The following is a 72,089-nucleotide window of genomic DNA, read 5'->3' on the forward strand; positions in this document are numbered from 1 at the left end:
TCGCTGCTGTCGATGTGCATTTTGGCAAACCAAGACACACCCTGAGAGCCCGAGCTTGAATAGCCTGTAGAGCACGAAGATTTGTCTGGCAGGTGTTGGTCAGTACGGGCAAACTGTATCTCAAGAAGCTCAGAAAAAGAGCCCTGTACAATTCCAACATTGCATGTACTGACATTCCCCAAGTCTTTCCTCCCAGAAACTTGAAAAGTTGGGAGATTGCTGTCAGACGCTTTTTCAAGTAGGTAACGTGCGGGCTCCATGAGAGATCTCTATCAATGATTATGCCAAGAAATTTGTGAGTCTTCTCATAAGAAATTATCTGGCCATTTATTGATATGGCGTAGGGTGTCATTGGTTTGCGAGTGAACGCCATCAGTGCACATTTGTCTGACGAGATTTCAAGACCTTGGTTGCGGAGGTATAGAGCTGTTAGAGTAGCAGCTTTTTGAAGTCTTGCACGTATCTGAGGACGTGTCACACCTGACGTCCATATACATATGTCGTCGGCGTACATTGATATCTTGATCGCTGCTGGCAGATGATCAACGAGACCAATGAGTGTGAGGTTGAATAGGGTAGGGCTTAGTACACCACCTTGAGGTACACCTCGGTACGTGTAGTGCAGTGCGGTTTTACCATCACCGGTACAGACAAAGAACGATCTCATAAAAAGGTAATGAGAGATCCATTGGAAAACTCGACCACCTAGGCCAACCATCTCAAGAGCATCGAGGATAGCCTTGTGAGATACGTTATCGTATGCCCCCTTGACATCCAAGAAGAGAGCTGCAGATAATCTTTTGCGTGACTTTTGAAGCTGGTCGTACGTAGCGAGATCAACAACACTGTCTATGGAAGAGCGATCTCGACGAAAACCAGCCATGCAATTCGGTAGCATGTTGTAGTGCTCCAGGTACCACTCCAAGCGGGCAAGGATCATCTTTTCCATTATCTTTCCCACACAGCTTGCCAGCGCTATAGGGCGGTATGAGGTGGTTTCAAGTGGGGACTTGCCTTGCTTCAGGAGAGGGACCAAGCGGCTTATCTTCCATTCTTCGGGAACCATGCCATCCTGCCAAGATAAGTTGTAGAGATGTAACAGTTCTCTTCGTGCGCCATCACTCAGGTTGTTCAAGGCGCGGTAGGACATTCCATCTGGTCCCGCGGATGAAGAACGCCTGCATAGAGCAAGAGCCGCTTCTAGTTCCTCCATTATGAATGGAAAATCCATGCGGCCGTCACGTGAAACAGGGATGCGACTGGGGGCTGGAAAGCCTGGACCGGTTGCTTGGCCAGCGATCCTTGCACAAAAGTCTTCTGCAACATCAGCCTCTAGCCGCTCCTGGAAGAGCGCCAGCGCCTTGAATGGGAAGTGTTGTTCAGGGAAGGAACGTAGACCACGTATGGTCACGACCGAAAAGTGTGTTAGTGTATTGACCTTAAATTTCAAAGCATCTGTGCCAACGCTGTCTCTTTTCCTGGTCTAATATGCATAGCACTGTTTTCTCTCTATCAGCAAGTATGTCTGCTCCTTTAATTGCGCCTGCTTATGCTAAACCGACATATTCAGTATAGCAGGTGTCCCAGTTCACGTCAGCCAAACTGTTACATGCAAGAAAAGAAAGGTTTAAAAGACACTCTGCAAGATGCGATTTTAATACCTACAGTATTTGGTCTGGTTGCCAGTCCTCTGCCAACCGAACGTTGACCTCCCATGGAGGCCAACATTGCAGGTTTTTTAGTCGTATATTGCTGTTTTTTAAACATTATTTTTCTTTGAATGGCTTGGTTAACGTTCGCTGGGACACACGGCAGTTATGTTACTGACTGGTGAGTTTCGGTCGCTTTGACCAATAAGGCAAACAAGGGGTCGTAGAGGGAATGCTCACAGAGACCGAGAGATTACGCGAATAACGGTGGCTTGGCTGAAGACACTCTCGCGGGTGCAGAAAACAAGTTTTAGTTTAAACATTGAACAAGAGTATGAGGCCCTCCTTTTTAAAATACAATCCTTAAGCGTCTCAGCGAGATATATTTGCTTCATTAAGCGTGTCCTAATTAAAAAAAAATGCCGGCCAGCCGTCGTTCTGCAGACTAAAATGAAGCTGAACAGGAACGCCGAGCAGGCCTAGTGCAGCCATTTGTTTGCTTGTCTAGTTTACAGAGTCGGAGCAATAGAAGCAATATTTATCGCAGTATTAGGCACATCAAGGCTCACCGTTCTCCGTGAAAATGTCAGGCTTTGCACATAGCCGGCTCATCCCCAAAATAAGTCCCACGGTCACGGTGCAGTGCTAAAGCGAGATGTATGACAGCACAGACTTTGTAACGTGCTTGGTTCAGCCTATGCTCATTTATGGTTGTGCAAGGTCATAGCTGTGCCATATGGCTGTAGCAATTATGCAGAAAGCAAATTTATTTCATGCTACCTTGCGCCTCTATGGTCAATGCTGATGTTTCTTTGAAATTCTTGAAACAAATTTTTATTCTGAGAAATGTCCTGTCGCTTTGCAGCCCTAACAAATCTCTTGCTTGTTAAAGCGACTTTACGTGCAGAGTTAAGGCAAACAGTAATACGCCTCTTCCGTTCTCAAAGGAGGCTATGCTTTAGCGGTAGTTTTTCAAAATGTGACTTCTCTAAGCTATATCTTAACAATGCAGTTCTCTTGTCCAAAGCGAGCTGTCCCTCCAAATGAAAACTAACTAGGCCCTGTAAAATAGCCCTATAAGAAAAACACTAGGATCGTGTTACTCGCCTACCTTCTTTAACCCAGCATTTGCCTTTGTGGCAAGAGTGGCGACAGTGGTTCAAGAATGCTCATGGTTTTCGATCAGCGTGCCTGAAAAGCCGAAGCCTTTTGTGCAACCGGGGACAATTACTTTCAGGATGTTGAGCGTGGAGTGCACAGATGGAACACCGGCTGAACAAACAAAATACCTTACTGGTCTTTTCGAATAGTCGCAGGCACAAAAAAGAATACTCGGTACAATATTTAATTGACTTTACTTTGTTATTCAGTGTGCTAAGAAATGCTCAGCAATGTGGAACATACCTAGTCAACGGGGAAGAGAGCGCGACAGAGTAGCATTTTCTTTTTGTCCATTCATTTCAGGTACATATGCAGCTAAGGTACTGAACATCGCATTTCTGGAGTTTAACCAATCTTTTTATTTATTATTTTGTTTTCGTACTTTCGCTTCGCAGATAGTTTTCGTACTCGTCAACAATACTTCTGGAATGCTGCAACTCGGGTATATTCTTTTGTTGTTGCTGCATCTCTTGTAAACGAAGCCCCTAGCACAGGCCGTTGTTGTATTTGTTTGTTGTGTTTATAGACAGGGAAGGGAGTCACTCATATTGTCCTTTAATATGTAAGAGTGCTGAGAAAGAAGCTGTGGCTTACATTAGCTTGAGTGTTTTAAGATGCATCCGTTCAACGAATATGACGGGATGGGTGGAAACTGAGTAGCATTGCCATGGCACCACTCGAATATTCAGCAGCGCAAGAACATTCGTCATGCCGACTTGCAGAGCTCTACTGCCAATGTTGAACGGATGCATCGGCAAGTGCTGCAACTATCGGCAAAAATGTTCTTGTATAAGAACGTCACCAACGCGAACACTGCCATGGACACGGCCGTTTTGAGCCCTACGCAGGAGTTCCTCTAAGAACTCGTAGTTCAAAAGATTCAGCGCTTGTCGTGAGAAAACCAATCATGTTCGAAGTTCGAAGCTAACTGAACGCATTAAAATGACTTCGCTTAGCCACTTGCTGGCTTTCTCTCAAGCTCACGTGCTTTCCAGGCGGAGTCGACAGATAATTATATGATGAAATGCAGGCCATATGAGAGGTCTCACAGCCGGAACACCTAATTGCGGACGAGAAGGTAATTACAATATGTGTTACGCATTGCTAAGCCTCAACGCATAAAGAACTTCTTGGAGTGCGGGATAAACTCTGCATACTGGAACAACACAAAGCCACTGGAGTAATTAATTGTCGGAAGTCCAGATTGCCTGGGTAATGTTTACCACCTTCAAAAAAGACAGCACTTCATGACAATATAGCTTAGTATATGCGACTGCTGTTGCGTAGGTGGTGATCTAAAGGTTCTAAGTCAAGTGCCTAAAAAGTACAGTGACAAATAAAGTTAGCGTTCTTGTTCAAATTAATGAAAAGCGCCCGTGTTTTTGCTTCCCACGTAAAAGTATTCGTTGCGCAATATAAGCTGACACAGACAGATGAGGCATCCTCTTTCAGAAATTTAAATGAATGAAGATTTATTAGTTGAAAACAGCCTCGCTTCTACGAGTAAGCAAGTGGGATCGCTGCACGACGAAATCAGAAGGTGAAATGTCAGAATGCAGCTCATGCCCATCAAATTCCTGCAATCTCTCGTGGAGAAATTAATTGGCAGGCTTGCAAACAATGCCAGCTTTGCTGTTGAATTGGTCGGTCCTTTTGTATGATGATGATTATTCGCGCACGGCCATTAATCAGCATAGTGTAGTGTGTACCAAACGATGATGCCTGCGTAAGCTTAGGCCTTGGCAATTTTTGCTTAATATCAACATTTTTCAGTAACGCACCTAAAAGAAGAAAGCGTCTTAAGTTGTAAAATTGGTGCTCTGCTACTCTTCGAAAAAGAAGATACGTAGCATCTGGCCGCAAGCAGGGTATAGCTATCATGCACTGAACTTCTCTGTTTGGGTGTGGTGATTTACCTGCAAGCATCGTAAAGAAGCACAAAAGCTCGTTTAACCCATTACGGGTAAAAAAAAAATGATGGGCCGGAGTAGTGATAGTCATAGCACGTTGAGGCAACGTTAAAACCATTGAAGTAATTCTAACATAGAGTTTTGTTCTTAAAGCGCGAACGGCTGAGGAAATATAGCCGTAACAGTAAGCAAGTGTAAGACATATGCTATGGAGATTTCGACACTTATTCATACTCATAAGAGAAAGAGATGTTAAATTTAGTGATGAGTTGGAGGTGTTAGAATGTCCGACAGCAAGCGGTCATATTCAGGAAGTATTTCTTTTGTAGCTACGACCCCGGCAGGTTTGATGTAAAACCCAATTCTGTGTATCCCTCTGGCGACGAGAATTTTGCGCCATCAGGAGGAAACTGCTTCCCTTTCGGTCACTGCATTCGTTGACGGCACAATGCGAAGGCTGCCCTTCATGCTTCAGCTGTCGCCTGCAATTTTCTTTGCCATCTTCTTTTGCTAGCCTAGTCGACAAACACAGGGTCAAGAGATCCCCTCTGTAATCGTTGCCAGCGCCTGGTGTTGCACCAGAAAGCGTTACCCTCTACTATGATACTCGACTACGCTGTTGGCCAAGATTATTTCCCCACTTTTCTTCTCTGAGAGATGCTGTGCCTACGGATCTGCCTATTGTCCACGTGAATTGAGCAAGCTGAACCAACCGGCACAAAATACCGCTTTGTAGAGGGACTCCAGGTTGACGGTGCCTACTATATATTTTACGTCTCGTTCTTACAGGATAGGAATGTGACCGGGTTTCTTTATCATTTCCTTCTCTTGAATTCAACGTGTGTCACACGGCCAAATTAATTATAATTTTATCCTCGTTTGACCACGTGAGATAGTTCTTCTTTGTCGCTGTGGAAGCAGTTCGAAGGAAGATTCTATGGCAACGCCGGTATGTATTTTTTTTTTGGGGGGGGCGAGGGGAGTATCTTAGAGGCCAGACATACCACTCAGGTTTATGACCGAATGAGTTATGTCAGCAACCACAGTGTGTCCTGCTTGGAGCCACTTTAGGCTGTTTTGAATAATGACGCAGCGGAGTTAGCAGCAACTCCCAAGTGCACATCCGACGAATTGCAGCAGTGCTCCGGGCAGGGAAACACTTGCACCCGTTTAACGGGTGGGTTTCTGGGGGTGGTCGGATTCGAGCCAGCCACCTCCCAAATCCAAGGCAGGCGCCCTAACCACTAGGCCATGACTTCGGTTTCTCTTGAACTGAAGTTGTACTTGTTTGAAGAAGTTTACTCGTATCTGAATATTTTCCCTTGCTATTATGCAACTTATATTGATTTTCGTTCATCAGAGAAAAAAACGCTGTTTAAGGTGGCGCATAAATAGCGAAAGTTCATCCACGCGCAAAGCAGGGAGGACGAGTTCACAAAAAGTCGACTAAGATAAAAGCAGCATATCCACTCTTTAATTATGCTACACTCCCTTATCTCCACTGATGTGCACTTACCGTAAAGGATTACTGCTTGAGAAACATGACCCACGGAACAGAAAGCTGCCCTTGTTCAATACCTTCAGATTAAAAAACAAAAGAAAACCACGCTGCCGTTGAGTGCGTGGAGCACCTGAGGTACAAAGGAAAGGGCACTTGAATATCGGTGTTCTGGCTTCCGTTATATGCGTTCGAGAACTGCGGATTCAAAGAGAAGCAGTCGGTAATGTAATGGGACTGCTCAGGCGTATCCGGGGTCAAGAATTATTGTTGTTTATACTCCTGTAATTCTGCTTCTCCTATTCCCTGTGACATTAAATAAAGACACTGTTAACAATATGAAAACAATTGGCACGTAATTAACTCCTGCAACCTTCGAAAAAAAGTTGGAGGTCCTTTAGCACGCTTGCAAATTGCGTATTTAAGAAACTCTGTCATTTTGTGTTGCATCGCTTATCTTTAACCTCTCCGGCAATCAATTGCCTACCAACTGTGTGTTCCTCACACTGTATTTGCCACAACAGTGCTTATTTAATTTCGTTTATATCAATTGGGGGCCACCAGCTTAGTATCTGCGAAGCCAAGTTCTATACGTCTGTGCTCTTCTCTTATTGTATCCTGCGTGCGGTCTTGCTGCGGAATTGTTCGATTAATAAATAAACGTGATTGCAGACGATCTTTAATTATTGTAATATCAATTATATGAACGCCCCATGTGCATTTCTGCCGTCCCCGTCCACGTCGCCGTGATGTTTCGTATAAAGTCCTACACTCTTAGGCAAAGCTACACCCTTTGGCTTGCCCCTTCTGCCACACAACAATAATCGTTATCTGCCTTGATGCGTTTCCTTTCTTTAACGCTGCGAGTCCGGTAGTTTCCAGTAACGAACGGCGCGCGTTATCAGCATAGAACAGTTTACACCCTTTGGAGTGCCCCTTCTGATAACGTGCGTGCCGTTCGTTAATGGAAAGTTCCGGGCTCGCAGCGTTAAAGAAAGGAAACGCATCAAGGCAGATAACGATTATTGTTGTGTGGCAGAAGGGGCAAGCCAAAGGGTGTAACTTTGCCTAAGAGTGTAGGGTGATAACACTGTCGCCGCGCGCCTTCCACTGTATGTTCGGGTTAAAGCGTGCTGGGGGAGCCGACGATCGCTACTAAATCTTGCCCGCGCGAAAGGGAGGAGAGCGGGGAGGAAACGTGCTGTCTTCCGTAGCGCGCGAGGCGCCCACTTTTGGGGACGATGGAGAGAGAGGTACAGGGTGGCGTTCTACTCCGGCTGCAACTGCGTATGTGGCGGCTGCACGCGCTCGCGCGGGGTCAGATCTTGAGATGGATCTGCGTTGCGGGCACGGTCTAGGTGCGTTGATGGCTCAGCTTTGTGCATGCTGTGAGTTATCGGCGTTCCGTTTGCGTTGAAGCTGTAGACAGCACGAAGATCACTTCGCTCGTTGCTGCTGCCGTGCTTGCTCATACCAGTGTTTCGACAGCGACTGTTTGCGGTTATTGAATGAGATGTGTTCATGTTTGCTGCGCGCGCTGCAACCATGGTCGGTAATATAGTTAGCAAGCGATTGTTTAGAATTTGATATGGCCGATAAAAGTACTATCCTTGTTTCGTGTGACTGTCTGCTAACTTGCTATCACAATCGATGCTTCACCTTTCTGGTGAAACTATGACTTTTTGTAGAGCGAGAGAGAGAGAGATTCATTATGCAGAAAAGAGGTGAGGCGTGCATACAGAGCACAAGAGTAGAGAAGTGGGCAAGCGTTGTCCACTTCTCTACTCTTGTGTCCTGTCTGCACGCCTCAGCTCTTTTTTTGCATAATAAATCCTTACCAACTAGCTCAGCTTTCTGTCGTTCTGAGAGAGAGAGAGACGTACAAAGACAGTCATTGAGTCAAAGCCGCTCGTGCAAACCAGACGTTATCAGAAAGCACAAAAGTGCCTTCACTACCTTCAGAACCGATGATCGATGGGGACTGTGCTCTAGTATACTGTCAAGCTTAATCCACCGTAATGCCCCTTAATCCACTTTAATCTAACTTAACCCACTTTAGTCACCTTATTCCACTTCAATCTACTTTACTACCTTAGACCACGTTAACCTACCTTAATTCCATTTTGAGAGTGGGTCAGGCCAGCCTTTTAGGTGAACAGCCACGGCGTCCGTCCGATGACGTGGCTGTTCACTGTGGGATTGTGCAGTGTGAGCCGCACTAGGTCAAGCCAACACCACTTAGATAGCACAAGGCTTGTTCGCTCCAATCCACGACGTCGTGCTACTGTGCCCGACTGCCACATAATCTAATGGGGACGCTTCCAAGTAAGCCATGGTGATTTTGGCGTCACCGCTTTCCCCACGCTGCCATGGCAATGGAAATTTTGGGCCAGGTAGCACGAGGTCGTGGATTGGAGGGAACAGGCCTTGTTCTTCTAGGTGGTGCTGGTCAAACGCCGGGAACGTGATGTCATCACTTGGTCACGGGGGTTTCTTTGCCATCGGATGATAACGCCGGACACTCGCCAGATTTCTCGCTTCATTGGGCCTAGAAGGATTTCGCCTTACAGAATGCTTGCTTCTATGTCAAGTGTTTGAGGCCGACTGAAGGGTGTATTTTGCGGCAGCGCAAAAAAAAAAAGAGAGACGACTATACATAGGTCGCATGTGAATGACACTGTGGAATTATGGGATACGACGTTGCCACTGCCGGGAACATTGCATTAGCCGACACTGTTGACATTTTCACCAGGTTGAGCTCTGCAGCAACCGTCGGGTGCCCCTTCGATGCCATCGCAGTGGCAATTTGTTGAATATTTGGCGGCCGAACTACTACTAAAGGCAAATCAAATGAGAAAGGAGTGGGCGCATCGAATGCATTGTTTGCATAACATTGTAAAGATCCTATGCTAGTGCGCAAAGGTGGTGTCCGAGAAGCGGTCTCTCGCCTTCTGTTAAATTACTTACAGGACACGGATTTGGCTTCCACGTGGTGAACTGAGGAGTGCACATTTGTAATTGGGAGGTCTGTGTCGGATTACGTGATTTAATTATTTTAAGTGTCGCTACGGTGGAGCAATTGCCGGCAGCAACTGCAAGGCTAATCCCACCAGTAGCCTACAACAACTCAACTCAACTCAACTCAACTCAACTCAAGCGGAGAGGCTTGCGCTAAGCTGCAGAGATGACGTGAAAATACTGAACAGTGTGCGTGTGCGTGAACCTCATTTCATGACGGTCATTCTATGTGTCCAATGGACCATATATGTGCACAGTGTGCCACCGCGGAGTTTATAAGTGCTGACTGCCTCACGCAGAGGCGGATTTAGGTCTGAAGATGGTCCATCTTGTTGTATATAGGGAACCATTATTGCACCTTGCTTTTCAGGGAAATCACCTACGCTCGGCTGAGAACCAAGCTGTTTAGCTTGCCAAGGATCTAGGAAACGACCTGTGACGGCAGATACTGCATGCATAGTTCAAGTGCCGTGAATTGTTTGCGGCGTAGAACGGTATTGTTTCTTCTACGAGTGCCACATCACGAAAATCTTGCGAAGTTGCCATGTTGTTGGCCGGCACAAAGCTGGCAATAATTCTGTTCTCAGTAATTATTGCAGGCAGCTGTTGAGCTCATGTTGGTGCTAATCGCAAGTGATTAAAGAAACAAAATAGTGATGAATAAAAATCCGACACTTCGCTAGTCGACACAGATGCAGTAGAGGTGCTTTTTGTAAACAATGCATCCGCTCTCAGAGACATCAAGGTGTGGTCCACTATGACAATTAAAGACCGTCTACTATTCAAAAATGTTATTTCGTTCACGCCTGTGTGTTCAGGTACTTATGGTTATTTAGACCACCTCTATACTTGATCATCGCGACACGATATGCGAACGAACGCATTCAGCTTACCTGGCTAAGTCCAGCATGCCTTGCCGGCAACTGCTTTGCACTCGGGTTCTATACCGACCTGCTTTGTGAAGTAATTGTGTAAACCAAGAGTGTTTTCCACCGTCATCCGTTGTAGCGAAAGGTAACTGGTTGACGCGGCAAAATCATTTTAATGCCAACATGCGTGATAGCTAGCAGGAGGCTCGCATTACCTGTGGCTTTCGAAGCAACTGGGATTTGCTACGTATCAGAGCTACGGCAGAGCTTAAAAAGCTGGTGCATAGCCTTTGTGTTGTTTTTTTCTTCTTTCGTCCAAGTCAAAACTGTCGGTAGTGGCAAGTGCTCGTTCTTAGTTTCAATGTGTTAATATTTCGGATACACTTTAGAGCTCTTCTTCTGCAGCCGCAGTCAGCACGCCATGTACGCAAGAAAATAACAATGTAATCGATGCACTTATCACCAAGCACCCTTCAATATGTCGTCAACGTGCAGCAGTCGTGGAAAGAAAAATTCTGCACAAGCATTTGGCGCTCGCCGCGCCCTAAGTGAGCTCATTAGTAGGATCGCTTATACATCTGCAAATGAAAGTAAGGCGCTGCTGCAGTCGGGACACACGAAGTGAACTGGCTTCCTAATTAACGCCGTGGGGAGATAGAAGCATCGACGCATGCCTAACGCGACCACCCTTAAAGCATCCATTTGTCCTGCGTTCTTGCGTGCGCCAAAGTTCAAGCTAAGCGAATAAAAACTCGCGGGCAATCGCCCTGCATGCGTTACGTAGTCGCACTGAATATTTAACGAAATTGAGCGATCTTGTGCATTAGTGGTTCTTCGAGCTTAATCTATCTTACTAAATGTGAAGTGTCCTACCATGACTGTGACAAAACTGTGCAGTTATTTAAAGGGATAAATTATAGAACACGCCAAGTAATGAGGAGTTCCAAGCCTGCGGTTTAAGTGAATGGGCCCGGTCGATACCTAAGTCATTGTGCCCCCACGCATTTTGTGCATTGCCTTTGGAGACCAAATGGATTTTATTTATAGATGCTACCATTGGCGTTTTACGCACGTGCTTTTTTGTGTTTTTTTTTTCAATGCCCTCTCCCTGCAAAATAAAAGGAGAGAAGTACGCTTCGTCGTGCTTTGGAACGGACGACTGCGGTGCATGAGAGGAATCGCTGTGGCGTTGTTTGTACAGAAGACATTGCAGCACACTCTGGCGCCTCCTCGTTTCCGCAAGCTCAAGGCGACAAGAGTTTGTCGAAAGCTCCACGCCTTTATAATACGACAAGGCTTGTTCTGTAACAAACTTCTGACAGACATCTCTGTCTGGTTTTTGGTCAGGACCTGTCGTTCTTATGATTTTTCTTTTCTTTTCGGAAGAGTCTTGCTCTCGAGATCAGTGAATTTTATAATTCACGAACGACCCATCTAAACTGATAAGGCTGCTTTCTGGTATTTCTTACCCGCCGTGGTCGCTCAGTGGCTATGGTGTTGGGCTGCTGAGCACGGGGTCGCGGGATCGAATCCCGGCCACGGCGGCCGCATTTCGATGGGGGCGAAATGCGAAAACACCCGTGTACTTAGATTTAGGTGCACGTTAAAAAACCCCAGGTGGTCTAAATTTTCGGAGTCCTCCACTACGGCGTGCCTCATAATCAGAAAGTGGTTTTGGCACGTAAAACCCCATAATTTAATTTTTTCTGGTATTTCTTCATCATCCACAGCGTAGAAGAATGACTCGTGGGTCAGCTGAGCCTTGGTTGCTTTCTCGCTCATCGCCGCTCTTGCGCGTGCCATGAGTGATATATCTCCTATCCATAAATTCTCGTTCTTCAATATGTATCGTAAATCGATTTTTGTGCTTATAGTCACCTCGATCGCCACGAGATATCACTGGCCTAGCCCTTTGTATAGTGTGCTTCCTATGCGTGCCATCGGCGGTTTCCGCTGCGTCATCATCTTGAATCGTTGAGCGGCTTGGCTCATTGTGTATCACTGTGGCAGTGAAAGTGGCGGTTATAAAAGTACGGGTGATTTGGCATGCGCAAGGAAGGCGCACTGGAGTAGCCGCCTCTATTTGTTCTCTCTTTGTGTGGAGGCTTTAGCGGCCCGTATGCTACAGCTTGAGATCACCAGCTCACCCAACTCACAATGCTAGCTAGAGCTGATGGTGCTTTCAGAGAAAGCGAAACAAATTCCCGTTCGACGGATCACGCGCTACCCCGACGCCGCTGAAGCTCGAAGCTTCGTAATACACAGCGGTGTACACCATGCCCGCAATTATGAGCGTATATAGCTGTGGCTAACCTAGGCAGAATAAACCGCTCGGACCAATGCAAAACACACACACACACACACACACACACACACACACACACACACACACACATGCACACACGCACACACGCACACACGCACACACGCACACACGCACACACATGCACGCGCACACACACATGCACACACACACACACGCACACACACACACACACACACAAGCGGTGCACGCGTCCTTCAGGAAACGCGATTGGTTTCTGGCCTGCGTTTCAAAAGCTCCCTTTGCGATTCCGTTGTCGAAGTAATAGTTTCCGTGACATGCTTGCTGGAGGCATATCTGACGGCGAGATTATAAATAGCACGCAAAAAGCATTCAACTGTGGAAGAACAGGAAGGTGCACGGCCTTGGTAGGTATCCCTTCTCTCTCTTCCCCTTCTTCCTTTCCCCAGCGAAAGTAGCCATCCCGACTCTTCCCTTGTTAACATCCTTGCCTTCCTTATATCCCTCCCTCCCATTTCTCTCTATTTCCCTCCGTCTCCTTTATTCTCAAAACCCGTGTACAGCTCCTCTAGGCAAACAGTACATGCAAGAATAACATCAGTTTATTGAATTACAAAGATCTTCCATAAACAGGTGCGCACTTTTCTTGGCGACCGTGGCTTGACGTGCGCCCTGAAGGGCAACAATCAAGTTCGTTCATCCATCCATGCATCCATCCATCCATCCATCCATCCATCCATCCATCCATCCATCCATCCATCCATCCATCCATCCATCCATCCATCCATCCATCCATCCATCCATCCATTAATCCATCCATCCATCCATCCATCCATCCATCCATCCATCCATCCATCCATCCATCCATCCATCCATCCATCCATCCATCCATCCATCCATCCATCCATGGCTTCAGCTCGTTATTACATACAAAATATTTGAGGAAATGAAAGCAAGTGTTAGCGATGTTTGGCAAATACTAACGAAAACGTCTTTATAACGTCACCTTCTAGTACCTCACTCATGCAAACTTGTGCAGTATATTAGCGTTAGAATAGTAGCATAGTAAAAATTGGCTGCAGCTTAGCTCAGCTAACCCTGTATATACAAAGCGAGAGCTTGGTTTAGCCTGGTTAAGTCTTGGTTTCACTCGGTTAACCTTTGATTTACCTGTAATTGCTACACTCAGGTATACAGTCATCGTTAACCCAGGTATACCAGGCTGTGCTTAGGTCGGCGGCTAGACATGACTGTGATTAGGCTTGGGTAGACGCCCATGGTTCGACGGTGCGTCGCCTGTTGCGGCACAGGGAAAGCGCGAGTGCCAGACATGCAAAGAGACGCCTCGAACATGCGCAGCGTCGAAGCACAAACGGACAGGGTGCGAACGCGGTCGCTACACTGATCTCAACGGGGTGACGCCTGCTGGATTCCGGACCGTCTCCAGTGAGGCAGCTCGGCTGGCGACATCCGCGGTGTGGTCAGACGCCACTTGGCGACGACGGCTCCAAGGTTCCCGCTCCCGCGCAACTCTCACAGAAGACGGCCCGGCCTCGCTTTCATCCATGGCCAAGCTCGCGCTGACTAGGCGAGCGCGGCGCTCCTCTTGGCCAGGCGCGCGGCGAGTAACGTGGTCAGGTGGCGACCAAGCTGCGGAGAGCGCATGCGCGAAGCCGGTGGCGGCGGCGGAGCTCGGCGCGGCGAGTCACGTGATGCGCTGCCAAGTTTAGGGCGCAGCTGCGTTCAAATGAAGGTCAAATTGCTGGCGACGGCGAAACTGGACTTGAGGCGGTTAGTAAAGCTTTCGCTTTAAAAACAACTGAGTTGCATGCGCGTCTCATTTCCGCCGTATGGCAGCGACGGGCTTCCTCACGGCTTCGATGCAGAAACGCATGATGCTCTCGTGCACGCTTCGCAAGCTTTGAAGGTGCCCTGGCTCTCCGAGAACAATGCCCATTTGAAGCCAGGACATCCCGGCACTCCCATGCATATCACAGCATAATAGCGACCGTTTTATGCCTAGGTAATATTGTAAGAAGCTCTATGCGGAAAGTGAAGCCTGACCGCCGCTGTCCAGTAGCAGAGCAAAGGAATCGCTTCCTTCGCTCCCCACACGAGTTTGTTGCGAATGAATATTCCGCAGTGAGCCTTCTCTACGCGCATGTTTATGACACTTCTTTTATGATGTCAGATGTTCTAGGAGATCACGTTATCAATGCTTAGCAAAAGATAACACTTTAGACAAAAACAACCAGCTTCTATTTTTATTGCGATGACAACTATATGGACAGTCCAGGTGCATTACTGCCTTCGCGTCGCCATGATGTTCTGTATAAAGTTCAGGCGCGATGAAATAGTCGCCTTGCGTCGTATACTGCAGGTGCGAGGACAGATGTTAGAGAGTGCGGCGGGCGCCTTCTACTTTGAGCGGCCCGGGTCACCGCCCGCCCCGCTGTATCTTGAAAGACATCTACGACGGAGACAGAGCCCGCCCATGCGCTGTGTTTTTGCGGCTTAGTTCACGTTGATGCGAGACGCAGCGAGAAGGTCAATTCGCTCGCTGCTGCTGCCGCGCTTCCTCACAGCGCATTTTTACAGCCAGTATCCTTACTTCCTCATTTTGACAACGAGTATCCGCGGTCATCGAGTGAGATGTGTCCATGTTTACTTGTGCGCGCGTGACACGTTGCTTGTTATTCTAATTAGTAAGTGAATGGTTACAAGCTTATACGGCCGAATAAACTACTATCTTTACTTCGTATAACTGTCGACTAACGTACTATCGCAGTCGATGCTTCGTCTCTTGGGGGAAGCTGTGACTTTCTTAAAGTACCTTTCATTTACAATCACATAGCAAAAGTACTTCATCTGTTAGCACACTTAAGATAAGGGGGCTCACTTTCAGAGGTCAAGTATGGGAGAACGCTGGATTCACGTCTTCTCGTAAAAGGCTTTCAGATAACCTCCTTGGTCTTTCCAGTGCTCTTTGCGACAGCATCACAATTTTGGGAGGACGCTTAAGATTCGCCTTTAAGAGTCGAATGCGAGAGCATTCGAAGCTCCGTGACTGCTTGTCGCGCTTCCCGGCAACTGCACCTTTGTAAACATAATATTGTCCTGGAAACGCTGGCGCCGCACGCTATGCACGAAGGAGAGTTTTCTGGTTGTGTTTTTGACGGCGTTTGAAGGAGCACGTCGCGCCACTCCTACTTTTAAATAGACCGCAAACGGCATGGAATATCGCGCTAAAAGAGGTTTATGTTTGAGTTTCCGCGTAAGAGAATTATGTTTTCTCGTATATTAAAATTACGGACTGACGCTATCACGCGTGGAGGCTCGGTGTGAGTCGTATTTTATGAATTTTCTGACGCGTTTTACTTTGAGAAATTCGATTAGTTCAGCAATGACTATGCGCCAAGCGGAAGGCCTGCATGACTGGGGATGGTTGGGGATGATTTTCTCGGCCGCGCACGTCAGCGTCGACGCCTACGCCGACATCGGATTTTCTGTTACACGGGGCCCTAAACGCTATCGCATTAGAACCATTGAACGTCACAACGCTCTCGCACAACACTGCATGCGTCTCAACGGGAAGCTACGGAGGCGTTCGCGAAAACTGGCGAAACAACCAAAGAAAGTGTTTCGTTTTAAAACGACGAAAATAGCACAAAAAAGCAGTGTGTTTTATTAAATGAGTGATGAGTTTGAAGGCGGATATTTGTTGCAGTTAGAATATTTGGGCTGCGTTTGCTGTTTCCTCGCGTAATTCCGGATAGAGAACGAAGCCGTCAACCGGCACATCTGCCGGAATAGTGCACATGGCTATACTTATACGCCGACTTGGTATATGCGTGCGCGTTCATGTTGGGCTATTGCGTAGTTTCTGTAAAACGTAATTCTGTAGAACCATCGAGCAAAACCGCTTATGCGGTAAGAAAGCATATATTCTCATCCGCTAAATTTAAGCTGGGGAAGAAAAACAACATATTCATCTTCGGACAACAGAATAGCCCAATATTAACCACTGAGTGGTATTTTTTTTCTTTTTTTCACTTCCATGTTTAGGCAAATGCGAAACCGTTGCATGCGAGAGCTACGCCTATTCTCTGCCTGATTCCCGAAACTGAAAGCACTGCCTAATTCAGCCGGACATCTTACGCATGTAACACATGCGCTGTAGCTGTGCCCCTGCAGCTTTCGCTTCACTGCAGTGGTTAGCCAGGCGTCACACGCGCACTTTCGATTGCAATCGAGCTCGATCGTAATCGAATTTCTCGGTAGCCAATTGCTCCTTCGTGCAAGCCGCGGGAGGGAGCGAATCGTGGTCGACACAGCACTGGCTACTGTTGTGTCGGCTGTTATGAGCAAGTTGTCAATTTTCTGCAGTACTGCTGTCAAGTAAAAACACGGGCCCAGGATCCTTGCCCAGCTGCGGCCCATCTTTTAACCCAGGAGACCGTTCATTACCTGCCATCATATGCAGAACGTTGTAGATTACGCAAATTTGGGAGGTGGCAAGGAAATTTATTCACCCGTAGACACGCTTACAACTGTGGTATGAAATGCGAATCAGGGAATTCCTACTGCTCAGACGATCAACATCGCGGGTTGGTATGCTACGGTGCCCCAAGCTGCAGAGAGTCCGTGATGAAGTCGCTGTTATTGGGGTGTCTTAATGAATTATATTCGCAGTTGTTGAAAGGTTTTCGACAACACGGTAGTGTTGATAAGCATTTCGTTTACAACGTGTACCCTTTAGTCTGAAAGACTAAATGCAAGTGGTGTAAATACAGAAACCTGATATTGCGCTCCGTTTCGCCACGTATGCAGCTACGGCAGCAGTTTACGGAAGTATTATTGCAGAAACCATGGAAACGATGGAAGAGACACCAAGTAGAGAGAATGATTGTGAGGAGGAAGAGCAACTATCTTCGGCGACCCTTAAGGAGCACTACTAAGCGCCTTGGCGAAGATGAAGAGAGTATAAAGAAGAAAGAACAGAGTGAAAGTCGAGGCGATCATAGAGCCCTTTGCTGTCATCGATGGCCAGGAGGTGCATTCACAAGTTACACAACAGCCCCGCGTTCTCTAGGAACGACAGAAGGTGCCTTAAGGTGGAGCCGTGTGGCCAGCCGGGGGACATCAGCTGCGATGCTGAGACAGCAGGGAAATCCAGGCATCCGAATGACGCTCAGAAGGGAGCCCTCTCTTTGGAGAAAGCGGGGCGGAAACAGCAGATGCTTCATTGTTTCGGCCTCGCCGCACGCTGATCAAGCCGGGGATTGAACCTCATCTTTGCAAGGACCCTGCCTTTGCTGTACCCCCGGTATACTGTCTAGGAGCAGCCGATCCGGAGGCGCAGCACTTTTTTTTCTTTCTCTATGGGCGCAGCACGACGGGGGAGTCGACGCTGGCAACGCGCCGATCCGGGTGGTGCGCCAAGGAAGGGAAATTACATAGGCAGAGAGGTCAGTCTGAGCAAGGTGACTGTCAAGGGAGAGTGCGGTAGAAAGCAAGAAGAAGAAAGGCAGGGAGGTCAACCAGGCGAGCGTCCGGTTTGCTACCCCATACTGGGGGCAATGCAAAATGGGGAATAGAAAGAGGAAAAGAGGAAGCAAGTCGGCGGGAGCACTGAATGTACGTGGGAGAATGCAGAGGAACGCTATAAGCGGTCTCTCAAGTGGATGTACTTCAAGTACTGAACTAGTGCACGGATCGCATTTCTTTGTGCCAGTAGCGGATATGGGCACGGTCCGAGTATCTTTGACTCAGATAACGGTCTCGAGTGCAGTTGGTCTAAAGTTGTTGGGAAAGAGAGGCGTTGCACGTCGTAGCAAGAACAAATACACAATCGGTGATCGATGGTTCCCTCGCACCTACAGGAGACGCACATCGGGCTATCCGTCACTTCCTTAAGGTAGAAGTAAGCCTTGGAAAGCGCCACTTCCATCCACAAGCGGCACAACAACGTTGCATTGCAGGGAGGAAAGCTCGATGACAGTTGTGGCCATAGCCATGGGTCCAGTTTGCAGACATTTGCAGAACTCCAGAAATCTTGGGATTTTTTGCATGCAAGCAGACGACGTTACCTACCAGCGCACGTCATCATCATCAAAGGTACTGGACGCGTCTGGATGTCTTCGCCGTGTCAGCAAAGATGTTGCCGGCGATGCCACAATGAAAAAGCCAGTGAAATGTTATGTTGTGCCCTGTTTCCAGAGCATGGTGGTGTATTTCCCTAATGTTGGATACCATCTACTTCTATGTTGTGTGATGTAAGGCAGACTTGCTATTGCGAAGAGCTACGTTATATTCACAAGATGTGACTTATGATTGTGCCGACTTATTGGTGACGTAGTTCGTAATGGAAAAGAGCGATAAAAGCTGTGCTGCCGTAGATGTACTTTAACTGTAATATGCTTCACTGGAACGACCAATATCCCAGCTGTGCTAGTAGATTAGGTCACCCGCCGTGGTTGCTCAGTGGCTATGGTGTTGGGCTGCTGAGCACGAGGTCGCGGGATCGAATCCCGGCCACGGCGGCCGCATTTCGATGGGGGCGAAATGCGAAAACACCCGTGTACTTAGATTTAGGTGCACGTTAAAGAACCCCAGGTGGTCGAAATTTCCGGAGTCCTCCACTACGGCGTGCCTCATAATCAGAAAGTGGTTTTGGCACGTAAAACCCCATAATTTGATTTTTTTAGTAGATTAGGTCAAACTCTCGGTATCAAAGTGAGTGAATAGCATATGAAAAGCGGGGAAGTCAAATGAAGACACAATCGAAAATTTGGAGGACGCTTAAGCTTTGCCTTTAAGAGTAGAACGCAATTGCGTTTAAGGACTGCATTTCATGCTTCCCGGCAACTGCAGCTTATGTAACCGTAACGTTTACTGGGAAACGCTGGCTGCGAACACTAAGCACGAAGGCGAGCTTTCTGGTAGAAACGCAGTCTCTAGCGTAGATCGATCTGCTGTCGTTGTTTCGCACTTTTCATATTTCAGTCTGAGAAGAGCTAACATAAAGGACATGCGCTGTCGGTGTTTTATTCCATTACAGTTGTTTGTGGGCTGCCGTTCTCAAAATTCCGAGGAATAACTTTGTAAAGAATGAAGGCACGGTATGAGCAATTTTAGTGATGCAGAAGTGATTGGGTATGCGTGGTTAGGAATTTTGTTTCTAATTCTATTTGCCGAAACGACGTTCAAAGCCGAGGCATAGAGAAAGAAATGGCCGAGGCGGGATGCCGACGCCGGATTTCCTGCGAGACGGGCTTCTTAACGCTGTCGCGTAATACTTTCAAAGTACACTGCAGTTGGTGTTGACGATTGTTTGACGATGGCGACACCAATTATTGTCGGCATATTTAGGTAGGAGGCATGACAGCGGTAGGACAGTGGTATGACGACGATGGAGACGATCGGCATCGTGACTTTGAGCAATTTCCGGCCATTCCGCCGGATCTTCCGCTTCATGAGAAGTATAATGTTTTCACAATAATAAATGCCGAAGGCGTTACAATGACACGAAAACGGCTACACACATCTGTGCTTTCTCCTGCCTTCGTATAAATACACAGAGGCCAGATTTTCCTCGACCGTTGCCTTTTATATGATGCAGATACCACGCACTTCAGGAGACTTTCTAAGACAAGCTGCATTGAACTGGCAAGGCGAAATGGTGCATCGGGACGAGAGACGCGTAGCGTTTTTCGGCAATTAATGCGCTCCACATTCATTAGCCATGGCGGTGGAGAACTAAACGTCACACAAAGCAACTACCAACACACCATCTAAAGCTGCGGATGCCACAAAGCTCCCGTGGGACATCGCACGTGCATATATATTTCGCCCCGTTTGATGACGAAGACGCTCCGCCACTCAGTCTCACGATATCAAGTGTCCTCTGCTTGCATGGATGGCTTTGCATTGACAGAATAAGTGGGGCCGCCAAACTACACAAAAACGGTCGGAAGAGCGGAAAGGACGCTATTCTCTTTAAAGATTGTGCTAATCTCACGCTCTGGGGGGATAAATGTTATCGCAATAGGTTTACATGTAGCTGGCTACCCAGCGTCACTTGAGGTCCTGCATAGCATTACAGCTGGACTAACATGGTTGTGTAATGCGCGAAAATGAGTGTAGGACGACAGCGGCACTGCGACAACGCTAGCATGACGTGAATGGCAATTACGTGAATTCTGGTTTATTGTACTCCAGCGAAGCATCGCTGCGACCTGTTCCCTTAAATCCTGGGTCAACCCGAAAGGCGATGCAATGTCACGCATCATCTAGAAGCAGTGCCTCTAGAGAGGAAAAGAATCGGTCAAACTGGTGGCACTTTCAGTTCTATTAGCCCCGAGATCTTTGAATGGTGCCATCTCGCGTGTGACGTCACTGTGTGGACTCCACTGCCGCGCCGTGCATGCGCTCGCTACGTGAAGAAGACTTGAATCTGTCGGCTGATGTGCTCTGCTGGAGTATTTGATATGTGAGTCGGCAGGTTTGTAGAACTGTCCATACGCGATGTCCTAGGACACTATTCTCCCCTAAATCGAGCGTAGTCGAAGTCGTCACAATGCTCAGGGTGGATAGCTCCTGGCATCGTCTGCTACTCATCAGTGTGTACACGTGCGTGTACGGCGGTGGTTTTTCGTCATTGCAATACCGTTGTTGGGGGGCACTTATAATAATTTGTCGGCACCTTTTTGACGATTAACTGCAGTATTTAGCTTCCAGGTAATGTGACTGCGTTGTAATACTGTGTTTAATTGGCTGTGCAGGGCGTGATGCGGGTTCGCGCGCCTCCTCCACTTGGCCGCTGACATGCCCATTTTGTTGCTGTCCCGCTCATTAAGCATATCACGAAAGACCTTTGATGCAATTGTTAACAAACTACGTGGTCACTCTGACGCCTTAATGCATGCACTGCTTTAGTGGCGTTGCAGCAAGAATGCGGTCTGGAACCTAATTTACAAGGACGGACAAAATAAGGGGGGAAAACAAAGTTGTGTATACTGTAGTCCGCTGCTGCAGTGCTGAACTTCGCAAGATAACTTTATTTAAATTTTGTTACTTGTACCATGACAAAGCTCGCCTCTGCATGTTTGGTTGGCTGAACGTAACCCCTTCTTTCTTTGCTCCTGCCAAGGGTAACGAACACATTGCACGGGTGAGGTTCGTACACTGATGAGAATTAGCACTATTGCGTAGCAAAAACAAGCGGCAACCTTTGCTTAGACAGACGTCTTCAAAATATTTTGTTCCGTGAACGCGCCGTACGTATTAGAACTAAAATAAGAAAATTGAGAAGATTAGGTGTGCTAGCTAGTACTTGAGCGGAGAAGTAGCTGGACCGCTAAAAACACACCGCATTAACAAACACTAAGCACACACACAAACGCACAATAACATGTTCACAGGCTTTCCTGCGTTTTACTTTCCTTCATAAAACAATATTTTTATAACGCTGATAAAGTGATGCTTTCGGAGACGTTGTCGGTAGTCTGAAAGTGCGTTGAACAGAAAGTCTTGTGCTAACCGAAACAAACACAAAATATTTGTGATATAAAGCCATATATAATGCGATTTATTTGTAAGAAAATAGTGTAAATCATGCTTGACGCTTGTGAAACATGGTAGATCGTGGGGAATGTAATGTTCGAGGTAGCATAGCAGAGTATGGGTATAGGTTAGTTGGTCATTCATGATTTTGAGGAGTTACCGCAAACAAAATACAGGTGCGACAGATGCTACATTGGATAAACCGGTAGGGGCATTAACATTCGCTTGCATGAGCATGAACGTTCCCTGGGGCCTGCTGGAGGGTCATTGAACTTGGTTATTAATTGCCGCTATTGCTTGGGCTGCTTTCCTTTGCTTTCAAAGACTGAGATTATCGGCAGAAAAAATGGCCAGCTGAAAAGAGAGATTGTAGAGGGAGTTGCCATTCGACGCTTTAAAGGATGGCGATTGCATGAACTCGTCGTAAGTTTGCGGTTTCTCAGAAAGAACTTTTCTTGCCTTTCCATGAGACAGATACGTGTTCGGTATGTCAGTAGTCTGTCAGCGTTTATCTTAGTATTTTTATCATTCTCCTGTTTAAAGTCGCTCTGTTTTCATTGGTTTTTACGTTGCTTTTCGAGTGAACCCGTGTGTCTGATCTATATAAGCTTGGCGTTCGTTTCATTAAATCATCAGTTGTCAGTACCACTTTGTTTTGCCCTTTTCTTTAAGTCTAGTGTTTTGCTAGCGGTAGCTTCCTAAAATCAGTTCGAGGTAAACCACTTGTCAGTAAAATTGTCATATTTCTTGTCAGAAAAAGTTGAATAATTGCAACACCAAGTGACAAGAATTATGTGTGAAATGGTAAAATTTGTATTCACCTACAATGCCGTTTGACCGACGCGAAATTTGTGATTGAGCCCTGCGATCAGGCTCAGTTTACAAACGTGCGTAGAGTCTCATTTAATCACTCGAGGCGATGTTTCATGACTAAGACATGAGTTTTATGACTGTTCCTGCACGCGAGGGCTCTGATTATATGAAAAGAAATTTCTTTACATAAAAAATTTTAATTCCGGGAACTTGCGCGGCGACACCACCATGTAATTATTAGACACGCCGTAGTGGAGGACTGCGGATTAATTTTCCTCATCTGGGTTCCGTTGACGTGCATCTGAATCTAACTATACAAGAACGTTGGTGTCTTTCGCCCCCATTGAAATGCGCCCATTGTCGACTCAGCGACCTCGAATTCACCGGCCGCAAAAAGGTGCAAATGCAAGCTTGCTGCACAGATTAGGATTAGGCGTGGCCTTCACCCGGCGCTACCTGCATCGCATCGGCCGGGTGGACAGTGCGGCATGTGAGGAATGCAGTATTCATGAGACGATTTGATGTACAGAGAAAATCGCTGACATACATCTTGTTAAAATTTGTCGGTGAACAATTAACTGCAAGTTTCTATTGGGACCTTCGCCTAATCCACGTAATCAGCCGCATAGTCTGAAGGCTCTCAACAAATTTTGTTTGAGAGTGGACTGGACAAGAGACTTTGAAGAGTCTTGCTGCGTGCAAGATTTTCACCATCATGTTCATCCTCCTAACCAACGCCTTCTCCATTCTTCCTTTCTACACCATTTCCCCTTCCCGCAACGCCAAGTAGCAGGTCATAACATTGATTCATGCCGAGGTCTCAGCTTTTTTTCTCGTCGTAAGTACCTCTCTCTCTCGAACTTGGCGGCACAACGCCAAGGCCCCTGAGCGAGCACACCGGGTGGTTACATAAAAGATACATTAAATATATAACATTTGTTGTTGTCCTGATGCTGGCATATACAAATCTAGCACTAGCAAGAACTATACATAGCAACAGGAGAGCGTCGTGCTAAGTGAGCACGCTGTCAGAGCGCGAGCAAATGAAGCTATTTTAGCGAGAGTGTAGCTTACGAAAAAGGCGAGGCGCCCGTCTGACGTCACCGGAGCACCGTTCGCAGCGCCGCCATCGGTCACGCACGAGGATTATAAATACCTTTTCCCTATTCGACGTGAAACACTCGAAAGAAAATGCTATGCTTGACTTTTAGAAGTGAAGCTTTTCTTTGCGAACCTCGCTGGGTTTCGTGGACCTGGGCGCTGCGGTCTGGCTGTTTCCTTGCCGAATAGGCCAATCATTCACAACGGAGCACGAACGCCGCACGCGCCACTGGGTGCCTTGCAGCACCACCAGATGGCGCGTACTCGCTAGTAGTCAGCAACCACGCGTAACAAAAGGCCCGGTATAATTTGTGTGTGTGTGTGTGTGTGTGTGTGTGTGTGTGTGTGTGTGTGTGTGTGTGTGTGTGTGTGTGTGTGTGTGTGTGTGCGTGCGTGCGTGCGTGCGTGCGTGCGTGCGTGCGTGCGTGCGTGCGTGTGTGTGTGTGTGTGTGTGTGTGTGTGTGTGTGTGTGTGTGTGTGTGTGTGTGTGTGTGTGTGTGTGTGTGTGTGTGTGTGTGTTCGGCTCTTCATGCACTCACACAAACCTTCTCTGTATATAGAATAAACTCAAACTCGTTTTATCTGCTGAAATTTTATTCGCGCCTTCCCTTCCTTCTGCTGTGGCCTAATGAAGAATGGTGTTCCGCTTACGCATACTCTCGAAATTCTAAGCCAAATATTGCTATACTACGTGCAGCACGTGAGATATAGAAGCGTGCATGCATCCCCGGCGTAATTGGTAGAACATTGGGCTCTTATGCTGGCCGAACCTGCTTTAATTTCCCAGTCGGATTCGTAATTTCATTACGATAGCACTTGTACGGACGCTCGAGGGGCATTCACGCCATCTGCGCGCCCCCATTGGCGTGCTGTCCTACTGACGGCACATGCGCGGCAAGCGCATTGGCAATTAAGATTAGTCTGCTGAGATGCGGATGGCGTTCGCCTGCAAAAACGGCCAAGCGGGCGCACACTCAGTTTGTTTAATCGCATCTGAGGCAGATCAAGGGCAGCGTTCTACCTTTGACTGCTTGCATGAGCATTCCGCACGCCCAGTACGTATAAGCGCACTATAGAGTTCCACTTGAGCTTCTGCGTGTATGCTCTGGTCTAAGCAATGAACGTTACGCTAACGTTATCCAATACTGGTTGCTGGCTAATGCCAACGGATTCCCGTCGGTCTCGTCGTGTGCACCAAAGAGGCGCGATGCCTGAACCCCACTGCTTGCGCCCATCGAGCCAGATTTGCGAGACGCCGAGTAGCTACAAAGGCTCTGCTCCTTCGGCCCAGTATGGGGGCTTTTGTGCAAATGTCCACCTAGTTGACGTGTCTGTTTAGACTGCTGCTGAAGTGATGATTGACTGGACTGGGGTACCAGGGCGAAGGAAATAGGCCCCCATATCTAGTTTCATTCTCGCTGGATCAAGTCCAGCAAATCAGCGGTGGCCGGAATGGACCATACACTATGTAGGTACATACGGAATACTCCCCAGAAGTTGCCCCGCGTGTTGCGTTAAGCCAAGATGTTGCACCCGCTTGTAGTTGGAACACAGTCCTGATAGTTCAAGCAGAATGCTGAACCTTGCTAGCGTTGCTATTTCTTAACTGTGCCTTGAGCTTACATTCTATTTGCCGTTAAGCAACAACCACAACGAGGATAACGACTTGTTGCAAAAAAAAAAACAGGGACGCGGTGCTTGGTTTGCTAAACTGTGGCTGTCGGAATTACACAAATCACCAAAGATTCAGCGTAGTTGAGTAGCTCATAAACAGCCCTCACGACTACGTGGATAATAGAACTGAACGACAAGTCATGAGCCCTCGCGCAGCTTTCACGCTGTCCACGCAGGGCAGTACATAACTAAATAATAAGGCTAAGCATCGCCTGGCAATATATCAAAATAAATAAAAATTAAAAAAAAAGAAAATAAAGGGCAACGAAAAATTAACATCGACGCTGAAGTGCAGCTGACGTTTTACTACAAAACGCTGCTGCCTTTTCTGGGAGAATCAACAATGTGAATGTGAAAAAAAATTGAAAAATTGAATTAATTGAGGTAAGAAAGGAGATTATGTGCGCGCCTAGCAACACTATGTTGAATTGTTAAGGCAGCACCTCAGATGTAGAGTGCAACATTCCATCAGCATATGTCAGAATTTATGTCAGGCAAACTTGAAGGTGCTTTCTCTTTTTTTCTGTTCTCGTCCTTGAAGCCTGAAGACGGCCAAACAGCTCTTCTTTCTAACCTGCTGTTTTCCCGCAATAACTGTTTTTTTTTTTTAAGGAGCTGCATGCTTTACAGGAAAACGCTGGATCAAAGGGCAAGATTTTTAAAGGAGACTGTTCGATGGGACCAAATTTTCATTTCACTGGTCAAGAAAGGGCGAAAGGTAAAAAATGACTTGGCCACTGAAGGACAGGAGCATTTTGCATGAAGAGGGTTGCATAAAGGATGAAGGTACGATGCAGTTACTGGACAGACATAAATTTTATTCAACAGAAAGCATTAGCCCGGAGCCACCTCCGATTTCCATCGTCGAATACGCGTCAAAATGAGAAAATCAATCAATCAATCAATCAGTCAATCAATCAATCAATCAATCAATATTATCTGCACGAGACAAGCACCAAATCTATTTAAACTACTTTATTTAGAGCAGTTATCTCAATTTCACTAAGACGAAAAGACAACAATTACCACAGACAAAAATCAACAGAAGTTTTAATAACTAATTGGCCTCACATATATATTTCTGGTGTGTTTTTCTTTCGTTTTCTTTTTTTATTGATTGCGATAGAATAGGGGCTACGGAGTAGAGAACACTAATAAAAAATACGTCGTTTTATCAGGCCAACATCTCTAAGAAACAAGTGTCCAATACGTGCCCGCGCACGTAACACGGGCGGTTTTCTCGGTTCTTAGTGCTGGACAGCGAAATACTAATCAAAGCTACTTATGCTGCCCCTGCGATGTTTAATTCACATTTCTTTTTAGGAAGAGTTGTGGTTGTCACTATTTGCTCAGACAGACAAGTACTTATTTAACACTTAGTAACGTTACCACGCATATCCACGCAGGCAAAAACAAAGAGAGGGCAGAGGGCTGACTTTCAGCTAACTGTGTTATTGCTAGGGCACTATAAGGTAAAACTATTCCAAACTATTGTATTCCGATTCTGCAATTAGCCCTCCACAATTGGTCAAAAAATTTTCGGATCACCCACACTTCGCACCAAAACCGCAAAAACGCATGACCTGTCATCTGTGCACGCTGATTATGCACGGTTAAACCAAATGAAAGCAAAATAATTATTTTTTCTCATTCGACGCCTTCTTCGCGATTAGCTCTTTGCTATTGATCAACCGTTTTCCAGCTGCACCCGCTTCGCCTGTGTGTCAGGCGACGTCATAAAATGCGAACATTCATCGTGCTAGAGTGACGTGTACGCGTTAAAGACGCAATAATATGCCGAACAAAACATTTTTTTTAATATCCCTGTTCTGAAACGAATAGAAGGAGGCTGCCCGCCGATCACTCTGGCCCTGGCAACTCGCAGCTACTGGGCAGCATGGGTTTAGTTACGTATAATAAAAAATTCTGCCTGACAGTATAACGTTATCGAGCCCTTTCGGCACCTATGTGACATCGCTCTGCCAACTCTTCTTTGCTGAGGACCCGTGTTAGCAGCATTTTTAACCTTTAGTGCCACGCTGCCGCGATTTTCGAAGAGAGAGAGAGAGAGAGAGAAAGGCAAAGGAAAGACAGGGAGGTTAACCAGAGATTATCTCCGGTTGGCTACCCTGTTCTGGGGGAAGGGAAAGGGGATGCAATAGGAGCCGCCGCAAGCTAAGTAAGGGGAAGCAGACCAATCGCAGACGCCGGCACCACCTTCCTAATCAGGTTATCTAGTTTGACTGGGTTGGCTCGGTCCTATCGAACCCCTCTCCACTTGAGCGTGCTTCTTGCCTCTTGTCAGACAATTACATAATAAATACTCCTCAATGTAGGCATTGCTCTATACTTTGAAAGAAAAAAAAATGGACCGTCTATAAATGAGGAGCGCATTGATTGGGCGTTTCAAACAATGCTGCGGGTTACTGCCTCATGCTTGCTTGTCGGTGCTTACGTAAGTTTGACGACAGGAGCTTGGAATAGAAATAGATTGGAACAGAAATAGATTGGAATAGTTTTACGTTATAGGGCCCCTGTTGTTCAAACTTAAAAGTTGAATAACGTTAAAATTTTGCTCTCGCTTGAGTTATTTTCTAATCCAACTACTGACGTCTTGCTATAGACTGTCGTTGTTCTGGCTGAGAATTCCAGCCACCCGCAAGTGTGGTAAAGGCAACGGCATCTGTCACTATTTTGATTAATCTATCCTGAATGACAAGTTCTTTCTGCTTGAATATGATTGCATATGATTGATTGGAATTACTAACAAAGTTGGACACTACAAAGACGCGGCAATCTTTAGGAGAGGTGGTCTTAAGCGTCCATATGAGGATGGTGACTGCTTCTAAATCAAAGTGCAAACCTGATCTAATAATAAGCACGATCAAAGATTACTATGGTGAAGTGGTTTCCTGGGGACGCAGCCTGCCTAATTTAGCAGCCGTCAATGCATGCCCGAGGGTTCATTGGACTGCTTGGGGGTGATCGAGAACTGAACTAATTACCAGACCGTGGCGGATCGTAATGAACTCTGTGGCACGCAGCCTTCGGTCCGTTCTAGTCCTCGCAATTGGTTCTGCCCACGAATTGTGGTCGATCACGCAAGGTTAATGGTTAGTCTCACTTTCTATTTTGTGTATCTCTAGATTTTATGCAAGCGCTTTCGTCATGTAATCATGATATTCTCTGCATCAGTTTGCGTGAGAGTGTGTTAATAGCTGCTAGAATGAACTTATTGTTGAAGAGCGAATGAATGCCTTAATTCATTCAGTCATTTATTCATTCATTGAGGCATTTTTGAGTCAACGGTTTTATCAGGAGGACCCATCATCTAAGTGGGTGGGTGGAAAACAAAGAAAAAAATGGAAAAATAAACACGCCGAAACAATGAACCCACGTCATCTAGCGTTGCACCGTGTTCTTTTTTTTTTTTTTTGAAGTCTCAAGTTGGATTTCGGGTATCGTCTGGAGTGGAGTTTACGTCGGGACACAGTTTGCAACCCTGACCTTTAGAAACTGTGTCAGATGTACAATCTATGCTAGGTGCTTCTGAAATTATGTATTGCTCAACAAAAGTAAAGATCCAAGTTCTTCCTCTCTCCCTAGAGTACTACGGATTTTACTCCTCCACTTGGGCGTCCGAGACGCACCGCCAAAGAAGGTATCCGCAAAATAAGAATACTGTCGACAGATCCCCATATCGATAGTGCATAGCACCGAAAGTTGAGCCCGGAAGTGTTGCATGAGATAGAGCTTGCGAAGCACCGATATTCACTCTTCTTGAGGTGAGCTTCGTGCACTAATGGGTGCTAACCTCGCCTGAACTTGCAACATATCCGCAAGCATGATCTATGTTCAAAAAATGTGTTAATTAACGAAACCAAAGAATATTGTTTTATTATGGCATTCAAGACGTAATTTGAGTGCTTCAATACATATGTCATGACGCTTATGAGTCATCAGAACAATGGAGTACATACAGAACATGATGCATTAAGAATTGCCAGACAAAAAGAGAGAGGGAAAGGCAGCGAGTTCAGCTAGTGTAGCTGGCTAACTGCCTACCCTGTGTTTGGGTACCTCTAACCCAATGCTAACATCAATTGCATGTTAGGGTCATGCGCTCAATGGTATATCTGTATGCGTGCAAATAATATGATCATTTAACATTTATTTACTTACCTTTAAATAATGTAGGTGTTGGAACGTATTTTTGTTGGCGAAAATATTCCATTGCGTTTTGCACTAAGTCACTACAAAAAATAAAAATAAACGACAAATTGTAGAGTTCATTGCCACAGCTCGGCCATAAGTACGTGGGGTGTCCGGATTGATTTTGACCGCCTATGGTTCTGTCAGCTTCACTGACATCTCTGTACTCGAGCATTTCACCTTTTCTCCCCTTTTAAAATTTTCGTTGTTGAAATAATAGGACAAATAAGTTGTGGGAAAAGCATGCAGTTCAGAAAAGTGCCATGGCCCGCTCTCTCTCAGATATTACAAGTGTCAAATAATTTTTACTTTTCTTTTTTTTTAATTTTTGCAGCAACACATGAACCAAGAAAGCGGCGTAATTGGGTACCAGGGACGTTCGACATCATTTCGGTCATTGGTGCGTCCAGGCAAGCGGCAAACGCTGTTTCATGCTTTTGCGTCTACGGTGGTGGTGGTGGCCATGACATGAAACACTGCAGCCCCTTAGAATAAGCACACCCTAAAATAACCTCTTCCGCTTGTACGAAATAAGCTGTTAATCAACATTTCATCGAGTGCATGGTCTGAACTGTGCACGAACAAATATACCGATTGAAATTATTGTGTGCTCTCACAAGGACAAATTTAAGATTACTTCGTCGCTCGAATATGGGTCCTCGCGATTCGGCAGTAATTTGTCGATTATTCGAGACTCCACTACTTGTTCCATCACGAACTTGAGATAATTTAATTGCGTTTGCCTAAACAGGCCCTTTATTAGTACACATTCTCAAATGATAAAGCACAATTGTTTTCCTACGGCGAGGGATCCTACGCTGAGCAAGCCGGGCGGACAATCAATAATACTAGTGCCAACTCCCCACCATGTGGCTTTCCTAGAATATCCGTTGCCTTCAATATTTTGAGATATCTCGTTATTGCGATAGCAATTATATGGACACTCCAGGCACATTTCTGCCGTCGCCGTCGCTGTCGTCGGCGCCGTGAGGTTCCGTATATAGCCCAAGGGCGATAAAATCGTCGTCGCACGCCGTATGCTGTATGTGCGAGCGAAAGCGTGCGAGTGTGAGCCGGTGAACGCAGTTCAATGGCGTGCGCAACTGAAGAAGGCGGGCCGGAAGCGTGCCCTCTCCTGTCGCACACGAGGCAGGAGCTCAGGGGAGGGAGGAGGGGCGTTCTTCTCCGGCGGCTGCTAAGGTGCCTCGATGTTCTCCTCTTTCTCCACCGTTTCATACAGAGTGGAGACAACCGCGGCGCCTCTTACGGCGTTGGGCATGCGATTGGCGGACACCGTAGCAGAATCTCTTGGCGGATGCCGTAGTAGAACCTTTTGGCGGACGCCGTAGTAGAATCTTTCGGTGGACGCCGTAGGGATGCGTTGCCGGTGCTCGTGTTTCCTGAAAGTGATCTGCGATGTGGCCAAAGTGCGCGTCCGATCGAGCCTCATCTTGAAAGCGATCTGCAGTGTTTGCAGAGTGCACGTAGTGCCGGTAGGTTTGTATGCACGGTACTTTCTACGTTTTGTTCTTGTTGAAACAAGAGATGCACGAAGGTCAATTCGCTTGCTGCTTCCGCGATTCATCACTCCAGCATTTTGACAGCGAGTTTCCGCGCTCATCGAGCGAGATCTGTTCGTGTTTACCTGTACGCACGTGACACCGTGCTTGTCAATTTAGTTGGAACACGTTGGCGTGCTAGTTCGTTATAATCTATGATAGAATGTGTAAACGTGGCTGAACAACGACGTACAAAAAGCAGACACACAAGACAGCACTGTAATCTGTCTGTTTCTTCCCACGTCCTCATTCAGTCACGCTTACACATTCTGTCATTGTTAATTTAATTAGCGAATGTTTACTAGTTCTTACGGCCACTAAAACTATTATCCTTACCAAACACAGCTATACATTAATTTTCTATCGCAATCAGGGCTTCACCTTCCGGGCGAAACTGCGACGTTTTTTTCTATTTCCATGGTGGCAGCGGATTGAGTGAAAGCTATGCGCCGTCCTCTCTGTCTTAGAGGACTTCTATTCGCATGACCCGTCGCACATTGCATTGGAGTGCTTTCTTGTTAATGTCGATAGACAAGACAGAAATAAAGAGCAATAATCAAATAGTTCAAGAGTCCGGCCGTTAGCAGAAGCGTCTCAGACGACGGTTTCTAATTATTTCAATTGAGAACTCTTCTTTTATAGTGCTCTGCATTGGAAAAGCGATGGTCGGCCCGCATCGGAGCCAATGCTTAATGAACCACTGCGGAGCGCTGGCTGGACGCTTGATGAGCAAAATGCTTTCACAATGCCGCGAGAGGGCTTACGCTTTCATCGTGCAACGTAATTAATGAACTCGGTGTTCGCACAGCGCACCAGTGACGCAAGAAGCGCCGGCCGCCGTGCGGGCTGATTATCGTGCCTCAATCACTGCGCAACCGCAGGTGTGCCCGACCCTGCACGGAAGTATCACGTTGAGCCTCGAGGCCCTTACCCTGTGATTACCTTTCACGGTTTGACTTTGCAATGCCTGTGAATATAGTTCTCCTCTTTTGGTTGGCAGAGCGCTGTACCTCGTGACCACTCTGCATTATTTATCCACCGTTTTTCAGGTAATATTCCCCTAATTGAGCGCGAACAAACAGCGGCAAAGAGAGGACACGCGAAAAAAGAAATACAATACGAGCGCTGACTAATGAGCGATCGTTTCTGCAGGACCAACTCATAATTTTTGTTGTGTTGTGGCTTTTTCACTTTCTCTAGAAATATCAACGGGTATATATACGCCTTATGATTTTACAAATTTGGTTGTCGCCAAATTATGTACTTTTACTGCGATGTTCGATTGTCAGCTAGGTACGTTTTGCGTTTAATGTGTCTACGTTTACAACTTTCGCGCTTATAGTGCGTTACCCGTTTTCTAGTTCACGCCCTCGTTCTCGAGCGCCTCTAATCGCAATAACTGTGGCGCTGCCACAAGGTCGTATCGCTATTTTTAGCGAACCATCATGAATATTTACCGCCGCAACAAAAGCTGTGCATTCCTATCTTAATTTATACAGGGTCGCGCATTCAACACAATATAGCGATTATGTGCTACGCCTAAAGTAATGCGTAGTAAAACAGCATAACCATGTTTTTATCTTCGTAGAAGGTATTTGTAAACTAGTAAAAAAACATGCTGCTCCACTAAATGTGCATACAATGATTTACAGTCCCGTGTGGTACCTACATAGCTGCTGAAAAACACGGCGTCATTTTCTCGTGCTTTCCTCCGTTTGAATGCATGGGGCGTTTCATATAGCTTGGACAACACTTTTAAAGTGAGGGGCACAACCCGATACGAAGAAAGCAATATCCACACATAGGACCAGAGCGAAATCCCAAAAGTACGCAAGATCAAGGTCCTAGGCAGGATCATCGAGATGGGGGGAGTTATCGGTGAAACCGACAAAAACCTAACGACTCCAGCTCCGTCCTGAGCGACTCCCAGGCCGTGGTGAGACAAACTTTGCCAAAGGACGCACATAGCTCAAAGCCAACAACATCACTAAGAAAAGACGCCCCCCCCCCCCCCCCAAGAACCACACGAGTCTAATCGGATGGTTCGCCACCCGCGTCAACACGGACGACCAGGCATCCCTGAACCTCAACGAGGTAGCCCACCGCAGAGCGCGAGAGCTGACGGACCACGCCCAGCCGGCCTCTCGAGAAGACACGCAAGTCAGACGACACAGACTAACAAGATACAACGACATCACAAAGATCTACCAACAAGCCAGAAGAACATTGCCACTACCACACAAAGAGCTAAACAGAGTACAAGCAGTGGCCCCATGCAAAGTACAAAAAAATACCTTGCCGAACCTGTTTCACCTCAAACGGGTGTTTTCTGAAGTACACAAGGACACAAGGACAAGATATACAAACACTACACAGTTATACTTAAACACATGCTATGGGACCGTAACGCCCAACGCAAAAACGACTTGATTCTGAGACCCTATGGGCAGTGCATTGTGGGCTGCCGCTCTGCGCTCCTCCGACCTCGGTGACCGACTTTGCGCCGCCCAGCAGGCCCACAAGGCGGCGCTGAGACAAAATCTCGACGGCCCGTCGTGAAAGACCGGAGCCTGGGTAGCCAAAAACCTCCCGGGCAAGTCAATAAATTTATTGCCAACCAGCCAAAGGGTCAGCTTAGACGAATCCGAATAATCGTATATTGTTCACTCACCTAAAGTTACCCAGACTATTTTAATTGAAACTTTAGCTAGCTGATTACCTGCGTTTGATTATGGCATATTTTATAAGTTCGCGTAAGAGCATAAGTCCTGTTCGAAAAGTTGTAGGATGTGCTGAAAAACACCAAATGAGATTATTTTTTACTTCATTGTTTTACGTGTGGTTTCCCTTTTTCCGCACCCTAAAAGAAACCCCTCGAAGTATTAAAAATAAGAAGCAAAAGGAACTGCATGACAGTGTTTTCAATCCTGCTCCGAAAGAACAAAGCCAGCATGCCCATTGTATAACTTGAAAAATGCCGACGAGGGTCGTGGTGGACTTTGATATTGAAAACGAAAGTGCTCATGCACTGTGACCGCAGTGGCCACAGGCATATTTATTATTATTCGTTTTTTGTTGTTCTTACGATGCGTATCCTGGCTTTGCTATTTCGGAGCACGACTAAGAGCACTGCCATCCAGACGCGCAAGAGAGTGCAGGGATGATTTGTTTCTCTTCTTTTTCACAATAACATGTAAAATATGCTGCAAACAAAATAACTCGCGTTGTCCGCGCTCCGGTCAATCGGCTTGGTGGTAAAGCCACGGCAGCATTCTCACAGCCGCTGTTGGTGTGAACATCTCGCGCACGTACACTATTGGGGGCGAAAAGTTACGGAGTTGCCGTCTGTCGGAAGCGCCTCCGTTGCGTAGTATGAGGGATCACGCGGCGCTCTCCTCATAGGTTTCGCCTACGGCATTCAATAAAAACACCACGTGGCAGCCCTCCTGCACATTTATGTAGGTACTCTCAAAACAATGGAAGTTTTTGAGTGTCGATATAATAATCTTGGGCAAACTTAAGAGGAAGCTTTACCTCGGGCCCAACTCCGACGCGGCCTATTCAAATACATGCAAAACGCAAAAAAGTTTTTCTGAGATAATCCCTGCACCGATTTTAATGAAATTTGCTGCATTTAGGAGAGAAAGTTAAATTATAGTTACTGTTGGAAGCGGAACATAACCCCTGGACCGATTTTAATGAAATTTGCTGCATTTGAGAGAGAAAGTTAAATTATAGTTACTGTTGGAAGCGGAATTTTGATTTAGGGCTTCAATTTTTTTAAAACGATTTTCAAATATTTGACCGTTTGAAAAATATAGAAGCATGAAGTTTACAAATTCATAGCACTGCATATAGAACTGATATCGCGGTTCTGTAAACGGCATCCATTAGATAATTCGAAGCGGACAAATTCGATATGTCATTTTACGTCTTATGTGAATTTGTTACGTTGGTTACAACGGTTTTGCAAAAGTTGCATTTCCCTATGATTAATTTTTTTAATATTCATGTGTAACATATCAATTTGGTCCGCTTTAGATGTACTATTGGATGCAATTCACAGAATTTTATTATAATTTTTAGTGGTTGAGTTACAGAGTTGTAAACTTGATAGTTTCGTTTTCTGAAAATTTTCGACTTTCGCCAATTTTTAATAAAATCTTGACGACCTAACTTGAAAATTCGAAACCAACAGTCCCTATATTTTAAGTTTGTCTTTTAAATGCAACAAACCTCGTCAAATTTGGTGCAGTGGTTGCCAAGACAAACAAATTCTCCTTTTACATGTATTTAGATAGGAGCACTCGAGCTAAAGCTTCCTCTTAAAGCACAGAATGGTTTACAGACGCTATCCCTTTACCGAACACGTACAGCGACCGCCACAACGCGTGGTCACCGCGAAGGAATCTCCCGAACCGGCTTCTTGTGTGAAAGCTAAGCAAACACTGAGAGTAAACTATGTGAAATATGTTCTTATACAAGGCTGTCTGTATAAACAAATTGGGCATAACAGAATGAAGCCTCGATGCGGCGATCGCACGGGTTCGCGGTGACCGACTGCGCGTCTACATGCATGTCCCCGCACAATGTTTTGCTTTCACTGTGAGCGCGTTTTCGCACCGTGTGTGTGTGTGCGTGCCGTAAGCTTTAGGCCGCAGCGTACGAGCATTCGACAATACACTAACAACCATTGTTGCGTGGACACTATCAGAACTGTCCAAAAATAGTTTCGTTATAGAGACTTCGACGCCTACGGCGACTGTGATGCGCCGCAGCGACGCTTCAATCTGTGTTGCTTTCTAAATTCTTGGACATTTCAATATTATTTCTTAAGTTGCGTCACACTGTATGGTTATCAGTCTTCTCAGCGTACGAATTCCCTCTGCTTCTTTTCCAAAAACAAGAAAGGGGCTGGCAGGTGGAATGGCACACTGTGGTATAAACTTTTTTAAACAGGGTTGAAGTACCTCAGACAGGCTGGCCAACGTTTCGATAGGTGGACCTATCTTCGTCAAAGGCGGCCTCGTCATCCTCGGCGTGTTAGTTTTAAAGGGTTAGTGCAGTGACGTCACGTGCGGGTGTTGTCGCTGGCGGCTGGTTTTAAAGAGAGAGATTACAAGAGGGAACAGGCGTTGTCGTCCGACGTCTGTGAGCCTCATTCTCAAGACGAAGGGACAAGAGCGTGAGAGTGGGCACGCGGGGAGGAAAGAAAAGAAACAGAAGCAGAAAAAAGGGGGAAAAAAGGAAAAAAAAAAGCAGGGGGGAGCCAGGGCCGTACCAAGACACAACAAAGGGGGGGGGTGAAAGAATAAGAAAGATAAAAATGAAATCTTTAAGAAATACGGGGGCTTGGGAGCGTGTTGGGGATGCGAAAGGTTAGGAGGTATTCAGGGGAGTCGTTGGCGGCATGTTTTTGAGGCATTAGAACGGCCGGTCAAGCAATAGGTCGAGTAATTTTGAAATAGTTAAGGTGGCGACGAGGAGTCTGCGGTGCAATGTGTGGGGTGACTGAAAGGCAGCGGCATGGTCTTTCAAGGGGCACTGCCCCACGCGCTTAACGTAGGTGTCGTTACGGCGGCATCCAGAAGGCGATACTCCGGGTTGAGGCGCCGAAAAAGGCATATTGACTTCGGAATGTGTTGTCGAGGGGGTTTCAAAAAAAAAGGACTAAAAAAGGGGGCAGGGGGAAGGGGGGGGGCGAAATCGGTATAGCAAACAGGAGGGTGACGCGTGCAGAAGCGGGCGCGGGCATGTGTACATGGAAGAAGGGGATCGTACACTTGGTGTAGACGTAAAATCCTGAAAGAGTACATTAAATTGAGTAGTAGGCAGGAATTTTTTTTTTCTCCCCTTCTCCCCCTCTCCTCTTTTTTCCTCCGAAATGAAAGAGTAGGTGAGGTTAAGAATTAAAGTTGGCTGGTGGCCTAATGTGTTTTGTGTATTGGTTGATGATATGAGAGTTTCAGATTTAAGTTACAGCTTTTAAAGATTCTAAGTTGCCGCGTGCCAAATTAATTCCTGTTGGGTGTAGGCAATTAAACTTGTGTATGAGGTATGATTCCGTGTACTTCCTTTCGCGAGGGGAACGGAAATTTGTTTGTAGTATATAGAGCCTTGCTTTGTCAAACATATGTCCATGTTCATTAAAGTGGCTGGCTACTGCTTTGGGTAAATTGTGTTTTGTGTCCGCGCGGTGACCATTGAGTCTTGTATTGATTTGTTGTCCGGTCTCACCTATGTATTGTTTGCTACAAGCGGCGCATTCTAGACAGTAGACTACATTGCTTGATGTGCAGGTGAAAGCCGAAGTTACCTTGTGTGTGTAATTCGACGCTGTACTTTTTACTGTAGTAGTGGATTGAATGTGTTTGCATGTAGAGCACCTGGGGCGACCACAGGGATTGGTTCCCAACTTCTTCTTTTTCTGTAGTTTGGCGTGCACAAGAACATCTTTAAAATTAGTGTTGCGTCTGTAGGCTACTCTGGGAGGGTCGGGAAAAATCTTCTTAAGTTTCTGGTTGCTGGTGAGAATCGGGTAGTATTTACTTAGGATGTTATTCACGTTTGGGAGTGCGTTTGAGAATTTAGTTGTAAGAAGAGGCGTTGTTCTTGTGATCTTCGGGCGGGGCTTGAGGACCTCGGCTCGATCAAGTTTGGTTGCAGCGATGTAAGCTGTTTGAAGGTCACTGTTTGGGTGGTTCCTGTTTGATAGCGTTTCTTTAAGGTGATCGAGTCTATCTATGTAGTCTTGGTTTTCAACGCAAATGCGACGTAGTCGTGTGGCTTGGCCTTTAAAGATGCCTTGTTTGCAATGTCTGGGATGGTGGCTGGTATATTCTAGGTACTGTTGTTTGTCGAAAGGTTTCCTATACTATTCTTTTTTGTAATCCAGTGCAATAATTCTTAACACAACGAACCTTTCGGAAGTAAGAGGTATTTAGAAACGTTTAAAGCTGGTGGATCAGCCTTCGTCAGAGTACAGTAACACTGTTACTGTACTCGGAAGAAGGCTCGTTTACCAGCCGAAAACGTTACGTAACACGTCTTATGTCCAGAAGGTTCGTCGTGTCTTTCCACCATATATATATATATATATATATATATATATATATATATATATATATATATATATATATATATATATATATATATATATATATATATATATATATATGTATATATTTTCAGTGTGCTGATATATTACTTCCACATCCTAACTAGAAAACTATTGAATAGTGCCCTCGGGAACGGCATAACGTGACGCTCAGACTGCGTGAGATATTTGGAAACTACTCTGCATGCGAGTTCTCTTTGTGAGATGATTCAGAAGTACGCGCCGGAGTCCCGTCACATAATTTTACTGATTATTTCTTGAGCACGCACTAAACTATAACAGAGAGACTCCCACAGAGTTCTTAACTAACAGTCGTACACATTATTAGATAGTCGTTCGTCTCTGAGGCTTTCGCAATACACTTTCTTTCGATGCCTGCTACAAACCCTCCCACTGGCGATGTTTAACAACGTTGAAAAAATTGCCGGACGAAACTGATGCAAATATGCTCATTATTCTCGCTCTTCGGAATCGAAGAACTGAGTCCTGGAACAATAAAATTAACGCAGATAATGTTCTCTATCCTTCAGAATCTCGGAAGCAAATGCGCCTTCTATCTTTTCTTCAAATATGCTTCTTGACTCAAGCGTGTGATCCGCTTTCACAGCAGCCATCCCGCAATGACTACAAGAGCAAGCATCGTAACATAATTTGCGAAGTAGGAACGCATTGTTGCTCTTGGAATTACTCGTCGTCACGACAACGCGTTCCCGAAGAGACGGGCGAAATGGGAAGACGCGAAGAAGAAGAAAAACCAACGCTTTATTCGACGAGCGATGGCTCTTGCGGAAGAACGGAGAAGTTACTAATGTATTTAACATAACGCGGCGCACGGTTTGACGGTCTGCTGCATAATAACTGGAAGCGAGAGTGCTAAAAAGGAACGAACGGCAGCAAAAGAAATATACCAAACGTCATAACGACGCGCTTTTTCCATCGACATTTGGTGTGCTATAACAACCCGCATACGCGGGCTTCAATATCATTACGACTTGCGAGCATCGAAAGGTGGCTCGTATGCCTTTTATTTGATATTTATACATTGTTGAAAATGAAGGCAAAAGTATTGCACTCATTTCTGGAGCGAGGATTGTTCAGAGCGCCGCAAAGAGCCGGAAGATGAGCTTAAGTGCAGTAGGATATTGTTCCTCTCTGTCTCTCTGTCTCTTTTACATATCGTTCTCATTGTATATTTGCCCCGGAAGAAAATATGAACCACGCGAAATTTAATTATGGCTCTAATGCCATTGTTTCTCGTGAAGGGGTGGAGAGAATATGCAATTCGGCTCGGTTGTTGCCAGTAGTACGCATGAATCGACATCACCTTATTCTTTAGAAAAACTGTTGCCAACCCATCTCTCCAGCTTGGGCAGAGCACTCGCCGACAGTACTGTGTAAATAAAAAATAATAAAGAAAGAATATTTTTTTATAAACTGCTCTTTCTCATCGACAGTGCAACTATCAATATAGATATATTCTCCTGACGCTGCGTCATCACCGGAAGTGTCAGCTTTATTTAAACGGCTACACACAACAAAGAAGTTGCCGCAGGCTTGCACTTAGAACGCTACAATGGATAAAGATGCGGCTCAGAAAGCGGGGGAATGGTTGTATACACTAAACAACGGACAGTGTTAGTGCGTAAACACTGTATTTTTATAGAGGTCGATTTGAGAAGACAACGTTGCTAAAACCCAATTTTATCACCGGGAGCGCATCGGATAAGAACAGCACGGGCATCATCATCGCCCGTAATGTTCTGGATATTGTGGGCAGCTAACAGAAACGCCCTCGAGGAAATTAGTCTGCGTGAATGTAGACGACAAGTAATTGCAAATTATGGGCGAGTACATAGTTGGAGTATTTAGAGAAGCATGGAAGAGGCCTTTGCCCTGCAGTGGGCGTAACCAGGCTTATGATGATGATGACATAGTTCAGATGTCACACTACTGGCGAAGCGAAATGAATCAAAATGTTCTAAATCAGGCAAAGAAGTAACGACGCGGGAAATGCACTTCCCCGAGGCCAAGTATGTATGCTTTCAGCTGTAGTAAAAAGCCACCCGTGGCCTAAAGAAACTACAAGAGAGAAAGACCGCAGAGGCGCAGCTTGTGTTGATTGTTTCGAGCAAACACGAGGAAGCCATGTTGTCCTACGTGACGTGTGTGCACACAGCCCACTCATACTTAAACGCAAGTGTGCCAGTGCATGTACAGCGAACAGCGTCTCTCGTTAAACTTCAGGAAAGCAAGCAGGGAAGCTGCTTTCAGGGAAGCTAGCAGGAGTAGCGTGCGCCAGGTAACCAAACCTCTCCGTTGTAGAGCCCCTCTCACGTTCGCTCTCTGAAGTGCACTTTGTTCGTGCCTTTATCTCCGCAGACCTTGATTAGAAGTTGTCTGCAGTTCCACCTCTGTAACGTTTGTACTCGTTTTAACTTCTATTCACTCACTAATTGCTGTCACTCGTAGCGGCGATGTCCTAAATACGCAGAGTAAACCTGTTTTCAGGAAAACCCGTTGATTACCTCGAAGACTTGCAGGCTTCAAGTACCTTGCGTGCTCTACAAGAAGTGCTCGTGACTGTTAGGTGGGTAGAAAAGAAAAGCAAGATCAAAGAAAGTCAAATAAGATATAAGAAAAAGAAAGCAACGGCCTTCGATCCTGAAAACCAGGGCTGCCCTACTAAGTGGTTTGCGAGTTTGTTAGCGGTTGCCTATGTTCAAGTGGCTACTCTCTGTTTATAAACGTGAACCGCATTGCGATGAATAAACTCGCAGCGAAGCCTAAGGGGACAACTAATTTGGAACAATATAGTAAGGACAAGAATAATGGAACTTATAGAGTGGCTTAGCAAGTACACCATTACCAAGGTGGATCTATGTTTGTCGGAGCCAAATAGATCCATAAATAAGCTGCTAAGAGGTTGTCGCTAAAAGGACACAGCACGCAAGAGAAAGCGCTGAAGGTCGCAAAGATTTATCCTCATTTATTCAAAGATGTATCCAAATATTTATCCATTTATCTCTCATAAATTGCTTGAAATTTAAGAACACATATTCACAATTATGTTGCCAAAAACAACCACGCCTTCCTTTAAATAAAATTTTATCAGGCAGAAAAAATCCGAAGCCACAAGCTTTACTAAGAGTGAAGTAAACACAAACCTGTAATTAGGCCCATATACCCGTTTCATAAGAACTGCACGCCGCACAAAAGAGAGCTGTGGAATATAACAAACACCCCCTTAGATAGATTAAGCGTGTGAAACTTTCCAAATGGACTCTTCTTTGAATAATAAAGCCTGCATGAGTCGTCAACGTACGAGATGATGACATTTCCTAAGGCACAATTTATTTTACATGCCACTGCGGGCAACCTCACTAAAAACGCGCAATAAACGACCCAACATAGGATTCGACTAGTGTTCTAGCCTTTTCTTTTTTGAATGGTTTAGTTTATTCGAAAGCTTACTGATCACCTCAGTCGCCAAGGTGGTGGTTCAAGCAAAACAATTTAAATAAAAGGCGATGGAAATGTCTTCCCAGAGTTCTATTCGCAGTAGGCGTAGCAAAATAGCGCAGTCACTTGAATTATTATTGCGTGTAATCAGAGTAGAAAAAAGCAAAACATCGTGACGTGCGAGAAACGTGGACATTCTGTGTTGATGTAGCCCCGAAATACCGTCAGCGGCATCTACGACAGTACGCAGTAGAAAGTATTTATTCGCGCCAAACTGCCCTGTTTGTGACGCATCGGCTACTGTATACTTGGGCAGATGCCACCGTAAATGCAAAAGCAAGCATATGTACTTTATTTTCCTCATATTATTTGCCGCGCTGAATTCTCTGTCCTTGAGAAAAACAAAAACACTGAAGATGTAGCGTAAACCTTTCAATTTCGCGGCCCCTTTATTCGCATGGTCACGGTTACCGGTGCATAAGACATGAATCTGGACCGACGCACCAAACACATTTGTAATGTATCTCACCGATAAGTCCTTGTCACATTTACACACATCCGCAAGAATGGTTACACTGAGTTCGATCTCTCTCGTTCACACTAATCTTTCCCGAGTTCTTAAATCGTCTCACAAGTTCTCACGTCCTCATAAGTCACGTGCGGTGTGGCGCCTACATGTCCGAGTCGGTGCAGTTACTCCGAGTTGCTCGGCGCACCACCGACATCTCTGCCGAGGGCCGTCTCCATTGAACAGGTCGGGCTTGTCGAGCGTTGTCATCGGTGAAGGCGAGGTTGTTCCCGCAGCATAGGACGGGACCGTTGTCCTCGGCCCAAGCCTTTGCTGGCGGCCACGGTGCACAGCCGCGGGCGTGGAGGATCGAATCCGGTTGGTGCAGAGCCACCGGTGTCCTCCTCCAGCTCAACTCTTCGATCTCCACGTCCTTGGTTAAGCGCCTTCCTCGCCCAATGCTTTAGCTGACTTCTTCTTTCTTCTCCTCTAGCGGTGTTCTGCCATTTGCCACCTCACTCCTTGTAGGTATGGTATGGTATGGTATGGTATTCTATATGCGATGGCGCACACCCACTGTGTGGGATTGGCCCAGGTTTGGGTGAAATTAGGCAATCTTTATTAAATATTAAAATTGTTAAGCTAACTGGAGGAAACGAACAAAAAAAATGTTTAAGAATTCAAGACAATCTCTTTGTAGTAACTCTAATTTCCTCCACGCTTGAGAAAATATCCCTGTGGCACTTTCCGAGAGAGGAGGCTCCTAGAGAAAGGATATTTATAATTGAAAAGCTTAAACCAAGCTGTGTAAATGAAGAAGGTCCCGTCAGCCTCCTTCCTCTTCCTTCTTCTCTCTTCTCTTTTTCTTCTTCTACTTCACCTCGTTACACACATGAATTGGTTAACTTCTAGTTTTCGCATCATTTGTAAATGCAATCACACGCAAAAAAAAAAAAAAATTAAACGAGCCATATGATACTCCAAACCAGACAGGTCTGCTTGGCACAATCAAAACAACTAAATTCAGTAGCCCCGAATAAGGGCTAGGTATTGATGCAGCTATCTACGTACGCCTCGAAAATAAAAAAAAATTATAGTACTCTTGAAATATAATGGCATTGGCAAGGCAGCCATCAGATTAGGCACTTGGAATGCCGTATGACCGCATTTTAACGAACACGTAAGGATTTGTGAACATCATAAATATGTTACCGATATATTTGCGAACACAGCTGTCCATTGTGAACAATTTATGAAAACGATCATTCTCGTACTACAGGAAAAGTTCTCTTGAACCAGTTTAGTTTTTAACAGGTACTCTGTAGTTCCCTGCTGTTTATTTTATGTACGTTTTTCATCATGAACACGTTCGCAGTTTCTGGATAGTTTGCTATCCACGAAATAACATTGTCCATCTAATCATTGTGCACGATTGTGCCTTACTTCTCGTAGATAAGATGGGTGACACTCGGGGCTCCCGCTGTAGTCTAATATTGACACGTCTGCTTCTTTACCTTTCTCCGCTGACCGTTTTGCACCCTCTAACAAAGGTTAAACGCTATCGCTCAGCGCAGGTTGTGCCTGCATGTATCGGAAGTTTTGCTTCGCTAGCGCATGTGTAAAAGCTGACGCGTTTGACCCGCGCATCAGATTTGGCCGACCGCTGACTGTGTTCGCTGGTATCGTCATGCTTTGAGTATAGCTTGTTTTTGTGGGCACAGGTTCGTCCAATAAAAACTTAGTTTCGTCATCCACCGTTTTGCTACCTGTGTTCTTTATGGTCACTACTACGTGACATCTAAGCAGGCGAGGCAGGCCTGCTGCTTCGACCCTCCTAACACTGTGTCCATCACGCGCTGGAATGTTGCAGGTGCCGAGCACAGGCCGAATAGCATGACCTTGAACTCATAGTCGTCTGGCGTGATCAAGGCAGTCTTTTCGCGGTCCCGCTCTTCGACTTCTATTTGCCAGTAGCCAATCTTCAGATCCATTGACGAGAAGTATTTAGCGTTGAAGAGCCGATCGAAATCGTCGTCCGCAATCGTCGTGCCCGTGTTGACGTGCTTGAACTGCTGGCTGAAGTTGGTCAGCATCACCTTCACTATTCCTCCATGCAATCGAGCATCTCTCTTGCGACGCATATTTCACGGTCGTGCATTAGACGTTTATCGCCCTTTTTGACGCATTCAACATCTGCGGGTGTTTCTGCGCCGACGGAAATGACAATGCTGGAGCGAGGTGGGATGCTCTCTTGATTTTCAAGCACACTCAAAACGTGGTGACTACGAGAGCTCTCCGGTGATATCGCTTGATCTTCGGACAACGTTATCGATTGGGACTTCAGGTTGATGATTGCACCGTGTTAGTTCGGGAAGTCCATGCCGAGAATGACGCCTCGTAAACACTGTTGAATGATAACGAAAGTGGCAAGGTAGGTCCGGTCATGAACGGCAATTCTTGTCATGCAGATTCCAGTCGGCGTTATTAGGTGCCCTCCAGCGGTCTGAATTTGAGGGTCTTCCCGTGCAGTCTTCACTTTCTTCAGCCGGGTGGCGATGGGCCCACTCATTACGGTGTAGCCGAATATTTTTCGCCCAATAAAACTTAGTTTCATCATAAAGTATTTCTACTGTGCTCTTTCCCGTCACTACCCCACACCTCCACCATATGTCACGTAGTAGTGACAATAAAGAACACAGTAGCAAAACTGTAAATCATGAAACCAAGTTTTTATTCGGCTAACGTGTGCCCACAAAAACGAATTACGCTTAAATCCCAACGGCAGCGGCGAACGCAGTCAGCGATGGTCGAAATCTAATCTGCAGGTCAAGCGCGTTGACTCTTACATATGAGCCATCGAAGTTTCCAGAGTAATCGCTGGTGTCCGCGGGTCTTCGAGAAAGTATCACAGAATTAGCCTCGCACATACAATCAGATTACACAAGATGCAGCGACAACAGACAACGAATAGATAACATTCAAGAAACTTTCGATACATGCAGATGCGTCCTGCGCTGAGCGATAACGTTTACCATATGTCGGGCGGTTAACAGTGGTCCCTGGAGAAAAATAAACAGGCACATGTGTCAATATCGGCGGGATTCTGATTACAGAAATCTTATTTGCAATGGTAAGTTTTTCTAAGCAGAGATTAATGCCGTTATTTCGCAGTAAGGTTACGTGAGGCCAACAAATGCAAAATAGTGAAAATGAGAAAGTTCATTAATGTAACCGATATCCTGAGCGTCTGAGTAAGCTCAAAGTAATCACGTAAGAGCTTTAAACCTGACGGTATTCCTGCCTTATTTAGGATAGACTGTTAGATTCACAACGCCACATTGTCTTTACAATAGACCATACAATTTTTCGTGTCGCTTTCAGCATACCTTGAGTGCAGGAATAACAATGTATTTAGTCTTGTAGTCTTTTATTGTTCCAAACACGTATTGCATCACATGGCTGAGGAGATGGGGAAAAAACCCCGGGGGTAGGCCGAGCGCTTGCTTGTCGGAAAGCCTACAAGCAAGCGCTCGGCCTACCCCCGGGAACAGCGACACTCAAGCTTGAAGCCCTAGGAGTGCATAATACTAAAAGAGAAATTATAGACGCCCACCTCCCAAGCCAACGAGAACGACTAGCCCTCACACCAACAGGAAGAACAGTCCTAGCGCGCCTAGGCTACCCCACACACAGCAAAGGCCACGAACAAGCAATCCATCTGGCCCCCAACTTGCGAGAGCACATCAAGGTAGCCCCTATCCCCAGAAGCATGCACCCGGAACATCATGCCGATCGTCGCCAAGCTCGCGCAAAAGCTCTACAGACAAGATATGGCAGTCTCCCCACCACACTATACACAGATACCGCGCAGTACCCCGAAAAAGCAGCCATGACGGCCAGCGTTGTCGACTATAACCTACAAGAGGTGGTCTCGATGACTGTCCGCACTGCCAGCGCCCTCGTAGCGGAGGAGACAGCCATCGCCTTGGCCATCACCTCTAGTCTGACCAACGAGTACATCACAATTATTACCGACTCCCAGGCAGCTTGCCGTAGCTACGCGAGAGGTCGAATATCTTCAATCGCCCACCGACTCCTCAAACAGGCCTCCGCATTCCCGGACGTTGAAATAGTGTGGACTCCAGGACACGAGTCCCTCCGTGGAAATCAGCGTGCGCACGCTGTAGCCCGAGCTCATGCCACCCGGGCGCCACAAGAGAGGGATACGGACGCATCCATGGAGCCCGTACCTTTACAATACAACGCCATACTACAACACCACAGATTGAACAGACGGCAATACCCACCTCCACACAAGACCCTCTCACGTGAAGACGCCGTAACATGGAGACAACTACAAACCAATACATACCCACATTTAAGCAGACTACACGCAATCCACCCTACACTATATTCATACAAATGTCCTTTTTGTAATGATTACGCCTCCCTATATCACACCACATGGGAGTGCCCCAACGTGAAGGCGGCCCCGCAAATACCCAACCCCACACCCGAGCAGTGGGAGACCATGCTGACTAGTTCGGACCCTCGTAACCAGCAGCAACTGGTGCGGCGGGCCCGGGAGACAGCAAGAGCCGCAGGAGCCCTGGACTAAGGGCGCCTCCCGCACAAGCAGAAAGACACGTGCTTGTCCTTTCTTTTATTTTTTAAATAAATGTTTCTCCTCCTGCTCCTCCTGTATCACGGCTTGAGAAAGCTTGCATCTCCCACTTCGAGATCCCCCCCTCCCCCCCCCCCCACACGCACATCCTTGATATCGGTGATCCGCGCCTTGCTTTAGATATTCACCTCAACCTCAGGAGTAACACATGAGCTATGATCTTCTCTTTTTAAGGGTTTGTCACCTGCTGTAGACAGATGTAGGTCAAAGGCGTATTTTATCACGTGTATATTGTACATATGCCAGGTTGTTTTCTTCCTTTAAACAGCAAGTTGCGGTAGCTTAAATGGAAGTTAGAGACTTCCTCTTCGAGTTGTGTCGTTCGAAATATTTCATTCAGAATTCACATTCTGTTCTTAGTTACTGGCAAAAAAACGTTTAGTACCAAAGCGGGGCGTATTCTGGGTTTTTGATACGGTCATTATTGCTAAATTAATCAAAATTCTTAAGCAGTAGATCTCTTCCGAACTTGAAAATCCTTTTGCGTTTACAAGATTTATAGAACATCCGGGCTTTCTAACATATTATTTAAATTAACCTAAGCTACTGTTTAATAAATTTGGGTAAGAGTAATATAGATTATTCTAAAGAGCCGGAGAACAAAACGATTTAGCCTAATAGCTGTGAACAAGAAAATAGACGCATTGTGCCGTTGAAGTCTATCAAGACATAGACATATGCCAAACAAATATCAGCATGTGTGCAAATGTATTGAACTATGATCATTAAGCAGAACGGATACATATTTACCGCTAAAATTCTGCAACCTGAGCACTCATTCTTAGCATAGTATTCCCACTACCCGTCGAAGAAGCAGATTATTGTTCACAGGACGTGTTAGCCTAACATAGTGCTCACCGTGCTATATTATGTGTGCTCACCACGCTATATTATGCTCATTATGAGTGAAATAAGGGTCAATGATAAAAGATAACCGCAAAAATTGTCATGAACACTAATGCAGCAGCTAGCTACAGAGGAAGCCAATTTTTTCATGACAATTCTTCTATTCATGAACTTTCCTCCACTTTGCGGGATTACACGAAAAATATTCACCAATGATAAAAGATAATAAGACAAAAGAACCCCTTTCAACACCCACACACACACTAGCTTAAGGCCTCTGATGTTTGCATCCCACCGGCCTGTTAGTAGCACCTTAGTAGCACGCAACGCAGCCGGCAGCACATCGTCACGGGCAAAAAAACTTTACGAATGTACCGAACAAAGCACACAGCTCTGCAAGCGCTGCACGTCTCTCAACTAGAGATATACGAACGACATACGAAGAAAAGCGAACGGTCTGGTCGCAAACCTCAGGAGTGCGGCCTGACCAAGAAGGGGGGATCGAGTGGCGGCATTCCTGAGAATAGGACTGGTCTTGATGGCAACAGCGCATCGTATGATGGGCTCTGAGGGAGAAAGGCCACGCTAACTGTGAGAAATGTGCGCGCACCACCAGAAAAATAATAAAAAAAACTCGGGCCGAGCCCGTCGTCCGATCCTTGTTTCCTAATTGCTGGAACAGCGAGCGAACTTCCAGACGGCGGCTTCGCCATCTGCTACGCGCCCTTCGAGTGGCTGATAATGAAAGGAGCGTGAGCCGAAAAATAAACCTCTGGTCTGCTGCAGGGCAGGCTCCTGTGTTGAGAAAACGACGTTCCTGCTTCCGTGTAAACGTGACCTGCGTCGCTTGTCCCTACACGCAGCGAGGGTAGAGGCACCGTGCGTCTGACGCATAGAGCACAGCCGATACTGCATAAACTATAGTCACGCACCCGACAACCTGTACAATCTTTTTTCATCTTAACGCTCTTTGCGTCTGTTCCCTCTTCAAGACCTCTTATGGTTATATAGTTGCCTCTGTCCACCCTCATCTAATCATTTATTAGAATGATTTCACTTTCTTCCCTTTCGGGGGTACGTGGTGCAGTTTGCTAACGGTTGTAAAGTGAAGTTTCTTTCTGCTGTTTAATACACACACGCCTAATTTTGGTCCTCATATTTCTAATAGCTGTGCGACTTCCGTTACTGAATTTTTCTAACTGGTATGTAAGGTGGTGCAAAAGCATGGTGCAAGAAAGGACTTTACGACCTATGGTGCTCGATCGTCAGAGGTATGACGACCGAAAATTGTACGGTCATATAATTGTATCTTGGACCGAGCTTGTTCTACCTCTTTTATTTTCGTTGAACAGCCTGCTAAAGTTAGCTGGAACACTCTATATGTAGTACATGCCTTTTACATCAGAGAATGTCCTCGTGCCGTGGTCTGTTGCGTCAGCGAGGTGCAAGATCCCCGTACATGTAGGGGGCAGCAATTACAAAAACAAAACTAAAGAGACTCTTAACTCGCGAAACAAGAATGCGTGACTAACAGGAAGTGAAGTAATATTTTTTAATAAAGTTAAGCAAGACACGATAAGCCTGTCCACAAAGAGACCCGAAGCCTCTCGGATACAGATGGTCATCGAGCGACCGCCTTTCTACTAGCACTAGTGTTGCAATGCGGGCTTTATGGTATGTCATCTTAGAATTCTAGGGCCGCGCGTAAAGCGAGCTCTTGATCCTACCAATATACGTTTATCATATACCTTTATAAACCTTGACAGAATCGCTCGGGCCCTTATCAAATCTCATTTGTCCTTATCAACCTCATCCGACATTATCCGACCCTTTTCAACCCCTATCGGTCGTAATAAACCCTATGTGACTCGGTCGAACCATTATCAACTTTTATCGGTCTTGAGTTTGGGAAGTTACGGCAAGAAAACACAGAACTTGAAGGAAGGGACAGCACGGAGCGGTAACGACAACTGATGTTGTCATCAGTTGTCAGTATCGCTTCGTGTTATCCCTTTCTTCAAGTACCGTGTTTTCTTGCGATAACTTCCCAAAATCATGAATCACCAACTAGCCTACAGCCACACTCTGCTATCTCATGGGTCGTTATCAACCTCGCCAAAATCGTTGCGACCATTATAAACCCTTATTCCTCTTTAGCACCTTATCCACCCAACTTTTTCTTATGGAGCGCATCGTGGAACGCGCTACGGGCGGACCGACAGACCGACAAACAGAGTTCCTGGATGAGTCACCTAAGAATGCTTACGCATAAAAAGAAATGCGACAGAAAACGTAAACATGAGTTTCCTCAAGTGCAATGGCTTGCTACGCTAGTGAGCCACTACTACCAGTTTCATTAGAACAATATATATTGTTAGTGTTCTTCAGAATGAAAACGTCGCCGAAATATTTTTATTTATGATTCAGAGGTTCACTGCGATTGAGGGAGTACGAATAGATATAAAGTAAACTTCTGTCTTTCGCTCCTATGTGTTTGTATCCACGTTCGCCCTTATGCTACTAGACTGCTTTTTGTAACTATAGGTCATAAGCTGCCGCTAGAAGCTCTTTGGAGCATGAATTCGTTCTAGCTCTTCCGTCCTCTACTTCATGTGCTCCCCGTACAATGATCAATTTGTACGGGAGAAACGATCAGTCAGAAATAGCAGTTTCTTATCTGCCACTCGACGCTTAGATTGAGCGACAACGCCGTTCAATGGTCATTTCAAATGCCAGAAGCGCATTTTTCGCCCAGCGAAGAAAGAAAAGAAAAAAAAAACATCTCATTTTGTATTATTTTTCTTTGTAGACTGGGATACGCGTATACCATCGCAGTCATTGGATAACCATGGGCTTCAAAATATTTGTACCCTATCTGTGAACTGCATGGGGTCCTCGATAAGCTGATACAATAGCCTGTTTTATGTAGCTTAACGATCGTCTGCCTGCCTCCAGCTACTACAAAGTAACATTCACACGGTATTCCTTTTCTTTGCAATTTAATTTTCAAAAGTTTATAAGTAAGCATCACTACTTCATTCGAGTACTTTTTTTCCTTCAGATATCTACATTTTTTTTTCAACTGACATCTATATACCGTCTACTAGAAAACCGCCTTGAAGTCGACGGAGCTGAAGTCGAAATGATACTGATAATTTGTTGTCGAAGGACGCCATACTTCTTATTGCAAGAAGAATAAATCCATGAGAAGCCAACGTTATGAACTGGAACTTTATAGGCTCTATTATTGACGAACTTTCAGTTTTGTTAGGTTAGAAAAGGATGACAAAGTCCCAGGTCCCGCTAATATAAAACCTGCTAGTATTTATCACAACCCGACATCGAGACAGGTAGGCCTCCTGTGTGTCGGTTAGCGTCTCAAAGCGGAGCGTTAGAAGGATTCCCGGCAATGAAGGTGTCATATTCATGGAAGATGTCACGAACCTGTCCATTATGCTGGCACTGCCCGCTGTTTCCTCTCTACGCAAGCGCAGATCACTGGCGTGTAAAAAAGCTTCCTTCGCACTGGGCTACCTTCAATGAAACGAACCAAGTTACGTTCGTCAGAGCCTGTCACCCATCGGGCTACGACACGTACTTGGCCCATGCGCTAACGCTGCTAGTGCATGTCGCGCAACGGAGACGCTCGATCCTTACTTAGGTGCATTAGTCTCAATGGGATACTTTAGTTTGTTCGATATGTTGTGGTGTTCTTTCTGTATGTTGTGCATCTGTGAGGTGCACTGTGTAATTTCGTTTTTTTTGTAGTTTCTATTTGCAGTAGCATGATAGACATGCGGCCATCAGGCAAACCTAGTCAGGATTCATTGAAATTCTCTTCCCGCCATCCCGTCTTCGCAACCTTCTGCAGTACCTTGCGCGTCGAATTGTCAATAAAAAAAAGAAAGTTTCGCTACCTACGACATATCGGTTCGGCGACGTGTAATTGCGGGACCCGGTACATAACAGTTTCCGAAAGATGTTAATATAAGAAGCTTCAGGACGACTCTCTCCGGCGCACTCCTTTTTTGTCCTTGTACTTTTTCTTAATACACGATATCACGTCGAGCGACTAAGTATAACTTATTTTATGCAAATGGAAGTCGAGAAAATTTGCATAGGAAATACGTCGATGCCTGATATATTCCTACGAATGTGGAACTTCGAAGTTAACCAAAAAAAATAACGAACCAAGGGAGGAAAAAAGTTGAAACTTCGGTTTCTGCGGTGATTGGACAGAACCTGGCCGGTGCTTCGTGGGACATAATGTTCAAGGAAATGTTCAATCGCTAATATATTTACGTTCATCTGCCTCTGCAAATTAAGGCTCGGTATGCAATAAAGAAAGCAGGCAGATTAATGTTGCTAAAGCAGAAAAGAATACCTCCTGCGAGAACATTTGAATTCATTTAAACTTCACGTGATCCTCCGCAGCGGGTCTCTTGGATAAAATGGGAACGAATGCTACGATAGAAAACATAGACATATCTATGGAACTCGGACTGTCATGCAGTTATCGTACAGGCGCAGGCTACTTCTAATTATAAATTCAAATTAATTTTCATGCGCTTCGACGACTAATGTCTCTTCGACACTCAAATATGTTATCCGCGTGATTAAAGGAACATCTCGTTTCTATATTGAGGCTCCTCCCAGGAATGGTATTAAGGCTTTCTTCCTGTCTCGCAAAGTGAAGCTATTTTTCATCCAGTCAGCTTATAGCAGTGAACAGCTACCACAGTTTCCTGTCCCGACCCAACGCGATTCCGTCACCCTGTTGATCCGAAGCATATATATATATATATATATATATATATATATATATATATATATATATATATATATATATATATATATATATATATATATATATATATATATATATATATATATACATGCCGAAAGTGTCCCGAGCGGCCAGTTGCGAGGCAATTTGGCGTGCTTTTGCGGGCTTCTTTCACACTTCGAAAAACACTTTTATGTAGCACGCATTGAGCAACAGAAAGCTGTATCGGGAGTTTTTCATGTCACTTTACAATTTTCTGATTGACATTCTTCATCTGATTACAATATTTTAGAAGTTGATTTAATAATTAGGACTAATTATCTAATTAGGCGGCATGGAAAAAAATAATTTGAGTATCTCCAAGTGACGACAAACACCATTACCTTTGTTCTGTCCAGCTACGTGGCATTTGCATGTTTTTTAAGGTTTGGCTAAAGTTACGTCGGACGCCCTGCATAAGGGAAATGGTTTCCGTGCACGAGCATGTTAGTTCGTCCTTTTGATTAGTTATACTTTCAATATGTACAATATATCATCAAAAATTACACTATACTGAACTCATCTCTCTTCCAGCGAAGTTCCCAAAAGTTTATCAAGAATTTCCGCTGCAACCTTACTATTACTACATGAGATAAGCGGTGAATTTACATCTCTTTATAAAGGAACAGAAACCTTTAGAAGACTGCTTGATTTTTTAGGAAGGAAAAGGTATTACTTGCTCTAGGTGTAAAAAGCACTTAGTGCCAATGTTAATATTCTTTGTTACAAAGAAGTAAAGCTATGATATTGCCGCTGTCATCTATCTGGCTCAGCAAAACCAATGTCCACGAAGAAGCGACGAAAACCGTACTTTCCAGGCTAGAGCCTACCTAGTCAACGAGTTTCAGAGGAAGCTTTAGCTCATGTGCTCCTATCTAAATACATGTAAAAGGAGAATTAGTTTTTCTCGGCAACCACTGCACCAAATTTGACGATGGTTGTTGTATTTAAAAGCAAAACTTAAAATCTAGTGACTGTTGCTTTCAAATTTTTCATTTATATTGTCAATATTACATTAAAAATGGGCAAAAACTGAAAATTTTCAGGAAACAAAACTATCAAGTTTACAACTCTGTAACTCACCAATAAAAAATTGTACCACAATTTTGTGAATAGCAACTCATAGTGCATGTAAAGCGGACAACATTGATAAGTTACACATGAATCTAAAAAAAATTGCAATATGGAAATACAGCTTTTGCAGAACCCATCCACGTAAGGTATAGAATGACATATCGAAGTTGTCTGCTTTCAATGATCTAATGGATGCCATTTACAGAACCGCGATATCTGTTTTTATGCAGAGCTATTAATTTGTAAAGTCCATGCTTCTATTTTTTCTCAAGCTTTCGGATTTTTGAAAATGGTTGTAACAAAATGCAGGTCCTATAAATCGAAATTCCACTTCCAACAGTCCCAAGAATTTAACTTTCTCTCTCAAATGCAACAAATTTCATTAAAGTTGGTCCAGGTGTTATCTCATAGAAACATTTTTTTTTTTCGTTTTACATGTATTTCAATAGGCCGTGTCGGTGTTGGGCCCAAGCTAAAGCTTCCTCTTTAGCCCCCGAGGAAGGAAACTTTCTTCGTCAAAGCCAAAAGATGCCGCAAATTTGCGTTTGGCGTCGCTGCCGACCGAAACCTTCGCGCCTGCGTCATCGCCACCGAATCTCAGCGGTGCATGACAGCGAAAATCCTCGACCCCTGCCTCAACCCGTCCTCTCGTAGCAACGAACGCACACGCAACCACAGGAGAGAAAGTCGTATCGAGGGCTGTCACACCGAGTAGCTCATTGAGGCATAAATTTAGTGTGTTTTGACACTTCCTCCAGCGCAAGGGAGAGGTCGCGCGGGATCCGCTTCATACGTTAGCACCTTTTAAAGACTCCGTGTCTCCTGCCAGTGTCAGCTTGCACGCTGTTACATGACGCTTTCTTTTTGTAGATGTGTCATTTGGCTGTAACACCATGTGTGAAATGGTAATCTGGTTGGTGACATTGATGTGTTTTAAAAGTGTCATTGAAAAATACAGTGCCATGCCTCAATTATAGTTGGGTAATGCTCTTATACAACGAGCACAAATTGAAAGTGAGATTAGGAACGACATCAACTCCCTTTACCCAGGAATAAATTGGATTGAGCTGTGGTTTCGCTACATGGTGTGTAGCCACATAAACCGCGGACTGAAAACGCACCGCCTGTAGCTGGAGCAGCCAGTACACCAGAAATTGATGCCAGGAAGCTACATCAGATAGTGAACACGAACATGTGAAGACATGTTCTTCTTCTCTTTGAGTCCTGCATGTTACAGTTCACGTAAATAATTACTAAAATATCAGATCTATGAATGCAGTACGACACCTGTTATGTGGCTGTCCTTGTTTGAAGACCGAATAATTGCTCTCCCCACCGGACTTAGCCAGATATATTAAAGACCGAAGATAGATCGCAGAACTTGCAACCATGGCCTCGGGATTCGCAACAGTCGAAAGCTAACAGAGCGTTGCTGCGGTTTCTAAAGGCAACCGGACTGACTGGCTGACAATCATACAAAAATTGGACCTACTGCTTAAATAAAGTTGAATTTTGCATTATTTTACAAGCGTTTGAGGATTTTACAAGTGTTTGGGCGTTTTACGCACATCCCACTTCATCTGCGTCTCCAGCGCTTATGAACACTGCACTCTCCGCCTCAATCCAATTTTGTCCCCTTTCCTCCTCTACCAGTATATTGTCGGGCATAACTTTAGAAGGCAGCAGCACTTGCTCCTTAAAAGCGGATGCGCATGGGGTTCCACCGATGGGCGCACACTCTAGACTGACGTCATCAGCTCGACGGCCGGTGACCCCACCGGCGGAGAGCGTGGTCGCCCGCGCTTCGAACTGGGCGGGACTTGCAACTTTCTAGGACGTGCAACGACTCGTTTGACTTGTGTCCTTTCATCTGGGAGAAGCTACCTACTGACAGTAGCGTAAAAGAAGAAATACCTTTTGCCAACGTCTCTTTCTGTACGCCATGGTGCCGCGGCTTCCTTAAAGGTACACGTGAAGGGCCAAAGCTTTCATCGAAGCTACCCCCGCAACCGTTTGCCCCTATTGTTTTCATCTGTTGCTGCGTGGTCGAAGGCGCTCGCCGCTGTCGCCGGTAGACATTCACAGGCAGACACAAGCAGACATTCTCCCACAACATAGACATTGTGCGCTCATGGTCTTATCACGTCGCCGTGAACGATAACTAGTTCCTTACGTTCGATGGAACGATTCCGGTTCCGATAGTCGGTTAACGTGCTAATAAAGTGGTCTTGTCTTATCGCCACTATAAAATTATTGTGGCATACGTAACATCAATGCCAGTCTTGAGATTTACGTAGTTTGATTAGGTTGAAATGGAAGTTCTAAGCGCGAAGAATAAAGTTCTGGTGAGCTTAGTTGCATCAGATGCAAAACGACATGTGTCAAAATAAAAAATGCAAAACGCAGACCATGAAACACAAGATTCGTTATGCTCGTAGCAGCAGCAAGTGTAACTTTCTGCACACACATATGGAGTCTCACGTCACCAGGCACGCATGCTTCCATGCAAATGCCAAGCAACACGTCTCGCTCAAATCTATTCAGTTATGTGGAAATCTGCAGCATCCAGGAAGTTTTAAGAAAAGTTAAGTTGGCAGTGACCTAAAGGTAGCAAGAGTATACAAAGCAAGACAAACAGGTGCTACAGAAGAAAACAAAAGTTTCGAAAAAAAGTGCGCGTAGTCTAAGCACCGAATGAATATAGCGCCCCCCCCCCCCCCCGAACACAACTATTTGGGGTAGCTGTTCTATTAACTGAGCTCACCAAAAGGCTGGGAAATGGCTGCGCGAGGAGGGATTAATCATTGGACTGGTAGCTCATGAACCCTCTCGAACCAAAGGAAGGAGTTTTGCTTAATACGATAAGGTACATAAAATTTCCTATAAGAAGTTGGCGAATTGAGGTCGCTTTATATAGACTCGAGCCCTGTTCAAGTTGTCCGCCTTCCCCTTTCACCTCACCTGACCAAGATTTCTGTAGGGCGGCAGCATGACCGAGTAGACATACATCTGAGCCCTTCAACGCGCCTAAAAAACAGTTTACAATGAACAACTGTTCACGGCGAAGCAGCATCGCCATCAGCTTGCTCGAGATAGGATGGTTGAACTGGCCAGTGCTTGAGATGCCACACTGATCTACTACTTTGCTGCCATCAACCCCTGCGGAACTATAAACGTCCGTTACATGGGCTTTAGAATGTGATAGTCAGTATAATGTTTCGCTTAGGGTTGCGTTCTACGTTGTTCTTTCGTAGCGGTTCTCGACTGCACCGCACGGGAAGCCAGTAATTAATCAAAAAGGAAAGTTGTTTCATTCCTACAATCTACAGCTCTAGTCATTATCTGCATTCAGGCAATTGATGGCACCGCGAAACTGGGCTCTCCTTTCCACAAGGCTGTTTTCTTGCAAAACTTCGACGGTACAACTAAAATTACTGCTTGCTTTTGACTGTACTGTGTGCAACCTTCACAGTTGTTGATTAGTAAATAAAAAAATTGATTTAGAATACCTTCTAGGGGGCAAACCACTATCGAAAAGAAAACCAGAGGTAATAAAGAAAGAGAGAAAAAAATAATTGTTGGATCAGTTCATTAGACATGCAAATGTAAATATTTTACAGATGTAAAAGAACTCTTCTAAAAATTTAGAAATATGGCACACATTATACACTTTAAACACAACATTAGTAAACACAATTCTTCATGTTTGCTTAGGTCGAGGGCAGAATTCCCGTTGTGGAGGGATTATCCCCTGCCACTCGAGTGCGCAAACATTCCTTCGTGCATGATAAAAAGCATATATGTCTAATTAAATAAACAAAACAAATAAACAAAGGTAGTAACAACTGACAATGTTCTAAGGGTTACCCCAGGGTATTGTTTTATTTTATGTTATATTAGCACAAGTCAGAGTTATGTACCCAATACAATATTTTACCATATGCATATTCCAAGTCAGACTTACGTACATAGTACTAAATAATACCCATATACTTATTTTCAATCTGTTTTCAAATAATATTCATTTCTGCTTTATATTAAGCAGGAAAAGGAGAGAGTCAAAATATATAAGTAAACCTGGCCAAGATCGTCGATTTGAAGAAACACATCAAAAACATGGCAAGCAGCAAAGAAGAATAAACTGTTAGTCAAAAGCAGTTTCAATTTATCCTTTGTATTTTGTTAAAAGTTATACCTCGCGACGTTAATAAAAGCCCGTAACCAGCCTGTTCCCTTGGCTGTGGCCGCTGACGGTGATATAAACGCTTTCTCTCGTTTATTCTTTAGCTATAACTATACCTAACCCATTCTGCACTCCCCGAAGCCCCTCCTTTATTGTATTTCTTTTTTTTTCTTTCCTTACCTTTTCACTTCCATCTAAACTGTTTCCTCTCTTCTTTCTCTTTTCCTCTTTCAAAAATATATATTCTGCCTTTTCCTTTTATTTTTAATTAGGCCTTCCTTTTCCACCTGCGATAGATTAGGGGTGCAGGCCGAGGCATCTCTCTTTTATGCTTCTCTCACTTTCCGTCCTGTGCACAAACTCGTAACTGTCAGTACACTCGAGCACTCCTAAGCAATTTACCCGGTAAACCTCTACATGCGTATAGCGCTTGACGTTTCTTCTCAAACGTAGCGCACATCGTGCTTGTGTAGTCGTGGGGAAAGTGCGGCCAAATAAGCACTCAGCGGGGTGCATAATCCCAGCGAAAGAGGAAGCGTCGTGTGAACAACGCTGAATTGCAAAGTAAAGTCACACGAGTCATCCTGACTAATAACCACATCGAAACACTGAGCCCGCACTGTGCGTGTCAGCAGAGGCGATTGCGGCTTAAGCAAGACGAATAAGAAGGCAGCATAATGAACGTAGAGAGCATCTAACGTGCTCTGGAACATGATCACTCCTTAAGAACTCCAGGCTAAGCATTCTCAAGAAAAGAATCAATGAAGGCCTCGAGGAGTGTGAATTATTGTGCGTGCGGGAAGCAACCCGCAATTGTTTCACGCTCCTCGAATAATCTCGGTGCTCAGGAGATGGAGACTCCAGCATGCTCATTACCCTTGACGTAAGAGTGGCCTCCACTGCCACAGGAATGTACAACAGTTCCAGCTGGTGAAAGCCTTCTTAGGAAAGAAAGCGCGTACTCTTTCTATGGCTATGGTAGGGAAATGAGCTTTGCTTTATATAGGGTGAGCATACTTTAGCCTCGCATTTGGTTATAATTGTATTGTTTTGAGACGGTTTTCCTCAAAATTTTTATTATCGGATAAATGAACTCAAAATGTGAACGCCCTTGAAATGGCTCCATTTATTTAGACATAATAGACTCACACGCTGCTTTCTCTTCGGTCAAGCCATGATTAATTTTTTCGCGTAGCAGATTACGCGGACGATGGAGTAGAAATTTGATTGAAACGAAAGGGAAGCAAGTAGTTTGATATTATCACCACTTCTCAACTTCTACATACATATCCTATAAAGCAGTCTAGCAATCCGGTTATGTGTCCACCGCGCTTTTTACAAAGACAATCTGCTCCACTAAAGTCAGCGTTTTGTTCCATAAACCCCGTTGGAAATACAGTCGAAATTCCAGAAGCGTTTTCTTCGCAAGAGGTGCTTTTATTTATCATCCGCGTTTGACGAGTCCAGGATCTCGAATTGTCCATGGCTATTCCCATGTGCTCCTAATAATAATTACGCTTGGTTAATAAAAGTTCACCCTCACCAGCAGTTTCACCGGAAGGATATTATGCATCTACTGTGCTTCTTTACCATGAAGCAGCAAGCTTGCCAGTGGCGCCATCTGTATAGTCTCATCTTGAACGCCGAACCAGAGACCCAAAAGGGCCTAAGGAAAGGATAGAAGACGGAAAGCGAACCTGCAGCCCACAATTGATGTTTTAGAAGAATGACACGCATATGTTTGAAAACATAAACCACGGGAGTATGAACAAAAAAAACAGATTGCGGAAGCGCGAGAAGTTCGATTTGGACGCGTCAACGTACATTAAAAGAAGCACTTTTTGTGTGGGGACCAGTTTGCCTTCTTAATAAATTCACTAGCGTATTCGCTAGGCTGTTTCACATTCGCATTAGGATCAGCACCAGCTCAACCGAATGTTAAGCAGCCATTCTTTAAAAAGATGTATGTTCTAAAATTGTACTTGACGTATCCAAGTTTAGGAGCCTGCAGTTGCTCTCTACGCATCTGTGCTTTAAAGCGAATAGCTTTCCTCGGCACATCGCACCAGGGGAGGTATTCTGTAAGTGTCCACCTAGTGGACTGTCCGTTTCGGCCGCTGCTCATCGGCTGGGGCCGCTCGTCTCCTTCTCGCTCGTTTAGCTGCATCCAATCAGTAGCAGCCTAAATGGACAGTCCTCTAGGTGGGCTCTTACAGAATGCCCCCCCCCCCTCGTTTTCTTGTGTCTAACCGTTTCCGTGGGCCGATCCCGAACACAATGCAGTCTGATACAGCGTGTCACAGCGCTGGCTGTCCGAAAGAATTCGAGAAGACAGCATGCGACGCACGCCGGCAGACCTTTCAAAGTGGAACTTTGGCGCAATAGGAGCATGCGTGTGATCGTGGCCTAATGATAAGAGCTTTCAGAAACAGAGGTTCAATCATAGCGTTTTCTACAGTAATTACTAGAGGGAACTCTGGCGCTGCAATCGCTCAGCCACCATGGAAATGATGCTTAATACACGTGCTGTCAACCAGAAAAGTTTACGGACCACCGGATCTCTGAAACCGTTCAATTTCCGAGCAGCCTGTAAAAGTAGTCACTAATGCCGAACGTAACAAGCTTGTTCACATATCCTGGTAGAGTCTGTAAATGCGAATACTAGATTGCGTTGTGCGGCTGCGCAGATATTCAGCTTTCTCTCAGATTTTGTGTTCTGTAAAATTTTGTGGTTGTCTGTACTTTCTGACCTTTCTGCTTGTGGTTTCGGACGCTCTTGTTCGTTCCTCTAAAACGCTTTGTCTGCCTTCATTGGTCCAACTTTCAAGGCAAGCTACACTTTATGTTTCGGAGCTCGGGCAGAACTCCGACGCGGCCCATTCAAATAGATGTAAAAAGCAAAAACGTTTTTCTTTAATAACCCCTGGACCGATTGTAATTAAATTTATTGCATTTGAGAGATAAAGTAAAATTCTAGGGACTGTTGAAACGGAATTTCGATTTAGGGCCTGAATTCTCTGAAAAGTATTTTCAAAATTTTGAAAGTTAGAAACAATAGACGCACGAAGTTTATAAATTAATACAACTGCATCAAGAATAGATATCGCCGTTCTGCACCCATTAGATCAATGAAAGTGGACAAATTTGATAGGTCAACTTGTATTTTACTTGAATTTGTTACGTTCTGTTCAAGGGTTCTGCAAAAGCTGTATTTCCATATTACATTTTTTTTAGATTCATGTGTAACATATCAATTTTGTCCGCTTTAAATGTGCTATCATATGCAACTCACGGAATTGTGGTATCGTTTTTCCTTGCTGAGTTAGAGAGTGGTAAACTTGATAGTTTTGTTTTCTGAACATTTTCGATTTTTGCCAATTTTAATAGAAAATTTACAATATAAATCGAAAATTCGGAACAACCTGTCACTAGATTTTAAACTCTTCATTTAAATTCAACGAATCTCGTCATATTTCATGCAATCGGGCTTAATGGTTTCAATACAGGGCTTCTGTACTAGAGGTACATGTGCTCGAATTGTGCCGTCTGACAATGTCATCTATATTTATTTAATTATTCGTAATGCAGTGGATTCTTTAAACTGATGAGTTTCCAAAGTCACGAAGCCGTTTCAAGACAGGCGGAATAAATTTAGGCAAGTACATGTACTATCCATCATTACAATGCTGGCTGAACCACCTTGCTTGCACCTCCCATGGACAGTAGCCCCACTTTTTGCTCTAGTAAGTGTATGAAGCATTATGAATTCGATCCTGACGTCGTTATAAGCATACCGTGCACTATGGATGTAATTACCCAAAAATTCGAGGTATACGTTGCGTACGTGAACTGGTTACAGTGCGCACAAAATCACATGGTTGTAGGAGATATATACAGTTATTTTAATAACGCCAATAGCTTTCTGGAAGCGTTGTGATATTTGCTTACATTGCGTATAATCGCCAGTGGTGTCTGCACAATAGCTTTTCGTGTTCTTGTACTTCTGTCTGCGCTTTTTGTTCGTAAGAAAACCACTTCTAACGCCATCGTTCTTTTGTAATCCCATATCCGATCTCTTTCTTTGCTTACACCGGCTTTGCTTTCATAACGATTGTTACTGTCGTCATTCTCCAGTGTAGGCACGTGTATGTACACTGTGGCGTGATCTCGACTGTGCTCAGCGTCCTAGACATACGTTGCCACTGACTACGACGTACCCGAACAATTGTATCGAATTGAGTAAAAAGCTCGTGAAAGCTGTCAATGCATCTGTAAAGCCTCGTGGTGGCAAAGGCGCAACCTCAAAGCACTCGGAGAACCCCCTGCCTCCTCTGCTGTTGCTATATGGAGGTGGGAGGTCTGTTCTGATTGCGTTCGTGATTTTCAGGAGCTTCAGGCATCATTCAGAACCCATGCATGCCCATAGAGTGTCTACGCCCACGCAAGCGCAATCGCGAGGTTTGAGGTGGCATTAGCGGGGAGACTGGCGCGGGCTCGTTAATCAGTGCCGGCTAGTGACAGCGAACGCGGAAGACCTTGCGCGTGTTGAAGGAGCAGATTAGTCGCGCCGTGCTCTCCCATGTCAGGGTCACCTGTTAAACCCAAACAATATGGTGCTTGAAGTCCGTTGCGTATCCCCGTCGGATACGTATGGGAAGAAAAAAATAAACATTAAGGATATGCCCGGAAAAGATAGTGCGAATCATTACCTTACTTAGTGCTGTTGCAAAATGTCTAATAGGCTGTCGGAACTCAAACAAAGGTTTGTAAAATATAGAAAAATAAGAGGACGAAAAATGCTTCATCACATCAATTTTTGAACAAGGCACTCTGTGGTAAATAACATAGACATGTGCAAACCTGTAACACCATCACTGATTCAACATCATCAGTTTTATGCCAGTAAATCAGGCATGACAGCAAAAATAATCAAATTACGAGCACGTGCACTTTTTGTATTTTATTAACTGATTGTTTTGAAAGTTTCACTAAAAATTCCCCATGTTCATCTTTGCCTTAATAACGCAAGGAAGACGACGACTCGAGAGAAAACAACACATGCGGTTACTTCAAACTAAAGTTGATCGACAACGAAAAATACTTTTTTTTAGTGCGAAGTTTGCTCTTGCACTATCGTCTTCTCTTGTGTTGTCGTTTTCCTTGCGCTTTTATGGCAAACATGCGCTCATAGAATCTTGCCCAAATTTCAGTTCTTATATTCTTCAATTAAAGTTTTCTCAGCACGCAGTAACCCAGGAACGGTATTGGCAACGGTACCAGGCTTGTCGTGAACGGGAGTTGCTTACTTGATTTGCCTGCCTCAGTAGTGAAAGAGGGAGATTTTATTTACAGTAAAGGAAGAGAAGTTCGTCTGAGCCCGTGCGCTCTAGTCTACTATTGTGCACTGTGGAAGAGGGCGGGGGCTGAAAACGTAGTGCTGATTGAAGCTGAGTAGCAGGGAAAAAGTGAATCGCTGTTCAGGTTACACGAAGATACTACTGAAGGCCATCATGCAGTGCAGTGGCATGAAGAAATTGCAAAATAGGACCATGGACCGAGAACAACGCCCTCCGACAGTGGTCGACCTGCCGACGTTGGTTACTAAAATGTACAGCGTCCACGTCTCCGGCACATATGCTGGGCAATTCCATAATAGGTGTTCCAGCATTTCAGGCGTACGATAGTGTTTGCAGTGGTAGCTATTCCACTATACGATGCGATGTGCGTACCAGCAACACCAAAGCGAAGCCTGAGCAGCAAGTGTTCCTAGTTTCGCCTAAGGTTTAGGATATATACAGAATTTTCTATCTGTATCGACAACTTTCAGGCGTTTGTGGATGTTGTCGACATAAGCCATGTACGTCGCCGCAAGATCCTACATGAGGGACGTCATAGGCTAATTGATGATAGGTTACGAGTAACCAATTCGCACGTCATGGGATAAAGAGAAGGCCGATCAGTGTCGAAGAGTTAATTGCAGAACGCATCACCATGCAAACATCGAAACGTGATATTATGGCTACTTCGCCGCACGCTGTCATGAATTATTCTGAAATTTCTAGCACAGCGATGCAATACGGCTAACTCTTCAAGAAGTACACTACAACCTGTTTGTAGAGTACAACCTGTTTGTGTATGCGTGTGTGTGCATGTTTGTGTGTGTGTGCGTGCGTGTTCGTGCGTGTGCGTGCGTGTGTGCGTGTGTGTGCGGTGTGTGTGTGTGTGTGTGTGTGCGTATGCGTGTGCGTGTGTGTGTGTGTTTTACAGCGAAGCTGTTTACTCGAAGGAATGAATGAGCCGTATGGTATGGTCCCGTAGGGAGGTATCTGGGCTGACTAGCGTCCGCAAAGGGAACGAAAAGGATGGCGGCGCGAGCGCCGAATAGAGGAGAACGAACGATAGTATGGCGGAGAAGAAAGAAAGTACATGTAATTTCACCTCGCGCCGCGCCTGCAGAGTGGATGAGTGCACCCACGTTGGCCACCGTTGCTGCCGGCTGCGGCTGCTGTCGTCTGCCCTCAGTGCAGCGGCGCGGCAGTTGGGGTACGAAAACATGGGGACGTGCGCCGCGGTAGCCGCCACGGTGTGTAAGAACCCCATTGTGCATTGCAGAGGTAGACCATTACAACAGTTGCAACTCCAGCAAAAATGGGAAAAGTAGGAAGACCACGGATTGTGCGCACGGACGAAAAACAAGCCAGGTACGACGAGCGGCGTCGACAGCAGAGACGCGACTATAACCAAAGACAATTTGCCCGCGCGAAAGCTGAGAATGCGGTCAGTGATTTTACCTTCGAAGAACGTCAGCGAGAACAGAGGCGAGAGTCTAATCGTCGGCGTCGAGTGCACGTTACCAATGAATATGGCGCACTGGAGACCGCTCGTAAGCGTCAAGCTAGGTCGTTCAAGTCTGCGTCCAAGCGGGAAAATCATGAGTTGCCACCTCCTTCGAGTTTCACCGAGGCGAATTCCAAATTCAAGAGAACGTTTCTGGACGCGGAGTTTGGCCGTAGTTGCTCGGTCTGCGATCGACACCTTTATGCTTCGCTGGCTAATCCGCCACCATACGAATGGTTCGGCCAGCAATTTTCTAAAATGGTAGGAAGGACATTAGGCAAAATAAGAACAAGAGCTTGGCGGCGCAACCTACGACCCCGAGTCAACGGGGACGCTAGTAGGGTGCATCCAGCATCCATGCGGGGGGAAAGAAAGAAAGAAATAAAAAACTCGCTTTCGTGCTTCCGCGGCCGCGGCGGCGCATTGCATTAGCCTCTCTACAATGACTGAAGAAAGCCTTCCGGGCATTCAGCAAACACAAACTCGTGTTTCGACTCTTTATGCAAATACACAATGCTTCGCTCTTTATAGATTCAACCTCGTTAAATCTGCCGTATTCTTTTTAATATGTCTTCCTGCTCAAATCGCCACATTTATGTACCTTAACCTTCCTTTGTCAAACTGCAAAATTTAATGCCACATTTTTATGCTTACTGCAGACCTACCTCTTCACTCAGGTAAAAAAAATTAAAGAAGTACGTTCGGGCGTATGGTACATTCAGCGTCCTTATTTGCTATGTGGCGTGGGCGCGGATGTAAATTATACCGGTGCTGCCATGAAAAGTGAGTGCGAATGGCATCTGCAATGGGCATGTGGTACTTTCTGTTTGACCACATTCGTCGCTTTATCCCGAGCTACCAGCCTGTGGTAACTGTCCTGACGTGCGCGAATATTACTGTCGCTTGCCTGTTTAGGCAAACGTCCGATACTGTTTCTGCAGCGCTAACTATACTGTGCGTGTTTGCGCGGGTCTGCGCAACAGTACCGAGTTCTCGTAGCCATGGTTTTCAAGCAATGAAAGCGGACTCTATGATACTCGGAATCGAGAATATGCTTTGACGAAGCTTGGCGAATGCAAATCAACAGTACGTGTTTCGTGAAAGTTCAAGCAGCGGTACTCTGACTTGACTTTAGGAATTCGCGTGATCTTTTGAATGTGACTGCATGGGTATTCTCTTGCAAGAAGAAAAATGCGTCGAAAATTCTCGCTAAGCCTCTGCTTTATTTTGTTCTTTTTCATTCTCTTTTTTTTTTTCAGCGACGAAATGCGAAAACATTTGTGGGGGAGGGCGGGGTATTTAGATTTAGGTTCACGTTAAAGAACCCGAGGTGGTTCAAATTTCAAGAGTCCCTACGGCTTGCCTCATAATCAGAAAGTGGTTTTGGTACGTGAAATTCCATAACGCCGACTGAGTTTCACCTAAAGATATTTCAAGCGCTACCGTCTTTACTACTGTTATAGGTGTGCAGGCTGCCGGCCATGTTATCTACAAAATGTCATTCAACAATACCTAAATATTCTTTGGCAACAGATATGCGCCATGAAAAGTACCATGTATATTTTAATACAGCAAATATTTCTGACCTTTCTGTGCCTACTTTCCTAACCACGTATCTCTACTATGTTTTGCCGGATGCCGCTTAGAGCCCCCTATAGTAGAGATCAGTTTTCACCGAGTCAAAGATACTCGGACCGTGGCCACACCCGTCACTGGCTCGAAAAGCGATTCGTGCACTAGTGCAGTACTTGAAGTGCACGGGCTTAACAGACCGTTTATAGTGTCCTTGTGTTTGGTGTCCCTCCCACACGTACTCAGTGTTTACTCTCTCCCTTTCTTCCGCTTTCTATTCCCCTTTCCCCCACCCCCAGTATAGGGTAGCAAACCGGATGCTGTTCTGGTTGACCTCCCTGCCTTTCTTACCCTTGTTTTCTCTCTCTCTCTCTAACCATTCATCATCATCAGCAGCAGCAGCCTATCTTTATGACCACTGCCGGATGAAGGCATCTCTCAGCGATCTCCGATTATGCCTGTCTGGTAATAACTGATTACAACTTGCGCTTGCTAATCTTCGAATTTCATCACCCCGGATAATTTTCTGCCGTGCTCGACCGCCCTTCCCTTCCCTTGGCACTCATTCTGTAGCTCGGCATCCTAATCTCTAGGTAGGCATGAAACTCCAAAGTAGGGCCATCTCGTGGATCGGCGTGATGGCGATTGCGTGACGTATGTACGTGTGACAAAGTTTTGGTCGAGTTCGCCATGAAACACTACCACGTTAAAAAAAAAACATAGAAGGGTAGCCAATCTGGTGAATCCGAATCACGTGCTGCCATGCTCCATATCTAGCACGTGCGTTTTTCCACGGTTGCTATACGGCGCAATAAACTCCCCATTTGTAAGACGAATGACGGAGAATTCGGCAAAAAAAATATCACGATGGGCAGCATCTGTAACACGCTCGTAAAAAAAAAAGGTGCAGCTTTGCAATGTACACAAATGTGTACACAGCTTCTGAAAGGTGTTATGGTGTTGACCACCTGACTTTGCATTGTGCGACAGCGGCCGCCGCAAACAATGGTCTAAGAAATGCACTCTGTGTTCTTGAGGCCAAATTTTAATGCGTAAGCATTCTTTGGCGAGCAGCCCTGCAAGATCTGCCTGTCACGAAAAAAGTGTAAGGCCTTTTATCTGGATAAAAATGCGTAATTTGCGAAGTTAACATGTTTAATTGTTTTAATAGTGTAAATGTAAATTATTGGTAGGTTTGTAAGCGATAAGAAACAATTAAAACATTGATCAAAGAGAATACCGATATAGGATTTATGCATACCCATAGGGATTATTATTATTATTTGTTTTGAAAAGATAAATGCATTTAATAGGAAAGGGAACGCGAGAAGCAGGCTGGCAACTGCCACCGGACGGGGCACAACGCCTGCCTACTCTTCAGAAGCGAGGGGACAGAAACATCCAAATGAAAGGTAGGAAGTAGGGGAGGGAAGAGGAAAGAAATATCAAGACGACAACTTTGAAAAAATAAATAATTTAGAACACACAGTACAGATCACACTCAGTAGGTCACTGAAGGTCATGCTGCTACAGAATGTTTATTATGAGAAATAGTATCTACGCCACAAACGTGAACCTAAGTTGATTCTTGAAAAGTAAGCAGAGCGCGTAGAGTGTGATCGCTGTCGAGTCTGTTCGTTCAGAAGCACAACCACTGAGGTACAAACATTCGTCGAGTGTCGTACAGCGCGGGCAAAGGAGCTGATAGTCCCTCACTAGCGACATGCTCGTGGACTGGTCACATGTCCTTGTCTGTATAAACGTTTGCGCACGTTCACGCAGCCAATCCTAAGCTTGAGTAGTTGCGCTAGAGCGCGACGAGGCAGGCCTCGACCACGAACATGGAGTGGGAACGTTCCATTTGCGGCACGCTGATCTGGAGGCTGTTTGAGTAGGCGGCGACGAATCAGCAGGCGAGCATCATCAGAGCTTGCACAAAATTTCAGGGCAGGCAAAGCTGTTGTGAGAGCGACTTGAAGACAGTTGATCAGCCTCTTCATTGCCGGCGATTCCTACGTGTGAATGTATCGATTGAGCAATGAGAGGTACCCACGGGACGAAATTTTGTTTACAGAGTCAGTAAAGCTGCGCACAACTGGGCCATCAATCTTACTGCGTTGTAACCTGCTAAGGGCAGCTGGGGCGCCCTTAAAGATGACAGTCTTCGATGTGATTAACTTCCCTTGCACGTATTTCAGTGCACCATTATTCGCTGCTAGCTCCGCAGTTGTTGACGAAGTTGGATTAGGTATTTTAAGAATACATCATACTTGGGCCGAAGGCCAGAAAAAAGCTGCAGAAGCGCCTTGGCCGTCGCTGTGTTCAGATACGTCTGTGAATACTTCAAGATAATCTCGAAATCTTTCGATCGTGTCAGACTGAGCCAATTGGAATATCGCCAAAAGAGGCATACAAAATTTTTTGTGTATGTCAGGGATTGTGAGGTAAATGGGGAGCAGGTGTTTCGTGATATTTTTTAGAGGCGGAGGCGTAACTGAAGCAGCATGTTCAGAAATGTCAGCGATATTCATAAATGATGCCGCCATTTTTCCCCTGCGAGATAACGGGAGGTGAATGAGACAATCAAGGAGCGATTGACCATTCGATGCGCGGTTACACAGGGCTCGATCGAAAATGCATGGGGAAGCCTATAGTATGGGGGTGGGCTAACTTTAAAGTTGGGAGTGGGCCAAGTTAAATTGGGGGGTCGGCCAAACACAATTTGGGAGGTGGGCCAACTAGAAATTTGTGGGTGCGATGGCCGAAATTTCGGGGTGGGCCAACTTGAAATTTGGGGGATGGACCAACTTGAAATTTGGGGAGGAGAAAATTTAAGTTTGGGGTTGGGGCTAATTGAAATTTGCGGGTTAGGCCGACTTGAAATTTGGGGGTGGGCCAGCTTGAAATTTGGTGTGGGCCAACTTGAAATTCGGAGTTGGCCCAACTGAAATTTGGGGGTGGGGCAACTTCAAATTTGAAGGTTGGCGAGCTTCAAACTTGGGGGTTGGCCCACTTGGAATTTTGGTGCGGGTGAAATTAAAATTTGGGGGTGGGCTTATGCATACTCAGACAACTCCAGTGGAGTTTCTGCATGCTTGATATGTGCATGCTCCCTGCCTTATCGAGCACAAAACCTGCGATGTAATATTCAGCTTTATTTTATAATATTGTTTAGTTAAAAGGGTTATAGGAAATGCAAAATTATCGTATTGCTATTTCACCGCCAATCGGCATATAAACATGGTAAAGAAATATATTCGCAAAGGCTGGGTGTGGTGCCAGAGCAGCTGTTATGGCTACCATCTATGGTACCGCAAGCACTTCTTTAACGAGCTTTGGCATTCAAATGACACTGACTGCTGTCTACTATTTTCACACTATGTGAAAACATTGCTACTGGTGCTGTAGAGAAACGAATTCAATAAGAACCCGCCGTGGTTGCTCAGTGGCTATGGTGTTGGGCTGCTGAGCACGAGGTCGCGGGATCGAATCCCGGCCACGGCGGCCGCATTTCGATGGGGGCGAAATGCGAAAACACCCGTGTGCTTAGATTTAGGTGCACGTTAAAGAACCCCAGGTGGTCAAAATTTCCGGAGTCCTCCACTACGGCGTGCCTCATAATCAGAAAGTGGCTTTGGCACGTAAAACCCCAAATATTATTATTAATTCAATAAGAGGGCCCACTCGGCAAAAACTGGCAACAGGAAATGCGTTGTTAGCTGCTAAGTTGTTAGTAATAGTAATGCGTTGCTATAGCCGCCAATCTTCTCCCTCACTCTCGTGCGGCCAGGACACACGCGCGATAAATATTGAGTGCGGCGTTCGGCTGTTTCGCAGCTGACGGTCAGTTGGAAAGAAGTTCGTCAGCGCGCTTGCCTTCCTCCCCGCGCCAGCTGGCGTTCGGCCATTCGGCTAAGCGCACGGAACGTATGCCTGGCAGTGTCCGATTTAGTTTCACGCTTCAGTTTCGAGCTTTATCAAGCGCATGACTTGGCCGGGCGAGAGTGAGGGCGAACATTGCCGTCACTCGGTGCACCGTAAAAGCAAGCGCCCGATGGAGGTAGCAGCGCCGCGGTGGGGCCCTGCAGCCGTTCCTGCGCCCGGAGCCGCGGGCCGCGTATTTTTTATTGCGACTGTATGCCTTCTTTCGGTGCTCACGATTGTCGAAAACGCGACGAGCGATTGCGAAGAGGGATAACACGGGAGTGTTTTGCTTGCGCCGGCAGAACGCGCAAAAGATAACGCCAAGGAGCTCAAACACTAGGAAATTGTAATTCGAAAATTCTGTTTTCTGAACAACTGAAAACAAGCTTTGCACTCACGCATTTGTCTTGAGTGCGAGTAGAAGGAATTCTGCGAGCGTCTAGCATCGTCTGGTTAAGAGCCTGTGTTGTGGTCGCCACTGTGGATAGCGTGGTACCGCGTCGGTTGAAGCCAAGTTCTTTTGGAAACGCGCAGTCCCCCGTGTATTTGTGCTCTTAAAGTGCAGGAAGTAAGGCCCATGAATGGATGCTTGGAAATGGGACGCTTTCGTGATATGTACGGAATTGTTTGGGATGAGTCGGGTGCTTTCTACACCATGTATGTAAAAGCGAATTGCTTTTACGAAGCGATCAGGCTTCACGGGAATTAAGCTTGTTGGGAAATCCTGTGTCCCATGAGCTTTTGTTGCTTACAGGAGGTGAGGTTTTCTTAATATACAATTGAGCAGGAATAAACGTAAATATACGCCGTAAACGTGCTATTCGACAACCGGCCCATGCCTTTCGTAACGCAATAATTTCAGAATGATTGGCGAAAAGATCAAGAAGACAGGAATCGACGTGTCAAATTAAATGCAAGAATGAAAATATATCGTGTAATCAGCGGATTTCGAAACAATCACGGATTTTTTAAAGGAAATGAAAAGACGGCAATTGATGCAAACATATTGGCACTGACATTTTCCTTTTTTATTTTTTTATGTGAAATAACGTGTTATTCATCCACATGGTAGTGAAATCAGTATTAGCGAGGTCTTCAGTTCCATTAGAAAGGGAAACATTTGAAAAAGGGTGAGGGATTAAACATTGAACTCAAATAATATTTCAAGGAAAGCATCGAACGCTCCGAGGCCTACTTCTACTGAAAACGTATACTGCTTACCATAGTCCACCAGAGAACGCTACCAAATGACATCGCGTGAACATCTTCATTAGGATCGACCGATGACCACTAATTTCTTCATGAAGACCAACCATCCGGCTCCGCTCATCATCAGCTATGCTGTTTTGGGGTGGCCAACAACGCTGCGGACCGTTTGTGGCATAGTGGCTGTGTCGCTACCGTGGTCTGCGTTAACATTGATCGGCACCCATTATTTATCTGTACGTCCGAGCCGCCTTAGCACCGTTGCATCGTTCGTTCTTATTTATCTCATAGTCCACATTACAAGTTAACAAGCCTACGTATTCTGCCATCTGCTGCGGTCACTCTGTGGCTGTGGCGTTGTGTTACTGAGAACGAGGTCGCGACTTCAATTCGCGGCCATTGAGATGGCCCTTCGGTGAAAGTTAAATGCAAAAACGTTTTTTTTTTTTTGTGGTGCTTTGGCTGCGCACTAAGGTGGTCAAAATTGATATTGAGCCCTTCAGTATGCGGTGGTCCTCAAAACGTACTGTGCAGTGTAGGGC

This window comes from Dermacentor albipictus, chromosome 5 (genome assembly GCF_038994185.2).
Source record: "Dermacentor albipictus isolate Rhodes 1998 colony chromosome 5, USDA_Dalb.pri_finalv2, whole genome shotgun sequence".
Lineage (NCBI taxonomy): Eukaryota > Metazoa > Arthropoda > Arachnida > Ixodida > Ixodidae > Dermacentor > Dermacentor albipictus.